The sequence below is a fragment of the Amblyraja radiata genome, chromosome 2 (assembly GCF_010909765.2).
Source record: "Amblyraja radiata isolate CabotCenter1 chromosome 2, sAmbRad1.1.pri, whole genome shotgun sequence".
In the NCBI taxonomy this organism is placed as follows: domain Eukaryota; kingdom Metazoa; phylum Chordata; class Chondrichthyes; order Rajiformes; family Rajidae; genus Amblyraja; species Amblyraja radiata.
This window is the reverse complement of record NC_045957.1, coordinates 112,427,627-112,499,715: the sequence shown is the minus strand read 5'-3', so window position 1 is coordinate 112,499,715 and position 72,089 is coordinate 112,427,627. Positions and strand designations below refer to the sequence as shown.

At 45.9% G+C, this 72,089-nt stretch overlaps 2 long non-coding RNA genes across 2 annotated transcripts in view; one reads left to right on the top strand and one right to left on the bottom strand.

Annotated features, from left to right (window-relative positions):
* Nucleotides 1-11,838: 11,838 nt before the first annotated feature.
* LOC116984587 lies at nucleotides 11,839-28,392 on the bottom strand. Its single transcript, XR_004415076.1, has 3 exons — nucleotides 28,381-28,392; nucleotides 25,185-25,188; nucleotides 11,839-11,948 (listed from the first exon to the last, which is right to left on the bottom strand). It is a non-coding gene; the product is annotated as an uncharacterized LOC116984587 (long non-coding RNA).
* Nucleotides 28,393-70,898: 42,506 nt separating this feature from the next.
* Nucleotides 70,899-72,089, top strand: part of LOC116984583 — an 11,406-nt gene continuing 10,215 nt past the window's right edge. Inside the window, exon 1 of the long non-coding RNA XR_004415075.1 lies at nucleotides 70,899-70,909. This is a non-coding gene — a long non-coding RNA (uncharacterized LOC116984583). The remainder of the gene's footprint in view (nucleotides 70,910-72,089) is intronic.

Genomic DNA, 72,089 nt, shown 5'->3' with positions numbered 1-72,089 from the left:
CTTGTCAAAGGCCTTACTGAAGTCCATATAGACAACATCCAATGCTCTACCCTCGTCAATTTCCGTAGTAACCTCTTCAGAAAATTCAAGAAGATTAGTCAAACATGACCTTCTAGGAACAAATCCATGTTGACTGTTCCTAATCAGACCCTGTTTATCCAGATGCTTATATATATTATCTCTAAGTATCTTTTCCATTAATTTGCCCACCACTGAAGTCAAACTAACAGGTCTATAATTGCTAGGTTTACTCTTAGAACCCTTTTTAAACAATGGAACAACATGCGCCGTACGCCAATCCTCGGGGACTATTCCCGTTTCTAATGACATTTGAAATATTTCTGTCATAGCCCTGGCTATTTCTACACTAACTTCCCTCAATGTCCTAGGGAATATCCTGTCAGGACCTGGAGACTTATCCACTTTTATATTTTTCAAAAGTGTGAGTACTTCTTTAACTTTGAAACTCATAGTATCCATAGCTATTCTACTAGTTTCCCTTACCTCACATAATTCAATATCCTTCTCCTTGGTGAATACCGAAGAAAATAAATTGTTCAATATCTCCCCATCTCTTTTGGCTCTGCAGATAGCTGTCCACTCTGTCTCTCCAATGGACCAATTTTATCCCTCGTTATCCTTTTGCTATTAATATAGCTGTAGAAACCCTTTGGATTTACTTTCACCTTACTTGCCAAAGCAACCTCATATCTTCTTTTAGCTTTTCTAATTGTTTTCTTAAGATTCTTTTTACATTCCTTATACTCCTCAAGCACCTCATTTACTTCATGCTGCCTATAATTATTGTAGATCTCCCTCTTTTTCCGAACAAGATGTCCAATTTCTCTTGAAAACCAGGGCTGTTTCCAATTTTTACTGTTTCCTTTCAACCGAACAGGAACATAAAGATTCTGTACTCTTAAAATTTCCCCTTTAAATGTCCTCCATTTCTCTTCTACATCCTTCCCATAAAACAAAATGTCCCAGTTCACTCCTTTTAAATCCTTTCACATCTCCTCAAAGTTAGCCTTTCTCCAATCAAAAATCTCAACCCTAGGTCCAGTTCTGACCCTCTCCATAATTATATTGAAACTAATGGTATTGTGATCACTGGACCCGAAGTGCTCCCCAACGCATACCTCCGCCACCTGTCCCTTCTCATTTCCTAACAGGAGGTCCAGCACTGCCCCTCCTCTAGTAGGTACCTCTATGTATTGCTGTAAAAAACTATCCTGCACACATTTTACAAACTCAAAACCATCCAGCCCATTACAGAATGTGTTTCCCAGTCTATGTGTGGAAAGTTGAAATCTCCCACAATCACTACCTTGTGCTTACTACTAATATCTGCTATCTCCTTACATATTTGCTCTTCCAATTCTCGTTCCCCATTTGGCGGTCTATAATACACCCCTATAAGTGTTGCTACACCTTTCCCACTTCTCAGTTCCACCTAAATAGCCTCCCTAGATGAGCCCTCTAATCTATCCTGCCAAAGCACTGCTGTAATAACTTCCCTGACTAGCAATGCAACACCTCCACCTCTTGCCCCTCCAACTCTATCACACCTGAAGCAACGAAATCCTGGAATATTTAGTTTCCAATCACCAATCACAGCCCTCCTGCAACCATGTTTCACTGATCGCCACAACATCATACTTCCAGGTGTCTATCCAGACTCTAAGCTCATCCACCTTTCTTACAATGCTCCTAGCATTAAAATATACACATTTAAGAAACCCCCCGCCTCTTATTCTCTGTTTATTTCCTTTTTTTTCTTTCTCCTCTTGTGTCCGAGTGCTTCCCTTTTCTGCTTCCTGCCTCCCATTCTGTCTACTATCTTTCTCTATTTGAGTCCCTCGCCCCAACCATTCTAGTTTAAAGTCTCCCCAGTAGCCTTTGCAAATTTCCCCGCCAGGATATTGGATCAAGTGCAACCCATCCTTTCTGTACAGGTCCCACCTTCCTATGTTTCTATGTTTCCACTTGCTAACAACTTGTCTCAGTTCTAAATGGCTTACCCCTTATTCTTAAACTGTGGCCCCTAGTTCTGGACTCCCCCAACATCGGGAACATGTTTCCTGCCTCTAGCGTGTCCAAACCTTTAACAATCTTATATGTTTCAATAAGATACCCTCTCGTCCTTCTAAACTCCAGAATGTACAAGCCCAGCCGCTTCTTTCTCTCAGCATATGACAGTCCTTCCATCCCGGGAATGAACCTTGTAAACCTACGCTGCACTCCCTCAATAGCAAGAATGTCCTTCTTCAAATTAGGGGACCAAAACTGCACACAATACTTCAGGTGTGGTCTCACTAGGGCCCTGTACAACTGCAGAAGGACCTCTTTGCTCCTATACTCCACTCCTCTTGTTATAAAGGCCGACATACCATTCACTTTCTTCACTGCCTGCTGTACCTGCATGCTTACTTTAATAGACTGATGAACAAGGACCCCCAGATCCCGTTGTACTACCCCTTTTCCCAACTTGACGCCATTTAGATAGTAATCTGCCTTCCAGTTTTTGATACCAAAGTGGATAACCTCACATTTATCCACATTAAACTTCATCTGACCATCCCCCCCCCCCCCCCCCAATAGTGTGCAAGAGCTTGGGCAGAGGAGTGATACATCAAAGACTGTATCACTGATTAATGCCCAGGACAGTGCCAGGAGCAGTGTTGCTGACAACATACTTCAGCCCAGGATTAATGTACTTTCCTCAGCTACATTGCCATTGCCTAATGGGGTGGGAGAGGAATTTCCCAGGTTTCTCCATCAATTTATTTTTAAAAAACAACTATTTCTTGGTTCCCCTCTTGCTGTATATATCTTGTGCTGCTGATTGCACAAGCAAGTAACAGAGGAGGAGGAGCCATCTTGGTGAACGGCTGCTAGCAGCAGCCGTCCGTCTTAAATTCGTTTTTTTTTTAGTTTTTAGTGAGTCCTGTTTTTTGTTTGTAGGGGATATGGTCTTTTAATGTGGGGGGGTAGATGTTACTTTATTTATAGGTCCCTACCTGGTCGGTGTGGCAGCCTTTTTTCCGGGCTGCCCGTCGACCCGTCGTCGTGGCCTACCAGCGGGCTTGGAGCGCCGTTTCTTGGCGGGTACCACCCAGCACCTCGGCCTGCGTGGCGGCACTGCATTGGAGCGCTGGAGCGCTGGAGCGGAGCGGAGCGGGCGATGCCTTGCCTGGGTCGCCGCGCTGGAGCTCTGGCGAGCTGGACCGCCGTGAGCAACATCTCCGGGCTGCGGGTTTGCGGAGCGGAGAGGCGGCGTGCGGAGAGACGGCGTGCGTAGAGGCGGCAAGGCGGCAGTGAGGAGAGCGGGCGCCGACTTTTTCATCTGGAGCCTAGGAGCGCCAAACCGACGCGGCCTTGTCGGCTTCGGCAGCCGCGGGCTCCAACCAAGAAGCGGCCATTCCAAGTGGCCCAGCCGCCGAAAGGACTCTCCCGACGCCGGGGCAAGACCACCCGGTGAGAACGGCCAGGGACATCGGGCCTCCGTAGAGGCAACTGCGGTGGCCCCAATAGGCCTGACTTTGGGGTGAACATGGGGTGGGGACTGGACATTGTGCCTTCCTCCACAGTGCTATCCACTGTGGGGGGATGATTTTTTTTGTCTAACTGTAGTCCTGTAGGCCTGTGTCCAAGATGGCTGCCGTGAAGAGAGAGTGGACGCTGGCACGATTTGGTTGCCGCTGCTCTCTCTTCACACTGTGTTTTTGATTTTCTGTTTTTGGATTGAATTCTGTTTTTAATTTGTGTCATTGTGATGTCTTTAATTACTTGTTTTACTCCGATTATATGTTTTTATTCCGATTACTATGTAAGGTGTCCTTGAGATGTATGAAAGGCGCCCATTAAATAAAATTTATTATTATTATTATTAAGCAGAGCTACCAACAGAAAATACTTCACTGGAGGCAGTGAATGGAATTCTCTGCCGCAGAAGTGGAATTCTCTGCCACAGAAGGCAGTGGAGGTCAATTCACTGGATGTTTTCAAATGAGAGTTAGATATAGCTCTGAGGGCTAATGGAATCAAGGGATAAGGGGAGAAAACAGGAACGGGGCACTAATTTTGGATGATCAGCCACGATCATACTAGATGGTGGTACTGGCTCGATGGGACGAATGTTTCTATGTTTCTAACTCTCAACTAAGTGGCAAGTATCTGGTACAACAACACACCACGTAATGCACTTGTATACCCTATACTGATATATTTCATGTTCATATGTTATACGAGCAGAATTAGGCCATTGGACCCATCAAGTCTACTCCACCATTCAATCATGACTGATCTATCTTTCCCTCTCAACCCCGTTCTCCTACCTTCTCTCAATTCTTGTGCTGCGTTCTAGATTATATGTTAAAATGTTCCTATATTTATATTGAACCAGCCTACCACAATTAGTGAGCAGACCTGAACTACTATCTACCTCACTGGGGACCCTCGGAATATCCTTGACTGTACTTTACTAGCTTTATCTTGCACTAACCGTTATTCACGTTATTCCCTTTACCATGTCATAGAGACTTAGAATGATACAGTGTGGAAACAGGCTCTTCAGCCCAACTTGCCCACACTGCCAACATGTCCCAGCTACACTAGTCCTACCTGCCCGCATTTAGTCCATATCCCTCCAAACATGTCCTATCCATGCACCTGTCTAACTGTTTCTTAAACGTTTGGATAGTCCCAGCCCCAACTACCTCCTCTGGCAGCTTGTTCCATACACCCACCACCCTTGTGTGAAAAAGGTACCCCTCAAGGGATATGGTGTCAGGGGATATGGGGAGAAGGCAGGAATGGGGTACTGATTGGGGATGATCAGCCATGATCACATTGAATGGCGGCGCTGGCTCAAAGGGCCGAATGGCCTACTCCTGCACCCATTGTCTATTGTCTCAGATTCCTATTAAATCTTTTCCTCTTCACCTTGAACCTATGTCCTCTGGTACTCGATTCCCCTACTCTGCGCAAGGGTTTCCCGATCTATTCCTCTCATGATTTTATACACCTCTAAAAGATCACCCCTCATCCTCCTGCACTCCTAGGAATGGAGACCCAGCCTACTCAACCTCTCCCTGTAGCTTTTGTATATTTATTGTCTTTCCGCTGGCTGGTTAGCACGCAACGAAAGCTTTTCACTGTACCTCATGACAAACTAAACTTAACTAAAACACAACTAATCAAGGGGCTATAGGGAGAGACGAACATGAAACAATCATGATTGTGTGTGATATAGGCATACTGTTGGGACTAAACACCGACAAGTCTCTGGAATTGATTACCTGCAGCCTATATCGTTACAGATATAGTGAATGTGTTATTTGCCAAAATACCTTCAAAACATCCTTGAGGATAGAAAACACAAAACGCTACTATATAAGAAAAGGGAAGGACTATAAAGAATACAGGAAACTATAAGTTAGTTAGCCTACGCCATCATTGGAATTCGTTGGAATGAAATTCACCATAGAAAGCATTTTATCGGGATGCATCACAGCTTGGTTTGGGAACAGCTCCATCCAAGACGGCAAGAAATTGCAGCGAATTGTGGACGTAGCCCAGACCGTCACACAACCCAACCTCCCTTCTATTGACTCCATTTATACCTCACGCTGCCTCGGCAAAGCCAGCAGCATAATCAAGGATGAGTTGCACCCCAGCCACTCCCTCTTCTCCCCTCTCCCATCAGGCAAAGTGTATAGAAGTGTGAAAACGCACACCTCCAGATTAGACAATAGACAATAGACAATAGACAATAGGTGCAGGAGTGGGCTATTCTGCCCTTCGAGCCAGCACCACCATTCAATGTGATCATGGCTGATCATCCCCAATCAGTACCCCATTCCTGCCTTCTCCCCATATCCTCTGATTCCGCTATCTTTAAGAGCCCTATCTAGCTCTCTCTTGAAAGTATCCAAAGAACCGGCCTCCACCGCCCTCTGAGGCAGAGAACTCCACAGACTCACCACTCTCTGTGTGAAAAAGTGTTTCCAAATCTCCGTTCTACATGGCTTACTCCTTATTCTTAAACAGTGGCCCTGGTTCTGGACTCCCCCAACATCGGCAACATGTTTCCTGCCTCTAGCGTGTCCCAACCCTTAATAATCTCATATGTTTCAATAAGATCTCCTCTCATCCTTCTAAACTCCAGAGTATACAAGCCCAGCCGCTCCATTCTCTCAGCATCCCGGGAATTAATCTTGTAAACCTATGCTGTACTCCCTCAATAGCAAGAATGTCCTTCCTCAAATTCGGGGAACAAAACTGTACAAAATACTCCAGGTGTGGTCTCACTAAGGCCCTATACAACTGCAGGGACAGTTTCTTCCCAGCTGTTATCAAGCAACTGAATCAACCTACCACAACCAGAGAGCACTTCCTGAACTGCTGTCTTCCTCTTTGATGACCCTTGGAATATATTTGATCGGTCTTGGATGGCTTTACCTTGTACTAGACGTTAATCCATAATCATGTATCTATACAATGTTAATGGATTTTTCTTGTCTTTCTGCTGGCTGGTTCACACGCAACAAAAAGCTTTTCACTGTACCTCGGTACAGATAACCTTTGTGAATGGGGCGGGACAGTGTTGCAGTGCTCCCTGCTGCCTTGCAGCACCGGAGAACCGGTTTTGATCCTGAACACGGGTGCTGTCTGTACAGAGTTTGCACATTCTCCCCGTGAACCACGTGGGTTTTCTCCAGGAGCTCTGGTTTCCTCCAACTCTCCAAAGACATGCAGGTTTTGTAGATTAATTGGCTTTAGTACAATTGTAGATTGGCACTAGTGTGTGTGGGATAGTGTTTGTGTGCGGGGATCGCTGGTTGACGTGGACTCGGTGGGTTGAAGGCCCTGTTTCCACGCTGCAGCTCTAAAACTATCTCTAAAAATCCCCGCATACATTAACACTATCCTACACACACTTGGGACAATTTACACATACACCACGCCAATTAACCTACATACCTCCACGTCTTTGGAGTGTGGGAGGAAACCAAAGATCTCGGAGAAAACCCACGTGGTCATGGGGAGAACGTACAAACCTACCTTTATAATGACATGAATGTCACAACTAAATGAGCTAGATAATACCTCTGGAGTATATCAGAAAGCCACATTCTTTCATTCTACCATTGGCTGGAATGAAAGCCTGCATGGGACAGCAAAGCATTAGGGTTTAAGATAGTTGGGGGTTTGGGTTTATTGGAACGACTGGGCTTGTATTCACTGGAATTCAGAAGGATAAGAGGGGATCTTATCGAAACATGTAATTATAATCATGACTGACCTATCTCTCCTTCCTTAACCCCATTCTCCTGCCTTCTCCCCATAACCTCTGACACCCGTACTAATGAAGATCATACAGCACAAGAATGAGCCCTTCGGCCTACACTGTCTGTGCCGAACATGTTGCCAAGACCACCTCTTTTCTACCTGTTCATAATCCATATCCCTCCATTCCCTGCATATACATGTGCCTATCTAAAAGTCTGTTAAATGACACTTATGAACTTATGAACATGAACTATCATATCTGCCTCAACCCCAGCAATGCGTTGCAGGCACTTACAACATCCCGTACAACATACTTACCCCGCACATCTCCTTTAAACTTGGCCCTTCTCACATTAAAGTTTTGCCCTCTAGTATTTGATTGGATGGATCGACTGTGCTTATATTCACTGGAATTTAGAAGGATGAGGGGAGATCTTATAGAAACATATAAAATTCTTGAAGGATTGGACAGGCTAGATACAGGAAAAAATGTTCCCGATGTTGGGGGTGTCCAGAACCAGGGGTCACAGTTTAAGAATAAGGGGTCGGCCATTTAGGACTGAGATGAGGACAAACGTTTTCACCCAGAGAATTGGGAATCTGTGGAATTCTCTGCCACAGAGGCCAATTCACTGGATGTTATCAAGAGAGAGTTAGATATAGCTCTTAGGGCTAATGGAATCAAGGGATATGGGGAGAAAGCAGGAACGGGGCACTGATTTTGAATGATCAGCCGTGATCATATTGAATGGCAGTTCTGGCTTGAAGGGCCGAATGGCCTACTCCTGCATCCATTTTCTATGTTTCTAGTTTAAGATAATTCTCCTACTCCCCATTTAGCAGCTATTTCTGTGCTGTTTGCTCTGGTGAATGTGTTATTAAAATGAGTTTGATTTCTCCAGGTGAATGTAATCAAGCACAAGCCTCTGGCGAAGATTAGAATCCCAAACCTGACATTAATCTTTGTTAATATCATCGTAAAGGGTCAACGATCAGGATTTCTATGTAAACACGAGTGAGGCCACACTTTGAGCATTGTGCTTCGTGTTGTTTGCCCTGCTTCAGAAAATATGCTGTTGAGCTGCAAAGGGTACGGGAGAATTTATGAGCATGTTGCCAGGACTTATGGGCCTGAGCTACAATATAGAGAGTGACTGGGCAGTAGGAAGGAATTGCAGATGCTGGTTCACCTCTTAGTATCTTTGCCATCACTTTGCTCCATATCCCTTTATTTCTATCAAAACTGTGACCTGTCAATGGTGTAAGAAGAAAGTACTGATGCTAGTTCACACAAAATGCTGGGGTAACTCAATGGCACAGGCAGCATCTCTGGAGAAAATAAATATGTGACGTTTCAGGTCGGGTTTCGTGTCAAGACCCTTCTTCAGACTGCAAGTCAGGGTAGAGAGAAACTGGAGGTATGAAAAGGTACAAAGAACAAAGGAAGGAAAGGTATGCCAAAGGACAAATCAAAGCCAGCACCGATGATCAAGGAAAGGTGGAGCCCACAATAATCCATTGTTGGATGTGGAAAAAGTGGTAACAAGGAGATGTGAACAGTGAAACTAAGCAGGACGACAATGAAACTAGTACGATGACTAGGGTGGAGATGAGAGGAAAAACCATGGTTTACCTGAAATTTAAGTTAGAATGAAATTAGAATTATTGCACATTTTCCCTGTGGCCGCATGGATTTCTCCTCGGTCCATTGGTTTCCTCTCACATCCCAAAGTTGTGCTAGTTGGCAGGTTAACAGGCCACTGCAATTGCCCCTACTGTACAGGCAACATGGTAGCATTGGGAAGATTGGAGGGTGTTGTTGTGAATGTGGGTTTGGTGTGGGATACTTGTAAGTGGATGTGTCATAGGACTCTTTGGGTCGATGAGCCCATTTCTTTTCTCTCTGTGACTCCAAAGTACTGCCCAGGTGATTCAATTCTATTATGCAGGACAATTGGTGGCAGAACATTTTAATGTGTTTAAATGGAGGGTGATATGCAAGGCGAAGGGAATACATGCGATTGGAACTAAGATGAGAGGTGAGAGAAACCAGAGAGACCTACGCGTTCAACTATCTCTGACTGGATAATCTTAAGGTCATGTGATAGGAGTAGAATTAGGTCATTCGGCCTATCAAATCTACTCCGCCATTCAATCATGGCTGATCTACCTCTCCCTCCGAACCCCATTCTCCTGCTTTCTCCCCATATACTCTGACACCCGTACTAATCAAGAATCTATCTATCTCTGCCTTAAATATATCCACTGACTTTGCCTCCACAGCCTTCTGTAGCAAAGAATTCCACAGATTCACTACCCTCTGACTAAAACAATTCCTCCTCATCTCCTTCCTAACCAAACGTCCTTTAATTCTGAGGCCGAGTGGCCTGTTTCCATACAGTATCTCTGAAGTCTAAAAACAAATTTCCGCCCTGCTCTTTCGTTCTCGATTGGATGACTCCTGATTCTTTGATATCATTGACAGCTAAGACCAGGAAACATAGCAGCAGTATTAGGCCATTCTGCCCATCAAGTTCGACTCGGCCATTCAATCAAGGCTGATCTTCTATTCCCTTTCAACCCCATTCACCTGCCTTCTCATTGCTGCCAGCGTGTAGGCACAAAGCACAATCATTTGAAGGTTACCTGAAGGAGAATTCTCCATACTGGTGCTCCGCAAGTATGTGTTAATAGTCCTCTACTATACCCCCGACATACTCACAACTGAGCGGCCAAATTCTGTTTAACCATCAACAAGTTTCCAGATGACACCATTTTCAAAGATCGCAGAGTCTTACAACATGGAAACAGGCTCTTTGGCCGAACTTGCCCACACCACCCTACATGTCCCTTCTGCACAGTCCCCACCAGCCTGCGTTTGACCCATAACCTTCTCAACCTATCCTATCCATGAACCTGTCCAAATGTTTTTGAAACAAACAGAGTCTCTTGCCCAGAGCAGCGGAATCAAGAACCAGAGGACCGAGGTTTAAGTTTAGGGGTTGGGGGGGGGGGGGGGGGGGGGTAGTTTAATAGGAACCTGAGGGCTAACGTTTCCACAGAAAGGGTGGTGGGTGTATGGAACGAACTGCCGGAGGTAGCTGAGGTAGGTACCATCACAACATTTAGATGTGTACGTGGATAGGACAGGTTTGGAGGGATATTGGCCAAATGCAGCAGCTGGGACTAGTGTAGCTGGGCCGTGTTGGCCGGTGTGGGCAGGTTGGGCTAAAGGGCCTGTTTCTATACTGTAACACTCTATGACTCTAGTCACAAGTTCACATTTATTGCCACATGCACCAATTAACGTACTGTGAAATTTGACTTACCATGCAGCCATACAAACAAAAGGGCACAATACACATAGAATATAACATGAACATCCACCACAGTGGAATCAACATTCTTGTTCATCCGTGGTCGGGGCCATGAACCCTCCGCAGTCGCCGCTACGGACGGCCCGATGTACAGGCCCTCTCGTCTGGATGCTCAAAACTCCGACGTCGGGATGGATGGACACGCCGTGGCTTGGAGGTCCCGAATCGGCCACTTCCTACCGGAGACCGGGGCTTCACGATGTAATAGGTCGGCGGTCGGAGTTCTTAAAGTTCACATCGCGCCCGTGGCTAGAAGCTCCGCAGACCGCTGCTTCGGTATGTTATAGGCCGCAGGCCAGCAATTGGAGCACTTCTTCTAGCGACCCCCAGCGAGGGGTCACCTGGATCCGTGATGGAAAATCCGTGCTGTGCCCACTGCTGAAGCTCTGGACCCGACTCCGGGAGAGGCCATCCAATATAATTTTTCACCGCCACTAAGGTATCTGCTTTAAACATCACACCCGACAGCATGTTCTAGGCACTCATCACCTTCTGCGTAAAAGACTTGCACCGCACTTCCCCTTTAAACGTTATCCTTCTTACCTGAAAGATATGCCCACTAGTATTTGATATTTCCATGCTGGTAAAAAGATTCAGACTATCTACTCTTTCTATGCCTGTCATCATTTTATATACGTCTAAGCGGTCTCCCCACAACCTCCGGAGTTACAGAGAAAACAGTCCAAGCCTGTCCAACCTCTCCCTGGAGCTAATTCCCTCTAATCCAGACATAATTCTGGTAAAGATAGGTACAAAATGCTGGAGTAACTCAGTGGGTCAGGTAACATCTTGCCTGATGCAGTCTGAGCCGCTGTGTGTCTCCAGCATTTTGTACCTATCTTCAGTATAAACCAGCATCTGAGGTTCCTTCATAAGGTCATGTTATAGGCGCAGAATTAGGCCATTTAGCCCATCAAGTCTCATCATCATCGGTGGTCACTCGAAACGAGTATGACTGTCCACTCATGGAGGAGGCCAGTGCGTGACTTTGTTTAACGTGGGGAGACTGGTGCACAGACAGCCACCACACGGTCCTTGATAGATCTGGGTCAGAATACAGTGGCATGGAGTCCCAGACGACCAGGGACCCTTTTCTGCTGCAGCCTTCATCCGCCTTCCCAGCCGTTATGACGCTCCACTAAAATCAGCCATCATCCTCCACCTGTTCCAGCCCATCAGGTCTACTCCGCCGTTCAATCATGGTTGATCTCTCTCTCCCTCCTAACCCCATTCGCCTGCCTTCTCCCCATAACCACTGGCCCTTGTACTAATCAAGTACTTATGTGTACTAATGTGTACTTCCTACAAATCATTCTGCTGAACTTCCTCTGCATTGTTTGCAAAGCTTCCATATCTTTCCTGTATTGGGGCCACCAGAACCGCACACAATAGTCCCAATGCGGCCTAACTGAAGACCTATAAATCTGCATCATGACTTACTGACTCTTATACTCAATACCCTGACCCATGAAAGCCTCCATCCCTTAAGCCTTCTTTACCACTCTATCTATTTGTATTGCCACTTTCAGGGAGTTATGGACTTGGACCCCAAGATACACAGAATGATGCACAGAATCTCTTGCCCAGAGTAGGGGAATCGAGGACCAGAGGACATAGGTTCAAGGTGAAGGGGAAAAGATTTAATAGGAATCTGAGGGGTAACCTGTTTATACAAAGGGTGGTGGGTGTATGGAACAAGCTGCCAGAGGAGGTAGTTGAGGCTGGGACTATCCGAACGTTTAAGAAACAGTTAGGCAGGTACATGGATAGGACAGGTTTGGAGGGATATGGACCAAGCGCAGGCAGATGGGACTAGTGTAGAAGGGACATGCTGGCCGATGTGGGCAAGTTGGGCTGAAGGACCTGCTTCCACACTGTATCACTCCATGAATCTTTGATACCTTTTTTACACAGAGGGTTTACACAGCACGTTTTTTACACAGAGGGTGGTGAGTGGTTGGAATTAGCTGCCAGGGGTGGTGGTGGAGTCAGATATGACAGAGGCATTTTTAGAGGTTAGAGATACAGCGCGGACACAGGCTCTTCTGCCCACCAAGTCCGCACCGACTACATACACTACACACGAGGGACAATTGACAATTTGTACTGAAGCCAATTGACCCACAAGTTTGTGCATCTTTAGAGTGTGGGCTGAAAATGCAGCGCATTTAGAAAACCCACTCAGTCACAGGGAGAACATACAAACTCTGTACAGACAGCACCTGTAGTCAGGATCGAACTCGGGTCTCTGGCGCTGTAATGCAGTAACTCTACCACTCGATGGCTGCACCACTGTATTACCCAAGTTTAATAGACATGGAGTCATAGACGCATACAGTGAGGAAACAAACCCTTCGACCCAACTTGCCTATACGGCCAATATGTCCCAGCTACACTAGTCCTACCTGCCCACGTTTGGTCCATATCCCTCCAAACTTGTCCCATCCATGTACCTGTCAAACTATTTCTTTAATGTTGGAATATTCCCTGCCTCAACTACCTCGTCTAGCAGCTTGTTCCATACACCCACCACCTTTTGTGTGAAAACGTTACCCCTCAGATTCCTATTAAATCACTTTCCCCTTCACCTTAAACCCACAGTATGTCTTCTGGTCCTCAATTCACCTACTCTGGGCAAGTGACTCTGTGCGTCTACCCGATCTATTCCTCTCATGATTTTATACACCTCTATAAGATCACCCCTCATCCTCCTATGCTCCAATGAATAGAGTCCCAGCCTACTCAACCTCTCCCAATAGCTCAGATCTAGTAGTTCTAGCCTTGGCAACATCCTTGTAAACCTTCTCTGTACCTTTTCCAGCTTGACAATATATTTTCTATTACGCAGTGCTCACACAGTACTCTGAATGCGGCCTCACCAACATCTTATACAACTGCAACATTACTGGAGCGTCACAATAGACAATAGACAATAGGTGCAGGTGTAGGTCATTCGGCCCTTCAAGCCAGCACCACCATTCAATGTGATCATGGCTGATCATCCACAATCAGTACCCCGTTCCTGCCTTCTCCCCATATCCCCTGACTCCGCTATCTTCAAGAGCCCTTTCTAGCTCTCTCTTGAAAGTACCCAGAGAACTGGCCTCGAACGCCCTCTGAGGCAGAGAATTCCACAGACTCACAACTCTCTGTGTGAAAAAGTGTTCACTCATCTCCATTCGAAATGGCTTACCCCTTATTCTTAACGGCTGGGAAGGCGGATGAGGCTGCGGCAGAATAAGGTCTCCGGTCGTCTTGGACTACATGCCACTGGATCCCGACCCAGATCTGTTAAGGACTGCGGGGTGGCTGTCTGTGCTCCTGTCTCCCTATGTTAAACAAAGTCACGCACAGGTGTCCTCCATATAGGGAATAGCACCCTGGAGACACCCATGGTCAGCCATGACAGAAGGGGGCCTAAGAAGAAAGAAAGGAGGATATGGATTAAGTGCAGGCAGATCATAGTTGGTCCTGGCATAATGTGGAGCATTGTGACTGAAGCCACTACTCCTGGGCGGTACTGCTGCGCTATGCTCTAGGAATCCTTGTTTATTCCATTTGACTTTTCTGGGAGAGTGTAAGTAAAGGAAATGAATGACAATAGGGAACAAACAAAAGAATACTGGAACTAAGAGAAGCAGACATAACAGCTGCTGAGAGTCTGAAATAACAGGAAATGCCCTGCAGATCAGACAGCATCTGTGGGGAAAGATAAAATGAGTGGGTGCCACTTTCTGACACAAAGAGGAAAGGCCAACGTTCCTAAATGGTTTTAGACATGGATTTTTAATAGGATATTTTGTCAGTTCTTAAAAATCAGATAGTAAGTTTGCAAAGTAAATTAATGATTAGTATGGATGTCATTCTTCTTCCTTCGTGTGGCATGCACAGCCTAAAGTTGTAGGACAACTTGTACTACTTGATCTTCTGTTTGTGCACGTCTAGTTGATTGCATTAGTCGAAACAGGGCGGACCACGTGAAGGTTGCAATCTTCCACCCCTGGATGTCATGAGTTATGGGGAGAAGGCAGGAGAATGGGGTTAGGAGGGAGAGATAGATCAGCCATGATTGAATGGTGTAGACTTGATGGGCCAAATGGCCTAATTCTACTCCTATTCCTTAGGAACTTATGAAAAGCAGTTCTGATGAAGGGTCTTTCAACTGAAACGTTCACGCTGTTTCACTTTTCACCGATGACACTGGACCTGCTGAGCATTTTCTGGGGATTTCTTCAGATTTTTTAGCATCTGGATTTTCTTTTTCTTTTGTCAGACACTTCAAGGCGTTGCTTTTTGTGTGTATTGACTCAATAGGACAACTCCCCACAGATCAGAATAGGATTGGATGGCCAATCTTTCGTGCATGTATAATTGTATCCTTGACTAAAAGATAAACTGACTCACTGTCCATCTAGTGTGAATGGGTGATTGATGGTCAGCGTGGACTTGGTGGGTGGTATGTCTTATTTTCATGTTGCATTGTTAAACTAAAATAAAACTAAAATAAACTAAAAGGCAGAGGAGGTAGTTGAAGCAGCACGGTGGCGCAGCAGTAGAGTTGCTGCCTTACAGCGCTTGCAGTGCCCGAGACCCGGGTTCAATCCCGACTGCGGGTGCTGTCTGTATGGACTTTGTACGTTCTCCCCGTGACCGCGTGGAATGTAAGTATGGACTTTGTACGTTCTCCCCGTGACCGCGTGGGATTTGTCTGAGATCTTCAGTTTCCCCCCCACACTTCAAAGACGTACAGGTTTGTAAGTTAATTGGCTTGGTATAAATGTAAAATTAGAAAAAAATCACATGTGGTTAAAGTACACATTGTCAGATTTTAATAAAGGCCATTTTTATACATTTTGGTTTCACCATGTAGAAATTACAGATTACCAATCTCATATTGTGGAGTACGGAGGCAAATAAATAAATGATGGGTCTTTGTCCCAAACATTATGGTGGGCACTGTAATTTGATGGCACCATATCTTTTGTGGTGGTTAGTAAAATACCTTTTTGGTGGTCAGATCGACTTCAGGAAGTGAAGCAGTACACAATTTTGTGCCCCATATGTGAGGATGATGTGCTGGCTCTGAAGAGGGTCCATAAGGGGTTTGCGAGAATCAACCCAAGAATGAGTGGTTAACATATGATGAACGTTTGACGGCACTGGGCCTGTTCTCATAGAAACATAGAAACATAGAAAATAGGTGCAGGAGTAGGCCATTCGGCCCTTCGAGCCTGCACCGCCATTCAATATGATCATGGCTGATCATCCAACTCAGTATCCTGTACCTGCCTTCTCTCCATATCCCCTGATCCCTTTAGCCACAAGGGCCACATCTAACTCCCTCTTAAATATAGCCAATGAACTGGCCTCAACTACCTTCTGTGGCAGAGAATTCCAGAGATTCACCACTCTCTGTGTGAAAAATGTTTTTCTCAATGGAGTTTAGAAGGATGAGGGGACACCTCAGAGAAAAGTATCGAATTGTGAAATGCCTGGATAGAGTGGATGAGGAGAGGGTATTTCCCCTAATGGTAGAGCCTAGGACAAAGCCTCAAAATAAAAGGCTCAAAATAAAAGGATGTACCTAAAAATGAGATGCGGAGGAATTTCTTTAGCAAGAATGGGGTGAATCTGTGAAATTCAGTGGAGGCTGTGGAAGCTGTCAATTGATATTTTTAAGGCAGGGATTGATAGATTCTTGATTAGTAAGGGTGTCAGGGGTTATGGGGAGAAGGCAGGAGAATGGGGTTGAGAGGGAAAGATAGATCAGCCATGATTGAATGGCAGAGCAGACTTGATGGGCCGAATGACCTAATTCTGCTCCTGTAACATGAGTTTATGAACTAGCTTTCTTGGCTCAGGCATAGATTAGATTCAACCAATTTGGCATGACTCCAATCGCACTGATGAAACACAAGGACTATCGAACAAAAATCTCAACCACAGACTTTTGAGGTATTTGGGAACTAATGGAGCTCTGGATTGTGCGTGTTATTTCTGCTGTTAACATATAGCTGGTTAATCCTCATCCAGGCAAAGGTGGTCAGAGCAATGGTGGGAAATGTTACTCCCTAATGTATTTCTCTGCTGCATGAATCATTTCTCATGGCACTCAAAGTGTGGTAAGAATAATTTGATGCAAACAAATTAATTAAGTATGAAATTTTCAGTAATTCTTCGGGCTCAAGTGTTCTTGGAAGTTCTCTTGGAAGTATGCGTGTGTGTGAGCGTGCGTGTGTGTGTGTGTGTGTGCGTGTGTGTGTGTGTGTGTGTTTGTGTGTGTGTGTGTGTGTGTGTGTGTGTGTGTGTGTGTGTGTGTGTGTGTGTGTGTGTGTGAATGCGTGTGTGCATACGTGTGTGCTTATGCTGTGATTCTACGAGACAGCATAATCATATTGTCTGCCTACTTCTTTAACAAAGTAATGATTTCATAGACTTTCATTTTGCATCATGTGCAGACACAACATGCAATGAGTGTACAGTCTTTTAAATAAACCTCCATCTCTTTGTGTACACATGCTATGTTTCAATACATTCCAAAGACATTACTTTAAAAAAAGGATGAGCAATTTATTTGAGTTGGAATGTCAACCTTTCATGAGTAAATTCCGAGAGACATTGTCACATAATGTTCTATCATGAGTTATGTCAGATGCAATCACCCACATCATACAAGATGAAACTAAACAACTAGATGATCATGTCCTCTGAGTTATTGCCATTCTGACACACTGAATTAAATCAAATCAAATGCAATGCTTGGCCTGAGCTGTCCAAATGCCACGTAAGAAATGGAAAGGACCGCTAATTGTAACGTTGTTTTAGTTTAGTTCAGTTTAGTTTAGTTTTGATTTACAGCACGGAAACAGGCCCTTCGGCCCACTGAGTCCCTGCCTACCAGCGATCCCAGCAAATGAACACTATCCTACACACTGCAGGGACAATTTATATCTCTAGAAAACCAATTAACCTACAAACCTGTACGTCTTTGGAGTGTGAGAGGAAACCGAAGATCTCGGAGAAAACCCACGCGGTCCCGGGGAGAACGTACACACCCGATACAGATAGCACCCATAGTCAGGATCGAACCTGGGCCGTCCACAGTGTACATATACATGATACAGGGATTATCACTGCATTTCGGTGTCTCTGTACTGTACACTGCACAATGACAATAAAGTTTGAATCTGAATCTGAATCTGAATCTGATTAACGTTTAGTGCAGGATAATGTTCGGTAACCTCCGTTTAAAGGTAGTCCGAACGGCTCCAATGAGGTAGATAGTAGCTCAGGACCACTCTCTCATTGTTGATGGGATGGTTCAGTTGCCTGTTCAGAGCTGGGAAGAAAGTGTTCCTAAATCTGGAGGTGTACGTTTTCACATTTCTCTACCTCTTGCCTGATGGGAGAGGGGAGAAGAGGGGTGTGAGACTTGTCCTCGATTGTGCTGGTAACCTTGTGAGGTGCAAATGTAGTCAATGGAATGGAGGTTGGTTTGTGTAATGGTCTGGACTGGATGCATCCCGATAAAATGCATTCTACAACGCATCTGTGGAAATAAATATGTGTGTGTGTGTAGGATAGTGTTAGTGTATGGGGTGATTGCTGTTCGGCGCGGTCTCGGTGGGCCGAAGGGCCTGTTTCTGTGCTGTACCTCTAAAGTTTAAAGTAAAGAGACATGTAAAGGACAGGTTTAGAGGGAAATAGGCCAAACACAGGCAGATGGGACATGTTGGTCGGCAAGTTGGGCCGAAGGGCCTGTTACCACGCTGTATGACTATGACTCTATGGTAATCATAAACTACCATGGTATTAATTATTTTCCCGAGTACTGTATCTTAAGTGATCTAAATTGATGGAAGATGTTAATTTTTTGCTTTTTGAAAGGGAACTTTCCCCGGCATTTCTCTGTAAGTTCAAGAGGATAAAATATAATTCAGCTATTGTGTAGAAAGGAGCTACAGATGTTGGTTTATACCGAAGATAGACACAAAGTGCTGGAGTAACTCAGCGACTCAGGCCGCATCATTGGAGAAAAAGGTGATGCTTCAGTTCGGGACACTTCCTCAGACTGAAATTATCTATTTATATATAATTATATTTAATTGTCTGTAATCAAACGAATTTTACTTATGAACAATAATAAACTGCAGGAACATATCTGCCATCAAAATATTTTTTAAATCTTTGTTTTTCCAGCTCTTTATTTTATTAAATATTGCCCAGTCACGAACATAGAGGAACCTCAAAGAGTCCCAGTTAAGTCCTGTGAGCTAGTGTCAGAGTACATATGTTTGTGGAATACAGGGCTGAGCATGAGAACTGCTTCTCATCTGGATTACATTGGTTATATTTCCTGTGCGTAGGAAAGTAAATGTTCCAAATGTTTCCAGATCAGACAGCAGTAATATTCAGTGTGATATTCATATAATCTGTACAAAATGGAAAACCACATGGAATATGATTAGACTTCAGTTTTGCCTACTTTTTTCAACAGTGTAAAAGCATTCAAAGTGCCGTGAGTCCTCCTTGATAGCTCTTCTCTTATTGTACCTGCTCTTTCTCTTCCTTTTTCTCTTTCTCATACTCTCTTTCTCCCTCTTTCCTAGTTTAGTCTAGAGATACAGCACGGAAACATGCCCTTCGGCCCACCGAGTCTGCACTGACCAGCGATCCCCACACATTAACTACACACGCACACAGTAGGGACAATTTGCATTTATACCCAAGCCTATTGACCTACATACCTGTACATCTTTGGAGTGAGGGAGGAAAACGGAGATTCGCGGAGAAAGCCCCACGCAGGTTTCTCACGGGGAGAACGTACAAACTCCGTACAGACAACACCAGTAGTCGGGATTGAACCCGGGTCTCTGGCTCTGCAAGCGCTGTAAGGCAACCCTCTCCCTCTTGGTCTGTCTGCCTCCATCAGACCATCTGTTGACTCAATCTCTCTGTCTCTGTCTCTCTATCTCTCTTTACCTATCTCTGTTTCTGATTCCTTTGTCTTCCTGTCTCATAATGAAACAGTGAAACATTATGTGTATCAAATAACCGATCTCTGTCTCCAGCTCTGTCTCTAACTTTTTGTTTCCTGTCTGACTTGCTCCCATACTGTGTCCAACGTTCTTCACACGGAACACAGTATGGGAGCACCGGGATACCTACTGGCCCTGGTGGACAGAAGATAATCGATCACACAGTTGGGGCTGGTTGCAGAAAGCAGCAGCCAAAGTGGGGCCCCTATATCTGGATTCAATGTCGCAAGAGCTTTAACCATATGATTTGGACAAACGGACAAAATGGGACATTCATCTATGTCCTCGTCAGTGGGTGGTTAAAGGGCATCTATGTGTACTGAGAGAGTGGGGGTGTGTCTGTGTGGGTGCAAGTAGCGTTGTTTCAGGTGTATGCGTTGTGCGTGTGTGTACAGAAGGTGCTTCAGCGGGTTTATGAGACCATATGTGAGCATGGGTAAGTGTGTGTGTGTGAGAGAATGAGTGGTGGGTGTGAGAATTGGTATGCATGTGTGTGTACCCATTGGGATGGATTTTAGCATGTGCGTGTGTGTGTGTTTGTGAGACGGTGTGGTGGGTGTGAACATTTGTATGCACGTGTGTGTATCCATGGGGGTGGATTTGAGATAGTATGTGCGAGTGTGTGCATGTGTGTGTGCGTGTGTATGTTTGTGTGTATGTTTGTGTGCGCCTGTGGGCGTGTGCGTGCGCATGCACGTGTGTGAGTGTGTATGTGCGTGAGTGTGGGCGTTTTGTGTTGGTGTGATTGTGTGTGCACGTTTGTATGTGTGAGTGTGTACGTGAGTGTGTGTGTGTTTTTGTGTGTGCATGAGTGCGCGCGTGTGTGAATGTATGTGTGCGTTTCGGTCTCCCATTATCAGAAGGGTGCCTGCTCAAATAACCACAGATATGATTGTGGCATTTAAGAGGCTTTTAGATAGGCACATGGAAGTTCAGGGAATAGAGTGGGTCACTTACAGGCAGATGAGATTAGGCACATACATACGTAGGGAATGGAGAGGAATGGATTTTGTACAGGCAGATAAGAGTTGGTCTTGGCATCATGTTCGGAACAGACATTTTTGGGTTAAAAGACCTATTCTGGTGCTGTACTGTTTTATGTTCTATGTGAAATAGAATTGCAAGTTGTCATACTGACTCAAAAGATAATGCAAGCAGCGTCTACAATTCACACCAATTAACTCTTAGTTTAATCAGGACACCGCAGATAGTTGATTTAATTACAAATTGCTGCTTGAATACCCGTGGCTTTGACACACCAGTTAAGGTTACCTTTAATTTAATAGAGATCTTTGAGATTAAGAATGATTTTGTTAAAGTCAATAATGATGAATTGTCTCCAAGAGGCAAGAAAATGGAACCAGGAGGGTGCCAATGTAAAATGGCTGTGAAATAAAATTAAGGACATGATTATTTGGACAGAGGATAGTTGAAATGTGATTTCAACTATTTCCAATGAAAAACCAAGCGCAGGCACGGCGATCATTTCGCTGAACACCTCCGCTCAGTCCGCCCAAACCTACCTGATCTCCCGGTTGCTAAACACTTTAACTCCCCCTCCCATTCCCACACTGACCTTTCTGTCCTGGGCCTCCTCCATTGTCAGAGTGAGGCCCAGTGCAAATTGGAGGAACAGCACCTCATATTTCACTTGGGTAGCTTACACCCCAGCGGCATGAACATTGACTTCTCTAACTTCGTAACCCTCTCTCTCAATCCCCTCCTCCTTCCCAGTTCTCCCATCTTCTTCACCCAGAGAGTTGTGAATCTGTAGAATTCTCTGCCACAGAAGGCAGTGGAGGCCAATTTACTGGATGTTTCCAAGAGAGAGTTAGATTTAGATCTTAGGAATCAAGGGATATGGGGAAAAAGCAGAAACTGGGTACTGATTTTAGATGATCAGCCGTGATCATATTGAATGGCGGTGCTGGCTCGAAGGGCTGAATGGCCTGCTCCTGCAGCTATTTTTCTATGTTTCCTTGTTTTTCTATGTTTCTACCAGTCTTACTGTCTCCAACTACTTATTTTTAATCTCTGTACCGCTCACTCCCCTGACATCAGTCTGAAGAAGGGTCTCAACCCGAAACGTCACCCATTCCTTCTCTCCAGAGATGCTGCCTGTCCCGCTGAGTTACTCCATCATTTTGTGTATATCATTGAAATGTGATGTTCCCTGCCACAAACCCATTCCTAATGGAGAAACCTTTTTAAATGGAACATTTAATAGTTGCTTGAAAAAGATGTCGAGAAGACAGATGGTTTATATGAACTAGAAACTGACACAGATGGATACAAATAGTTGCCTCTTCCCCACAATATTCACAGTTCTTCTGACTAATCTGATGTGGATGCTGGCTGCCTTTATTGAGGCAGTGACTCCTGTAAACCCTTCGGTAGTGGGGAGGTAGCTGTGCTGGACTGGGCAGTGTTCACCACTTTTTGCAATCTTCTTAAATCCTGGGCAATCGAGTTGCTAAACCAGTCAATATGCAATGGTAGAGCTGCTGCCTTCGACCCAAAATAAATCTGGGTTCCATCATGACCACGGGTTCTGTCGGTACGGAGTTTGTATATTCTCCCTGTGACCGCGTGGGTTTTTCCTCGGTGCTCCGGTATCCTTCCGCATTTCAAAGACATATAGGTTTGTAGTTTAATTGTGAAATGTCCCTAGTGTGTGTAGGCTGTTGCAACTGTTCGGGGTGATCGCTGGTCGGAGTGGACTTGATGGGCCTGTTCCCGGACTGTATTTCTGTATCTCCAAATATTTATTGCTTCATTTGTAAAGGTAGTTTCCCAAGTAAAATCCACAAAGTTTAGATGCTCTGTTCATTTTATCTTGGAAGCATTACTTTATTTTGATTTAGAATAGCAAACCTTCCTTCCAATACAGTTTGGATTAAATTATTGAATAGGTGCCCCTTAATGTGCCAAAGAGCAACTAAATTTTAGTCTAGTTCAGCATGGAAACAGGTCCTTCAGCCCAACAACTCCACGCTGACCAGCGATCCCTGCACATTAACACTATCCTACACACACTAGGGACAATAGGCTGGCAACCGGAAGGTAGCCGGTTCGAATCCCGCTTGGAGTGCATACTGTCGTTGTGTACTTGGGCAAGACACTTCACCCACCTTTGCCTGTGTGTGAATGTGTGTGAGTGATTGGTGGTAGTCGGAGGGGCCGTAGGCGCAGATTGGCAGCCACGCTTCCATCAGTCTGCCCCAGGGCAGCTGTGGCTACAGAAGTAGCTTACCACCACCGAGTGTGACTGAGGAGTGAATGAATAATGCGATGTAAAGCGCCTTGAGTATTAGAAAGGCGCTATATAAATCCCATCCATTATTATTATTATTAATTTACATACATACACCAAGCCAATTAACCTACATACCTGAACGTTTTTGGAGTGTGAGAGGAAACCGAAGATCTCGGAGAAAACCCCCGCGGTCACGGGGAGGACGTAAAAACTCCGCACAGACAGCACCAGTAGTCTGGATCGAGCTCGGGTCCTTGGCGCTGCAAACGCTGTTAGGCAGCAATCCTCCCGCTGCCCCATTGTGCCCCATCGCCCGATCATAATCTATTCTTTGTGACTCCCCTCTTGGGATTGCATCTAGAAGCTGCCATAGAAACATAGAAACATAGAAAATAGGTGCAGGAGTAGGCCATTCGGCCCTTTGAGCCTGCACCGCCATTCAATATGATCATGGCTGATCATCCAACTCAGTATCCTGTACCTGCCTTCTATCCATACCCCCTGATCCCTTTAGCCACAAGGGCCACATCTAACTCCCTCTTAAATACTGCCAATGAACTGGCCTCAACTACCTTCTGTGACAGAGAATTCCACAGATTCACTGCTCTCTGTGTGAAAAATGTTTTTCTCATCTCGGTCCTAAAAGATTTCCCCCTTATCCTTAAACTGTGACCCCATGTTCTGGACTTCCCCAACATCTGGAACAATCTTCCTGCATCTAGCCTGTCCAACCACTTAAGAATTTTGTAAGTTTCTATAAGATCCCCCCCTCAATCTTCTAAATTCTAGCGAGTACAAGCCGAGTCTATCCAGTCTTTCTTCATATGAAAGCCCTGCCATCCCAGGAATCAGTCTGGTGAACCTTCTCTGTACTCCCTCTATGGCAAGAATGTCTTTCCTCAGATTAGGAGACCAAAACTATACACAATTGCCATGCTGTATGCTCAGGTTGCCAATGGTGACCTGGCATTACCATACATCATCATGAATTTTTCACACGCATTACAAATTCAGGCCTTTGCTTCAAAAGTATTAAGCTGAACTATCCATGAACTGAGCATGGTAAGCAAGGGTCCATTATGTAGAATCAGCCACTCTGTCCCTCAGGCCTCTTCTGCCGTTCAATCAAGTAAACAACTGATCTGAATATTTTACTGTTGCTGCTGCTTGTCTTTCTCCAGGCACCACTTGAGCCCAGAAATGAATGCCAGGAAAGCACATTTATTGAACCATCAGCGTGTGCAGTCTTAGCTGGGAGATGTTAGAGAGTTAGATATAACCCTCGAGGGATATGGGGAGAGAGCAGGAACGGGGCACTCATTTTGGATGATCAGCCACGATCATATTGAATGGCGGTACTGGCTCGAAGGGCCTACTCCTGCGCCTATTTTCTATGTTCTATGTTTCTATGTTATCACCTGCTGTCTTGCAAAGCGACTTGGATTTAAATCCATCCCTGATTATTATAGTACATTGAACAAAGAAAGGTTCAGCACACAAACAGGCCCTTTGGCATATATCTATGCTGCTCATAATGTTATACTTCTATTGCTGTTATTATTACAACAATTACTGATAGTCATGGAGTCATAGAGACAGAGAGTGCTACAGCGTGGACACACTCCCTTCAGCCCAACTTGTCCACACTGGCCGACATGTCCCAGCTACACCAGTCTCACCTGCCTGCATTTGGTCCATATCCTTCCAAATCATATCCTTCCCTCCAGATCTATCGAAATCGCTGCCTCAAAAAGGCAGCCAACATCATCAAAGACCCACACCATCCTGGCCACACACTCATTTCACCACTACCATCGGGAAGAAGGTACAGGAGCCTGAAAACTGTAACGTCCAGGTTCAGGAACAGCTGCTTCCCCACACTCATCAGGCTATTAAACACGACAACAAATAAGCTCTGAACTGCAACAGACTATAACTATTATTGCACTAGATTTGTTTAATTATTGAGTATGTGTGTGTATGTGTATATATACACACTGAGCATTTATCTTTTTTCTCCCGTTATGTACTATGTTTACATATTCTGTCGTGCTGCAGCAAGTAAGAATTTCATTGCCCTATCTGGGACACATGACAATAAAACACTCTTCTTGACTATTCATGTACCTGCCTAACTGTTCCTTAAATACTGGGATCGTCCCAACCTCAACTACCTCCTCTGGCAGCTTTCTCCCACCAACCTTTGCGTGAAAACGTTACCCCCCTCACCTGTATCCACCTATCACTCACCAGGCTTTGCACCACCCCCACCTCTCTTTCCCAGTTTTCTCCCCCCTACTCCATCAATCTGAAGAAGGGTCCCGCCCCGAAACAACGTCTGTCCATTCCCTCCACAGATGCTGCCTGAGTGGCTGAGTTCCCCCAGCACTCCGTGCTTTGCTCAAGATTAAAGGAGGTGGGCGGCGCGACTCTCGTCAGCAGCAGCCTCTGCAGTCCGTCTGTGTTTTATTATTTTTTGTCTCGTTTTTATGTAGTTTTTGTTATTTTTTTTGTTGGGGTATGTGTGTGGGGGGGGGGGGGGGGGGTGGGGGTGGTGTGTGGGGGAGGGGGTAACTTTAAAATCTTTCCCCTGCGCGGGAGACCCGACCTTTTCTTTGTCGGGTCTCCGTTGTCGTTGGGGCTGCAACGTGGAGCGGCCTCCAACAGGAACGACCTGGGTTCCAGCTGCGGAGCTGCCGACTACTCACCGTCACGGGGCAGGCCGAGTCCGGAGCGGGTGGAGCTGTGGTGGAGCGCTGCTGCCACCCGACCTCCGGAGTTTCGGAGGCTGCAACTGCGGGTTTGGCAGACGGCGGCACCGGGAGCCCGCGGGTCCCTGGAGGGAGACCGCTTTTCGGGGCTTCCGCAGCGGCGACTTCTCCCGCCCGAGTTGCGGGGTTGAAGAGCTCCTGGAGCGGGGCCTACATCATCGCCCCCGCGTGGCTTGGAATGGCCGCGGGACTTTGTGAGCGCACGCCGGGGGCTCTAACACCAAGACCCGGTGCACGACCTTGCATCACCCGGCGTGGCTTTAATGGCCGCGGGACAATCGCCATCGCCAGCCGGGGGCTTTGACTTTGACTCTGACTCTGACATCGGGGGGGAGAGTGCAGTGGAGAGATAAGTTTTTTTTTGCCTTCCATCACAACGATGTGATGGATGTTTGTGTAAACTGTGTTGTGTCTCGGGTCTTTTTGTTTTGTAATGTATGGCTGCAGAAACGACATTTTGTTTGTACCTCAAGGTGTCCAAATGACAATAAATTGAATTGTATTGTATTGTATTGTAAGATTTGCAGTATCTACAGTTCCTTGCCTCTGTCTCACTGACTCTGCTTCCACTGCACTCTCACCGAGACGCTGAGACAGCCTAACGTTGGAGGACAACTTGTTCTATTTGATCTTATTTGATTGTGCACGCCGGGTTGATTGCATTAGTCGAAACAGGGCGAACCACGTGAAGGTTGCAATATCCCACCCCACCATACTACTAGAGGAGAGAAAATAGAATGAAATATGTGGTTACGAAGAAGCAACTAAAAGATTTTTAGACGGTTTTAAACATGGGCCAGGCAGCTGACAAGGCTGCTGGCAGTGCGATGAAAGGTAGGGTTGTGCAGGAAACCAACTGGGCTGCAGGTAATGTCAAGTATCTCACACATCCAGCATATGAATAGCTTGCCGATATTTGCGAGCTACGCTGTGACATAACTGAGAGCACGTACTACTGCAGAACACAATTGTTCAGATTAGTTTAGTTTAGTTTAGAGATACAACACTGAAACATGCCCTTCGACCCATCAAATCCGCACCGACCAGCGATCCCTGCACATTAACACTATCCTACACACACTTGGGACAATTTACTTTTTATTGTATACCAAGCCAATTAACCCACAAACTTAAAACTTTGGAGTATAGGAGGAAAGCGAAGATCTCGGAGAAAGCCCACGCGGTCACAGGGAGAACATACAAACTGCGTACAGACAGCACCCGTAGTCGGGATCAAACCCAGGTCAATGCCGCTGCAAGTGCTGTAAGGCAGCAACTCTACCGCTGCGCCACCATGCCACCCAAACATCCTACAATTATATTTTACATTGTTTCCACAGCCTGCTGGATAAGGAACCTGAAATAAGGCAACTATTTCTGCTGGGTGCCCCACGGTTGAACCTGACATACATTAATCAGCAGTTACAACACTCTTTGGTGCTGTCCATTAAGTTGTCCCACTGACTTTATTGTTAGCTCAGACTGCACTTTGAATGAACTTCCCAACCAGAAAATAAATCAGTGGCGGCTGTGCACCAAACAGCCAGAGGGAATGGTGAACGTTCTCAGAGAGGTGAGACAGTAGAAGCAATCTGAAAACTAAATGCACTTATCTCTACAGGACCCGCTGCTCATTTAGAAAGAAAACATTTCTCGATGTACAAATACTAAACATCACTCAGTCTCCCTTGGGACCGCTGGAGCATTCTTTTCATTCAGACAGTTGTGAGTGTGTGGAATTCTCTTCCTCAGAGGGCGGTGGAAGCCGGTTCTCTGGATACTTTCAAGGGAGAGTTAGATAGGGCTCTTAAAGATAGTGAAGTCAGGGGATATGGGGAGAAGGCAGGAACAGGGTACTGATTGTGGATGATCAGCCATGATCACATTGAATGGCGGTGCTGGCTCGATGGGCCAAATGGCCTACTCCTACACCTATTGTCTATTGAATGGCGGTGCTGGCTCGAAGGGCCGAATGGCCTACTCCCGTACCTATTGTCTATTGTTTATTGTCTATTGTCCTATTCCTGAAACACACACGTTGAAATATTAAAAGAGAAAATAACTTGGATCGCGAACCAGAGGGCATAGGTTTAAGGTGAAGGGGGAAAAAGATTTCACTGGAACCTGAGTGGTAACATTTTCACACAAAGGTAGTGGGTGTATAGAACCAGCTGCTGGAGCAGGTAGTTGAGGCAGGTACTATTGCACCATTTAAGGAGAAATTAGACGGGTTTATGGAAAGGACAGGTTTAGAGGGATTTGGGCCAAATGCAGGCAAGTGGGTCTAGTGCAGATGGAACATGTTGGCCGGAGTGGGAAAGTTGGACTGAAGGGCCTGTTTGCACACTCTATGACTCAGACAGAGCACCAGGAGTTTATTGACAGCAGAATACTTTTTGCTGATCATAGAGTCATAGAGTGATACTGTCCTATCCATGTACCTAGCTAACTGCTTCTTAAACGATGGGATAGTCCCAGCCTCAACTACCTCCTCTGGTAGCTTGTTCCATACACCCACCACCCTTTGTGTGAAAAACATACCCATCAGATTCTTATTAATCCTTTCCTCTTTATAACCATATAACCATATAACAATTACAGCACGGAAACAGGCCATCTCGACCCTTCTAGTCCGTGCCGAACACGTATTCTCCCCTAGTCCCATATACCTGCGCTCAGACCATAACCCTCCATTCCTTTCCCGTTCATATAACTATCCAATTTATTTTTAAATGATAAAAACGAACCTGCCTCCACCACCTTCACTGGAAGCTCATTCCACACAGCCACCACTCTCTGAGTAAAGAAGATTTATCTTGAACCTATGTCCTCTGGTCCTCGATTCACCTGCTCTGGTGTAAGAGACTCTGTTGGCGATGTATTGGAGAAATGGTAGTCAATGTTCAAACAACAATGCCCCACAAACAGCAATGAGATAACGCCAAGATGGAGGGTCTTAATGATTGATGAATACATTTTATTCCTGCTCTTCAAGAACTCCTCCTCTGGATATGGACACCCAAGCCAGTGCCAGTCCCATGCCCGGACAAAGGAGGAAGGTTGGGTGTAGAGCTAGGACCCCTACCCCGTAAAACCCAAAACCCACTATGTAAGCAGCAAGCATCAACTATACTGGAAACCGGCGTGAGAGATGGATCTTGTCCCCAACATGTATGACGAGCTCGGGCCGAAGCCTCCGGCAAACCTATCGAGGGTGAAAGACGTCGCACATAACCGAACAGAATGGCGAAAGCTTGCTGCCCAATGCACTCAACAGTGTTGGAGGAACTAAGTCTGTGTCTAAATCTTCAATAAGTGCTGTTAAATGTTTTATGTTCATATGAGTGGCCGGACAATACCTCATCTGAAAAATGGCACTCAAGAGATTACGAGGATGCATGACCGTACTTTAATGATGGTGTGAAGGAGGGGAGAGGGGCGCAGAGGAGAGGTGTGCAAATTGAAATCCAAAGCATAGGGTCCAGAGCTGAGAGCTGAGTCTCTATAAGGCGCAGGTAAAGTAAGCATGCAGGTACAGCAGGCAGTGAAGAAAGCCAATGGCATGTTGGCCTTCATAACAAGAGGAGTTTAATATAGGAGCAAAGAGGTCCTTCTGCAGTTGTACAGAGCCCTAGTGAGACCACACCTGGAGTATTGTGTGCAGTTTTGGTCCCCTAATTTGAGGAAGGACATTTTTGCTATTGAGGGAGTGCAGCGTAGGTTTACAAGGTTAGTTCCCAGGATGGCGGGACTGTCATATGCTGAGAGATTGGAGCAGCTGGGCTTGTACATTCTGGAGTTTAGAAGGATGAGAGAGAATCTCATTGAAACATATAAGTTTGTTAAGGGCTTGGACACGCTAGACAATAAACAATAGACAATAGGTGCAGGAGTAGGTCATTTGGCCTTTCGAGCCAGTACCACCATTAAATGTGATCATGGCTGATCATCCCCAATCAGTACCCCGTTCATGCCTTCTCCCCATATCCCCTGACTCCGCTATTTTTAAGAGCCCTATCTAGCTCTCTCTTGAAAGCATCCAGAGAACCTGCCTCCACCGCCCTCTGAGGCAGAGAATTCCACAGACTCCCCACTCTCTGTGAGAAAAAGTGTTTCCTCGTCACCGTTCTAAATGGCTTACTCCTTATTCTTAAACTGTGGCCCCTGGTTCTGGACTTCCCCAACATCGGGAACATGTTTCCTGCCTCTAGCATTTCCAGGCCCTTAAAAATCTTATATGTTTCAATCAGATACCCTCTCATCCTTCTAAACTCCAGAATGTACAAGCCCAGCGACGAGGAAACACTTTTTCTCACAGAGAGTGGTGAGTCTGTGGAATTCTCTGCCTCAGAGGGCGGTGGAGGCAGGTTCTCTGGATGCTTTCAAGAGAGAGCTAGATAGGGCTCTTAAAAATAGCGGTCAGGGGATATGGGGAGAAGGCAGGAACGGGGTACTGATTGGGGATGATCAGCCATGCTCACATTGAATGGCGGTGCTGGCTCGAAGGGCCGAATGGCCTACTCCTGCACCTATTGTCTATTGTCTATTGTCTATTGTCTATTGTCTATTGTCTATTGTCTATTGTCAGGCCACATTTGGAATATTGTGATCAATATCTGAGGAAGGATGTGCTGGATCGGGAGAGGGTCCAGAGGAGATTTCATCTAAGAATGATCCCAGGAATGAGTAGGTTAACACAGTATGGTGAGCGTTTGACAGCACTGGACCTGTACTCGCTGGAGCTTAGAAGAATGAGGTGGGGGGGGGGGGGGGGGGGGGGGGGGGGGGTACCTCATTGTAACGTACAAAATTGTGAAATACTTGGATAGAATGGATATAGAGAGGATGTTTCCACTATTGGGAAAGACTAGGACCAGAGGGTCCAGGCCTCAGAATTCAAGGACGTTCATTTAGGAAGGAGATGGGGAGGAATTCCTTTAGTCAGAGGGTGGTGAATCTGTGGAAATCTTTGCCACAGAAGGCTGTGGAGGCCAAGTTAGTGGATTTCTTTGAGGCAGAGATAAATAGATTCTTGATTAGTACGGGTGTCAGAGGTTATGGGGAGAAGACAGGAGAAAGCTGTTAGGAGGGAGAGATAGATCAACCATGATTGAATGGTAGAATGGACTTGATGGGCCAAATGGCTTTATTCTGTTCTTATCACTTATGATCTTATGATCTAGACAAGAGTAGATGCAGTTACCAGAGTAGGCGCCTATGGAGGTATGTAGGATGCTTGTCAGATCAGCACTGGAGGAATTCAACGTGATAACGTGATGCCCACAGAGACCTCGTGATTAGCTGCTTCAGTAAATACTATCTCATCTTCTATTCCAAAGATCATGAGGGGGAAGTGAAAGCAGCGAGTTGGCATAGATGGGGGTTATTTTCAGACTGGAATCTAGCTGTGCCAAATTCACATCACCCATCAGTTGAATAGATATGGTTGATTTTCGCACAAGCTCGAAAGGAATTTTTTTTTTAAATTTAGAGATCCAGCGCTGTAACAGGCCCTTCAGCCCAACGAGTCCACGCCGACTGATTCAAAGATACTTTATTGTCACATGAAGTTCTTTGTTCTGCGCACAACCTCGTAAATTCATACAGCAGACCCCACCGAGGCAGCGCGCGAAAGAGTCGCCACGTTTCTGGCGTCGTCAAAGTTAAGGGCCTGTCCCACTTAGGCGATTTTTCAGCGGACTGCCGGCGACTGTCAAGTTCCCGGCACTCACCTGATAAACCGGGAACTGGAACGGCGAGTGTCAGAGTGGAACACACACACACACACACACACACACACACACACACACACACACACACACACGCACGCACGCACGCACACACACACACACACACACACACACACACACGCACGCACGCACACACACACACACACACACACACACACACACACACACACACACACACACGCACACACGCACACGCACACACGCACACCCACACACGCACACACACACAGGCACACACACACAAACACATCACAAAGGCGGGGGCCAGGGAAAGCGGAGGAGTGCTGTCTGAAATTCACAGGGTGCAAAGCCAAGGTGATACAGCCACACACCGCGATGAACAGGAAGGTTAAGACTGCTAGCATAGTGTACGGTAAGTCCTTTAAAAGAGGGGGGGAGGGGGGGAGGGGGAGAGAATAGGGGGGAGAAGGAGTGGAGACACTTTTAAGAAGCCAGACAACTTTTAAGAAGCCAGAGATACACAGCTGTGAAGTTCGGCGGGCATTTAACATTACCGGTCGGTTAACCTTGGTTCTGAAAACTCATGCTTACGTTTTTTTTCCCCAATGAGCCAATGAAAATGCAAAGGCGATTAACTAAAATTACCTACGACTAGCTCGACTACCTATAACTACATGGCGACCCCACTACAACTGCACCTACGACTACAGGATTATCGGTTTTCTCCATGGCGACCAATTTTTCGTCGCAGAAAATTTTTCAACATGTTGAAAAATTTGCGCCGACCATACTGAGAGGCCACGACTAGTTCCCAGAATGCGGGAACTCCTCGCTACCATGAAGGAGACTCACCAGAAGCCATCAGTGAACATGTGGCGAACATGTGGCGATCATGTGGCGAGCGCAGAGTCTCCTCCACTCGCCTGAAAAGTCGCTTAAGTGGGACAGGCCCTTCATAAAATGTTCGTCGAATCAGGTCTGCCGCCGCACGTGGCAGACCTCTCCCCCCCCCCCCCCCAGCGGGTCTCCCCCTCTGTTCCATGCACTCCCTCCTGCTGTGTGTCCCCCTCCATTCTCAGCGGCTCCCCAGTGGGTCCCTCTTCCGTTCTCAGCGGTCCCCTTGGTGGGACTCCCCTCTGTTTTTGGTGCCCACCTTGCCGGGTCCCTCCATTCTCGGCGGCCCCCTCAACGGTACCCCCTCCATTCTCGGTGCACCCACATTGGGTCCCCCCGAGCATCTTGGGTCCCCTTCATTCTTGGCAGCCTCCCCCAACAAGGTCCTCCTTCATTCTTGGCAGCCCACTCGACCAGGTCCCACACTATGATCTCAGCTGACCTGCTAAGTGATAGTCACCCCTTCATTGGATGTCGACTGTGGTTGATTTTGTCGAACGGAACAAACAACAAACTGTCTGCTTGTGAAATGCGGATGATTATCTGAGTAACTGCATCTATCTTGCAGGTGACACGTGTGGTATGTGCATTCGAGATCTGGTGCAAACCAAACAGAAAAGAGAAATAACCACCAGTTTTCAAAAAATATTGCCGAGGTATCTCGACTTCCCACGTCTTCCCTTTATCTGTCGCAGGATGACATATCCCCTACAGTGAAGACCTCTGGCAATGATGACCAAAGGGGTCATAAAGACAGGTGATGTCATCAAAGATCCACTCCATCCTGATCCTACTCTCATTTCACTCTGACCATCAGTAAAAAAGTACAGGAGTCTGAAAAACATGACCACCAAATTCAAACACATCTTCTCCCCAACAAATTATTCGGCTCTTGAACACTACACAAAACTAACCTCTGCAACTATTAACTTCTATGGACTATCTTTGGATGCACAAAGGATGTTTGGCTTTGCGCTAGCACTTATTTATTAATATATTGATTTAAAAAATATATATTGTATATTGTGCCATTGTAAATTGTAGTAAAATTATTCTATATTATTTGTGTGTAATGCATTTAAGGGCCTGTTACTTTTCTGCAAGTAAGAACGGGTGGCAGTGGGGCGCAGCGGTAGTGTTGCTACCTTACAGCGGCAGAGACCTAGGTTCGACCCTGACTACGGGTGCTGTCTGTACGGAATTTGTAAGTTCTCCCCGTGACCTGTGTGGGTTTTCCCCCAGCTGCTCCAGTTTCCTCCCACACTCCAAACTCTCTAAACTAAATCTTATTGTTCAATTGTACCTAATGACTATTAAACACTCTTGACTCCAGACTACATGTCTTCTCATTTCTTCAGACTGCCAATACCTGTGAGATTTTGTCATTTCAAAAGTCTTCTGTGTTGTTTCTTTAATGTTCAAAGTGCGTAGCTCACACCTGCCTATTCTGAAATCCATTGTCCGATTCTCCCCATTCTCCCAATAAACCTCGGTAATTTAATGCTACCAACTGCACTATTTACCATTCCACTTATAATTGTGCCATTAGTAAAACTTGACTATCCAATCCATTTACTCTGTTACTTATGAAAAAGGATGAACATCAACCAATAGGTAAGAGGACATTACTTCCCATGTTGAAACAAGGAACTGCAGATGCTGGTTTATGATTTAAAAAAAGTGCTGGTGTAACCTAGCGCGTCAGGTGGAATCACTGAAGACGTTTTGGGTCTCAAGAAGGGTCCTGACCCAAAACGTTGCCTATTCATGTTCCCCAGAGACACTACCTCATCCATTGAGTTACTCCAGCACTTTGTGTACATTTATTTACTCCCCAGTTTTTGTTCAGTTACATACAATAAACAAATGTCTCCACATATGGACTCCTAAATATCGGCAAGACCAAGCGCAGGCTCAGCGATCGTTTCGTTGAACACCTCCGCTCAGTTCGTCTAGACCAAGGTTTCCCAACCTGGGGTAAATTTACACACGGGAGGTAAATTTTGCCTACCCAGCGGGTAAATTTGTTGATTCTGGATTTGTTAAAAGCAGTATTTTAAAATTTCCCCTTTGTCAGTTGCGTTATTGTAGTAGAAGTATAAAATCAAATTACTGAACAAAACATTGTCGGGGTAAATTTACTTTCGAAAAGTTGTCTGGGGGTTAAATGGGACGAAAAAGGTTGGGAACCTTTGGTCTAAACATACCTGATCTTGCTGTTGCTAAACACTTTAACTCCCCTTCCCATTCCCATACTGACCTTTCTGAGCTGGGTCTCCTCCATTGTCAGAGTGAGGCCCAGCGCAAATTGGAGGAACAGCACCTCATATTTCGCTTGAGCAGCTTACACCCCTGCAGTATGAACATTGACTTCGCTAAATTCAGGTAGCCATTGCTTCCCCTTTCTCCCCATCCCTACCCCTTCCCAGTTCTCCGAGCAGTCTGAATGTCCTTCATTTTATCTCTGTCTGTTTTGTTGTCACCTTCCCCTAGCTAACAATGGTCTATTCGACATTTTCCTTGATTTGCATCTTTTGTTTAGTTTAGAGATACAGCGCGGAAACAGGCCCTTCGGCTCACCGGGCCGTACCGACCAGCGATCCCCGCACACTAACACTAACCTAACAAACTAGGGACAATTTAGCATTTATACCAAGCCAATTAACCTACAAACCTGTACATCTTGGAATGTGTGGGAGGAAACTGAAGATCTCAGGTCACAGGGAGAGCATACAAACGAACATACGGAGAAGCACCCATAGTCGGGATCGAACCCAGGTGTCTGGTGCTGTACAGTAGTAATTCTACCGCTGGACCACAATGCTACCCTCTTTTGATCTCTTACACTTCCTTATCTCTGTAACTCCCTCTAACCTGACGCTCAGTCTGAAGAAGGGTCTTGACCCGAATCGTCACCCACTCCTTCTATCCAGAGATGCTGCCTGTCCCGCTGATTTCCTCCAGCATTTTGTGTCTATCTTCGGTGTAAACCACCATCTGCACTTCCTTCCTGCACAGATTTTACAGAATTGGTCCTTCATATTTTTTCCCCAAAGTACCTGCATTTTCAATCCAATCTGTCCAATTTGGATTTGATAATTGTCTCCATACATCTCGCTCCAAAACTTTTGTAAAAAATTGTGGCCATTCTTTTTTCAGCTGTCAAAACGTTCTCCCAAACATTTGAAGCTGCCGAGAGTATTTATGTGTGCCTTCCTTTCACTTTGCAATGTTACTTCAGCTTGCCAAGGTGGCAGGAGCTCAAAGGAAAAGGCATGGCTGGAAATCGGTGGAATTGATTGTTTTCATTGCAAATCAGGACCACTCCGCCATCTATTCTCCTCCACGCTTGTGTCAACAAAGTTGCTTCACATCTGGATCGAGCCACAAGTGGGGGTGAGGTTGAAGCCCCGGAGTACAGTGACTGCTGACTCCAACATCCGAGGAGCTGTGGCTGCGGGCGTCCAGCCATGGGCGGCGTTGGATTTAAAACACCGCGGAGCATGGGATCCGAGATCGCCAGAGTCGGAGCTCCAACTAGCGCGGCCTGAGGACTTTGGGTGCCGCGGTCTCTGGGGAGGGAGCGGCCGCTCCAGACATTCCAAGCCGCTGAGGACTGAACTTTCTGGTGCCTTTCCCCACAACGGAAAATTTGATTCTGTTGTGGGGGGACGTTCATGTCGAATTCTATAATGTGTTGTGTCAATTTTCCTTTCTAAAAAATTTTCTATGGATGTACGGAAACTTAATTATTTCTTCAATGTTAAGCACTTTGGTTTCAACACGAGTTGATTACACGTTCTGTATAAATAAAATTTACTTACTTACTATGTTCTATGTTCTGTGTGAAAGAACAATAATGGATGGGGAAAGTGAGAAGCTTTCTGCATGCATTCAAATCCTTTCTGGTACTATGACAGCATTTGCCAGTTCACAAGTTCACAAGTTATAGGAGTAGAATTAGGCCATTCGGCCCATCGAGTCTACTCCGCCATTCAATCGTGGCTGATCTCTGCCTCCTAATCCCATTCTCCTGCCTTCTCCCCATAACCCTTGGCACCAGTTCTAATCAAGAATTTGGCCATCTCTGCCTTAAAATAGTAAGATTAAATGAGAACTTACCAGTTTGAAGTTTGATCTTGATTTTATGAGGAGTTACGATGAGCGATTACGTGAAGAAGGGCCGTCCGCCTGAGAATAGTAAGATTGTGAAGAAACTAGAACTTCCATATGACCTTGATAGTATGAGGGTGGGAGATTTTATGAGGAAACTCCTCATAAAATCAAGATCAAACTTCAAACTGGTAAGTTCTCGTTTAATCTTACTATTTTACTTCGGAGTCACGTGAGTGACTACGTGAAGATTTCAAAGCTCTGTGATTTTACGCCGGTTACGAATCCAGGCGTCACACACTGAATGGATTGACCATGGATGCATGTAATCATTAAAGCATTCAGACATTACGTAGTTAAGTAAAGACACTGATGCTTTAAATGAAAGAAAAGTTTTTTTTTTAAATAGTTACCCCTCCCAACCTTGGGGGGAAACTAAGGGACAGAACTTAAAATGGTACGAGCAAACACCCCCAGTCCGGTTATGGGTTTGTTATAAAACCGGTGGACCGTTATTTCATTCGTCCATCCTGCAGCCACTAGAACGTCGTCAAGGGGCACGTCCATAGCTCTTGTTGCCGACGTAGATGCAGCCCTGGTGGAGTGAGATTTAACCATATAAATGTTCACTCCTGCTACTGCCATTACCTCCTTTGACCATCTGGAGATGGTTTGAGTTGACACCTTCTGGTGTGGTTTTTTATGGCTGATGAGGACCGATTGTTCTGAGCCTCTGGGGTTCTCCGTAACACTCAGATAATGGTGTTAGTATGTTACCACACACACAACTATTGGTCCTTTGGATATGCCAAGAACTGGATCTTCATCTCTGGCATTCCTGGCCTGCTCTGTTTTATCAGGTTCCTGATTACGAATGTTATGTTGTTCATATTGGTGGTCATGTAGTCCAACTGTAGCTTTTGCAGTGTCTGGGCTCTTTGTCAGCATACCACCTTCAGGGTTAGTTATAGGTGGTCCCCACTGTCAAAGTAGGGTTAGTACCACGCTCACATCCCATGTGGCCGTGTACCTTGGCCTTGGAGGTATTAAATTGTAAATTCCCTTCATGAATTTTGTTGTAAAGGGGTGCGTTCCTATCGACCCGTGCCCTGCTTCCAGCATCAGATAGGAGGAGAGTGCGCCTCTGGCACTATAGATTGCACTATAACTTTGTTTATAGTTATAGTACAGTGTTGATAGGAACTCCAAGACATCCGTTATCCGAACTGTGTTGTATTTGTTCGGACAGTGCTATGCCGTGAAATGGCCTCCTCAGAATCTGCAGACCAACAAGTTAATACGTTCGTGTAGTGGATGATTACTCCCTGTAACTGGGTTCACTAGGAGGTCCCTGCTCTTGGGTACAGCCATAACTGGCTGGATTATAGTTCTCAAATGTTTTGGGGAACCAGGCTTGAGTAGGCCAATCTGGCACTACCGATATGCCTGTGGCTTAGTCTTGCTTGATTTTGGTCAAGCATCGGTTTGTGAGACAAATTGGCGGAAAGCATACATAAACATTCCTCCCCAATTGAGGGAGTAAGCATTCACTGCCTTTGCTCCTGGATCCAGCTCGCAGGACACATATCTGGGTAACTGATGGTTTAGTCTAGATGCAAACAGATCAATATCTGGTATGCCAAATCGTGTAGTTATTTCGTTAAATACTGCCTGATTCAACATCCATTCTGTGTTGTTATTAAACATTCGTGATCCAGCATCTGTCACCGTGTTATATCTACCTCGTAGATAGACCGCTGTTACCCAAATATTCCTCTCGATACACCAGTGTCAAATGAGGTTCGACAATCTGTCATAAGATGCAGATTTTACACCACTCTTGTGATTGATATATGCCACCGCAGTGGTGTTATCAATCTGAATTTGAACAAGCACCGGTTGCATATTGCTACAGAAAACCTTGAGTCCATATTGTGCCCCCAACATTTCTGGGTAATTGATTCCATGTGTTGGGGAATTACAGACTCTTGCTCATTCCATCTGCCCCCACAGCTCTAGACTGTGTTTGTGGCTCCCCATCCTTAGCCGCTTGCATAGGTCTGAAGAACCCTCGATGGCTTTTGAGCAAAATTACCCTTGAGCTGTCTCCCATTCGTTATCCACCATAGTTATTCAACAATGGCCTCTGCTGGCAATCCATAGTTTTGCCAATTTGGCCTGCATGGAATCTGAGTGTTCGTTCCTTTGCTCGCTGTAAATTCTGGTAATGCAAAGGCCCGTGACGTACTGCTGGAAATGCAGCTACTATTAGCCAATTACACTCGCTGTTTGCCTGATAGATGGCTAGTATTTGACTATCAGGTCATAGCAGGCTTACTTAAATCTTGTTGTTTGCCCCTAGGCAAAGTCACCAACATATTTACTGTGTTTGATAGTAAATCCTAGGTAATCAATTTCCCTTGTAGATGACAATTTTGATTTAACTAGATGGATGAGGTAACCAAGTCTTTCAAACAGGGTTTTGGTTTGCTTTGACTGATGCTTCTGCCAAATCTTGGTGACTCCAAAATGAAAATGTCCTCCAAATATGCCATTACTATGTGGTTCTGAGACCTTTGTAGACTCAGAATTGGTTTCCGTAGTTTAGTCAATAGTCTAGGAGCTGATGTCAACCCATTTGGTAGAGCCATACCATCCAGTTAAACTTCAAATATCTCCTGTTCTTAGTGAATAGACACCGAATAGTATGCATCTTTGAGGTCGATGCATGCCATGTGACCATTTTATAGGAAGCTCCTATAAAACAGTTGTTAGACCATAACAAAAAAATGCTGTTCTGAAAGTCTGTACTGCACATATGAGTTAAACCTTGATGAAGTGACATCCTCCATCTGTCACCTGTCCTGAAAGGCAATCCTGCCCATAATACTGGGCCTGCCTTGAAGACATCTCCGGCCTTGGAACCTATGTATGTTGTGCAGTAAAAATAATCACATGTTATTATCTGTTTTTTAAAACCAGATCTGAAAATTCATGTTATTGTCATTTTGAACAAAAACACAAGAGTAAAATTACCAACATGTAACTGGTCCACAATCCCTTGTTTCAGTAAACCCAGACCCACCTACCTCCATGGCTACCGGTGGTCTTGTGGTAAGCCCAAAGGCCCCTGATGCGGTTTCCTTTTCTCTCCTTGATTGGGAGTAGGACTGGTAGGGAGTGTGGATTCCATGTTTCTCCTGACGTCTGTTTGGGTCTTGGTCTGAAAACCTCATCATACTGAGCCTGCCTTGTAGGACAATTCTGGCCATAATTCTGAGTCTGCCTTGAAAGACGACTCTGATCATATTTCCGTGCCCAGCTTTCAAGCTACCACCGGCTTCAGTGAACCGCTTACCCCCTATGGAGGTGTGAGGTGTGTTGTCGCCTACTGATGAAGTTTTGTTTGTCGTTAGTACCTTGATTGGTCCGACGGCTTTTGCTTCCTTCTTCTGGTCTTACCTGAAGTGAGGATTCGGCGGCTGGTTTCTCCAAAGTCACCCTGATAGCGCTGTTCCCTTGCCGGCATTTGTAGCGTGCGGATATTCTTCCAACTGCTGGCTCTTGAGGCCATATGCATGTGCTTCAGTATGTTCATACTTTAAATTCGAGATCAGTTACCTACTGATCACTCACACTCCCCTCCACTGAGAGTGAGATTTGTAGGCAGCCCTGAAAACAGGTGCTGCCGCAGGCCCCTGAGGATACCTGCGCTGACATGGCCCCTCCAGCGGACCTAAATGAGGTTCTTGCTTTGGGTCAGACTGAAACTGACCGTGGATGCTCCTCTCCTCAGAGCAGGAGACATTTGTGCAGCCCTGAAACAGATGCCACTGCCTGCGGGTTCTCCATAATACCCGGGCTGTCAATTAGCTAGATCTCCATCCAGGGAAGCACCCAGTGGAACCTGGATGATTGCAGAAGTACTTATTTTCTTTTGTTTGTATGGAAGCTTATTATTCATTTTATGTAAAGACCTTTGGTGTCAATGTGAGTTGACTTAAACAGTGCTATATAAGTAAAACTTACATACTTACTTCCTTTCTTCTGCTTGTCCCTGGGAAGATTTCCCCCCCTGTTCTTTTGTACTCTGATTCAGAGTGGTTTCTTCCATATGTACTCCCCCTCCAATGGGGAAGACATTGGGCTGCCCCATGTGCGAGGCTCCCGGCACGGCCTGCTGTAGAGGCCCGTGCTGATACTGCTCCCTCCTTCGGAGCAGATCATTGTTGGAACAACTTCTCCATAAGTTGCTCCATGTGGGAGAGTCGTCCTCAGACCGTCTCCGTTGAGCGAGGGTATCCCTTTTCCCCGGACTCATCTGAGTCAACGGGTTTGTTAGACTTGCGGGTGGTATTACGTCCCGCAGGACCACCACGGAGCTCCTCCTCCTGCACCAAGTCTCCTGCCAATTCTGCTGCCAGCGCTAATGTCGGGAACAAGACCATCGCCCGCTACTAGGAATGCTGCGGTCTTCGGAAGCCGACTTCCCCGCGGACCGTCTCCTCGACATCTGGGCTCTGAAACTACAAAAAGCTTCAAGCCCGAAAGAACACAGGTAAGTAGTTCAACTTTCCTTACCTGCCCATTCCAACGGCTGGGAGGACACAGTGCCTGCCAGTCCGTCGTGCGCGTTGCGTTCAGACGTAATGACGCACACGCAGACGGACGGCCCTTCTTCACGTAGTCACTCACGTGACTCCGAAGTAAAATCATCCACTGACTTGGCCTCAACAGCCCTGTGTGGCAATGAGTTCCACAGATTAACAATTCTCTGACTAAAGAAGTTCCACCTCACCTCCTTTCTAAAAGAGCGCCCTTTAATTCTGAGGTTATAACCTCTGGTCTTAGACTCTCCCACCAGTGGAAACATCCTTTTCACATCCACTCTATCTAATGCCTTTCATTATTCTGTAAGTTTCAATGAGGTCCCTCCCCTCAACCTTCTAAACTCCAGCGAGTAGAGGCCCAGTGCCGTCAAACGCTCATCATGTGCTAACCCACTCATTCCTGGAGTCAACAAAGAGTACAAAGTTGACCACACTAGGAAGTGAATGGTAAAAGAGAAATAGTATTTGCAAAAACAATCAGTGGCAAAACACAAAGCGCTGGAAGATCACAACGGGTCAGGCAGCATCTGTGGAGGCAAATACACAGCCTCTACACAGGCTGTGTGGATAGATGACATTTGGGGTCTGGACCCATCTACACACTAATTAGAGTGGGGGGGTGGAAGCTGGAAAAAAGACTTTAGACTTCAGAGAAGCAGCGTGGAAACAGGTCTGTCATCCCAATGAGTCCACGCCGACCAGCAATCCCTGTACCCTAGCAATATCCTACTCACTCGGGACAATTTACAATTTTTACCGAAGTCAATTAACCTACAAACCTCTAAGTCTTTGGAGTATGGGAGGAAACCGGAGTACCCGGAGGAAACCCACGCGGTCACGGGGAGAAGATACAATCTCCGTTCAGACAGCACCCATAGTCAAGATCCAATCCGAATCTTTGGAGCTCTATGCAAGCTGTGCCATACCACATCAAAGCCGAGCAAGCAATTGAAGGATATAGGTAAAGAGGGTAGTTGAGTATCAGATTCTTGATTAGTACGGATGTCAGAGGTTATGGGGAGAAGGCAGGAGAATGGAGTCAGCAGGGAGAGATAAATCAGCCATGATTAAATTGTGGAGTAGACTTGTTGGGCCGAATGGCCTAATTCTACTCCTATTCCTTGTGACCTTATGAGATAGATGGAGTAAGTGACAAAGGCTAGAGATGAAAAGGAGACCGGCTAACTCAGTCGGTAGAGCATGGGACTCTTAATCCCAGGGTCATGGGTTGAGTATAGAAGTTGGGAGGTCATGTTGCAGTTGTATTAGACGTTGGCGAGACTGCATTTAGAATATTGTGTCCAGTTCGAGGCACCATGTTATAGGAAAGATATTGTCAAGTTTGAAAGGGTTCAGAAAAGATTTACGAGAATGTTGCCAGGACTAGAGGGTGTGAGCTGTAGGGAGAGGATGAGTAGGCTGGGTCTCTATTCCAGGGAGCATAGGAGGATGAGGGGAGACCTTATATAGAAACATAGAAACATAGAAAATTGGTGCAGGAGGAGGCCATTCGGCCCTTCGAGCCAGCACCACCATTCATTGTGATCATGGCTGATCATCCCCTATCAATAACCCGTGCCTGCCTTCTTCCCATATCCCTTGACAATGACAATAAACTCACTTGAACTTGAACTTGACACCACTAGCCCCTAGAGCTCTATCTAACTCTTATAAAGATATACAAAATCATGAGAGGAATAGATGGGATAGATGTACAGTCTTTTACCCAGAGTAGGGGAATCGAGGACCAGAGGACATACGTTCAAGGTGAAGGGGAAAAGATTTAATTGGAATCTGAGAGGTAACTTTTTCACACAGTATGTTCTATGTATGGAACAAGCTGCCAGAGGAGGTAGTTGAGGCTGGGATTATCCCATCATTTAAGAAAGAGTTGGACAGGTACATGGATCGGACAGGTTTGGAGGGTTATGGATCAAGCGAGGGCAAGTGAGACTAGCGTAGCTGGGGCATTGTTGGCCGGTGTGGGCGAGTTGGGCCGACACTACATCACTCTATGACTATGACTCTAGGAGACAGGTAGTGGTAGAAGAGGATGTAAAATGTAAAGCCAGAGAGGGATATGGGTGGAAGGGGACAGGTGGGGGTGGAAGGAGGGGGGGATAAAAGGGAAGTGAAGGACTCGGGAATGGGGAATGAGCATTTGGAGGAGGGGTTGGGGAAGGGTGTCTCGAGGAGCAGCAGGGGGGGAGATGGTGGTGGATAGGTCTGTGCATCGGGGTGGAAGTGGAGAGGCGGAGGTACTCAGTGGAGCACATAATGAGCAGCAAGATAGAGGGCTGGTACTTCCACAGCTATTGAAGTGGACATATAATATCCTTGCAATCATATTGTTGCATATTTTCTGCAGAGATGCTACCTGACCCGATGAGTTAATCCAGTGTTTTCTCTGTCTTCGGTGTAAACCATGCATCTACAGTTTCTTCCCCTACGCGCAGTCATCATGGCATATGATGACCACCATTTTGCAAAAATGGAAGGAGCCTAAAGTGATCATTCCAGGTAAGTACAAAGCAGCATTGACCCCATTCCCATGTTCAGGATCTTGATGATGGTGGCTTCTTGAGTGAGGACCCAGAGAATCATTGCTTCTCCGGAATAAAGGAATAGTTGATGTCAACTATTCCTTTTCTCCAGAGATGCTGCCTGATCCTGAGAAGATTACGGAGAGTCGGTATGTCAAATAGGACTCTCTCGAACTTCTACAGGTGCACAGTAGAGAGCATGCTGACTGGTTGCATCGTGGCTTGGTTCGACAACTTCAGCTTCCAGGAGCGGAAAAGAATGCAGAAAGTTGTGACCACTGCCCAGTCCATCATCGGCTCTGACCTCTCCACCATTGAAGGGATCTATCACAGTCGCTGCCTTAAAAAGGCTGCCAGCATCATCAAGGAACCACACCATCCTGGCCACACAATCATCTCTCCGTTGCCATCAGGTAGAAGGTACAAGAGCCTGAAATCAGGTACATCCAGGTTCATGAACAGCTTCTTCCCCACAACCATCGGGTTATTAACTCTGAACAAACTCTGAACTATAACAGCCTATTGCACTTTATCTGTTTATTTATGTGTATATATATGGTCTATGCTTATATAGACACACTGAACTGTTCTGTATTTATGTTTACATACTCTGTTGTGCTGCAGCAAGCAAGAATTTCATTGTCCTATCTGGGCCACATGACAATAAACTCTCTTGATTTGACTTTGTCATCCTTCTAACTTCCAGTGAATATAAGCCCAGTCGAGTGAACACTGTGGGCTGAAGAGCCTGTTCCTGAGCTGTGCTCTTCTATAGTCTATGAAATGTTCTCAGCTGATTAAGAGGATAATTATCCTGCCTCCAAGCAAGGAATATGTAGGGATATGGATCATGTATGGGCAGGTGAGATCAATTTAGTTAGGTGTCATGTTCGGCATAGACATTGTTGGCCAAATGGCACTTTCCTGTGCTGCACTATTTAGTTTAGTGCCATTTAGAAATACAGCGTGAAAACAGGCCCTTTGGCGCACCGAGCCCGCGCCGACCAGCGATCCACGCACACTAACACTATCCTACACCCACTAGGGACAATTTACAATTGTCATTATACCAAGCCAATTAGCCTACAAACCTATTCATATTTGAAGTTGTATAGTCAATGAAATGTTCACAGCTGATTCACTGGATTGAGCCTCCAAGCATCTCCGAGTCCCACCTGAGAAAGGCTGATAGACAGGGCGGCACGGTGGCGGAGCAGTAGAGTTGACGCCTTCCAGCGCTTCCAGCGCCGGAGACCTGGGTTCGAACCTGACTACGGATCTCTCTGTACGGAGTTTGTATGTTCTCCCCGTGACCGTATGAGTTTTCTCCAAGATTTTCGGTTTCCTCCCACACTCCAAAGCTGTACAGGTTTGTAGGTTAATTGGCTTGGTAAAAGTGTAAATTGTCCCTAGCATGTGTAGGATAGTGTTAATGTGCAGGGATCACAGGTCCGTGCAGACTCAGTAGGCCAAAGGGCCAGTTTATGTGCTGTATCTGTAAACTAAACTAAGCAGAATGAGTTACAGCACCACTGCTTGTTCTTTGAACTCACACTTCATCCACGATTACAGAGATGAAATATAATAGTCAGCAACAGGATGTCGTAAAGGACCAGCCCTCTCTCTACCCTAGGGCCTTCCTTTTGGCCTTGAGTATCCTGATGTCATGGTAAATGACAACATAAATAGATTTTTTTTCAACACCGTGACTTGAAAGGGAGAATCAAAGGATATTGTTATTTCTTTCTGCAGTTCCGCAGATGTTGTCAAGCTGGAAAGGCTACAGAGAAGATTTACGAGGATGTTGCCGGGGCCGGAGGGTCTCAGCTACAGTGAGAGGTTGAGTAGGCTGGACTCTATTCCTTGGAGCCCAGAAAATTGTGGGGTGAACTCACAGAGGTGTATACAATTATGAGAGGAATAGATCATGTCCAGAGTAGGTGAATTGATGACCAGAGGACAGAGGTTTAAGGTGAAGGGGAAAAGATTGAATAGGAATCTGAGGGGTAACTTTTTCACACAAGGGGTGTTGGGTGTATGGAACAAGCTGCCAGAGGAGGTAGTTGAGGCAGGGACTATCCCAACGTTTAAGAAACAGTTGGACAGGAACATGGATAGGACAGGTTTGGAGGGATATGGACCAAATCTGGGCAGGTGGACTAGTGTAGCTGGGACATGTTGACCGGTGTGGGCAAGTTGGGCCGAAGGGCCTGTTTCCATGCTGTACCACTCTATGACTCTATATCTCTCTACATTATCGTCCATATCTGTTGTTTCCCTCTCCTCTCCTCCGCCCATTCCTTCTCTCCAGAGGCGCTGCATGTCCCACTGAGTTACTCCAGCACTTTGTGTCTACCTTCGGTTTAAACCAGCGTCTGCCGTTCCTTCCTACAAAAGTAAAAAGTATATTTTTGTTTAACACCATAACTTGAAAGGCAGAATGTCAAGAAAATATTTTGGATTTCTCTCTGCAGTTTGAAGTCTTATTCAAGCAGGGAAATATGCGGTTTTCATTGAATTTTTGACGTTCCGAATTTGAGAGGCAGAAACAACTGACTGGACATTGCAGCATAATGGGAATCTGCCGTCAAAAGTAGAAAATACGCCTGGCTTGAAAACAAAATGCACGCATGACATGGAGCCTGAGCTTCTTCAAAGGGACAATGTGCTTTGAAGCCTGCTATTTCTTGTCAGCTGCGTTGGAGGTGATCAACATATGCTAGACATCAGAGCGTTGGTTTATTGTTCAGCTGCCTTCTACACATGCGCAAAGGCTTAATGATTTCAGGGAGGCACTATTGCCAGTTTTCATGAAAAAAACATTGATGCCATGACTACTGTGTGTAGGGGGAGGGGGGGAACTGCAGATGTTGGTTTACACCGAAGACAGACACAAAAAAACTCGAGAAACTCAGCCGGGACAGGGAACATCTCTGGGGAAGTGAAGTAAAGTATCCTTTATTGTCATTCAGACATTTCAGTCTGAACAAAATTGTATGCCTTGCAGTCATAACATAGAATAAAATAACACAACACACACTTAACATAGTTTAACATCCACCACAGTGAGTCTACCAGACACCTCCTCACTGTGATGGAAAGCAAAAGTCTTAAAGTCCTTGTCTCTTCCCTCCTCGTCTCCCTCCGCGTTGAGGCAATTCAGTAAAAGGGCCCTTCTTCTCGACCCGAAACGTCGCCTATTCCTTTCCTCTGGAGATGCTGCCTAACCCGCTGAGTTGCTCCAGCTTTTTGTGTCTGCCGTGACTTGTGCGAGTCGCAGAGGTATTTACCAAGACTACAACACTGAGGCCATTAACACATCAGCAAAGTCTGATGAGTGCAAAGATGGTGACTATGTGCTTTGTGTCAGAGTCATGGTCATTTGGATTAGTACAGGTGCCAGATGTTATGGGGAGAAGGCAAGAGAATGGGGTTAACAGGGAGAGATAGATCAGCCATGATTGAATGGTGGGGTAGACTTAATGGTCCGAATGGCCTAATTCTGCTCCATCACGTGACCTTTTGATGGTCATATATTGTGGAAACATTGCTGGCTTCACCTTGCACTAAACATTATTCCCATGTCATGTATCTGTGCACTGTAAATGTCTCGATTACAATCATGAATAGTATTTCTGCTGGCAGGATGGCATGCAACAGAGGCTTTTCATTGTACCTCGGTGCACGTGACAGTAAACTAAACTAAACAGGCCCTTTGGCCCAACTCGAGTATGCTCACCAACATGCCCCGTCTAAGCTGGTCCAATTCTATTCTTTAATGTTACCACTGCATAGAACTTAGGTAGGTGATGTGAAAGAAGTTTGAATATGCGTGCCAACATGAATGGATGAATGAATGAATGAATGAATGAATGAATAAGTTTATTGGCCAAGTATTCACATACAAGGAATTTGCCTTGGTGGTCCATCCGCAAGTGACAACATGAAATACAGTGACAGTTAGAAATGACACATAAAACATTAAACATTAATAATGAAACATTATTGATTAAACATGTGAATTAAATAAAATACCAGAGCAAAAGGAGGCTACAGATTTTTGGTTATTGAGTAGAGCTACTACTCGTGGAAAAAAAGCTGTTTTTATGTCTGGCTATAACATCCTAAAATTATGGAGTCAGACAACACAGAAGTAGGCCCTTCAGCCTAACTTTCCCACGCCAACCAAGATGCACTGGTTCGACCTGCCTGCATTTGGTCCATCTATATAATTAAAACTCAAATCTTGACCACTTCCTGTTTGCACTGCATATTGATTTTAGAAAAAACGCTATCACTTACGGGTGTGATTTTTGGCCATCTTACTCAGAGTCCCTCGCTGCGCAGGACAAGAGGATTTTTCCCATCGATGAAAAATAAAAGACTTATGAATGTTTAAAAAATGTCAATCCCCTGTCAATCACGCCATGAAGGCCACTCCCCTTCCGGTGGGAGGGGGAGAAACTGTAAAACCCGGAAGTGTGGGCGTGCCTCTGTCGCTGCAAGATGGGGGAGCGAGAGGTCTCTGTCTGAGCTGTGAATCAACTGAACACTGAACACATGTCTACTAAACTGTGAGTGTGGTTTTATTGACCTGTGAGTGCCCTTAACTTGGTTTGAAAATGAAAATGTGGTTGGTTTGAAAAAGCAAATGGTGGTGGTTGGTTTGAAAAAGCAAAGCAAATGGTGGTGGTGGGTTTGAAAAGGCAAATGTGGTGGCTTTGAAAAGAGAAATGTGGTGGGTTTGAAAAGGCAAATGTGGTGGAATTGAAAAGGCAAATGGGGTGGGTTCTTCTTCTTCTTCTTCTTCTTCTTTGGAGTTTTACGGCAGCCGGCATCCACAATGTTGCATTGCTGCCACCTTCTGGCTTCACTCCACAGTCCTCATGTCTTTACATTATATCCTTTTTATAAGGCCAGAGGCCCTCAAGAAATTAAACAACACCTTTACTCCTTTTCCTTCCCCTCCATACTCTAGAATGTTCTTTTCTGATATATCTGTCATTCCAATTTTCTTCATTTCACTGATCATAACTCCTCTTTCTGTTTCATATCTTCTACATGCAACTAGGGCATGCTGAACTGTTTCCGGCTGATGGCATTCCTCACACATCCCAGTAGGGTGTTTTCCCAACATTTTTAATGTGCTGTTCAGGTGAGTGTGTCCTATCCTCAATCTTGCTAATACTACCTGTTCTCTCCTGTTCCCCCCTCTTCTTGCTGTAATGCCCACTCTGTTTTGTAGCGAATAGAGGTGTCTCCCCTTTGTCTCCTGTTCCCAGTATTGTTGCCATTCCTGATTTATTTTCTTCCACACAATGTGTCTTCCTTCAGATTTGGATAATTGTAGGTTTACCTCTATGTTCTCTTTTTTAACGGCCTCTTATGCTAATTTGTCCACTTTTTCATTTCCTAGCACACCAATGTCTGGGACCCACAACAAAGTCACGTCACTGCCCTTCCTTGTTACTTGGCTTAATAGTAGTAGAATTTCATACACTAGGTCAGGCCGCCTATGGGATGCACCAGACCCAATACTCTGGATTGCAGACAATGAGTCGCTACATATTAATACTTTGCATGGTTGCACCTGTTCTATTCACCGAACTGCCATCAAAATAGCGTACAGTTCCACTGTATATACTGCCAAATAGTTATTTGTTCTTTTACAAATCTCAACATTCATCCCTTGCACTACCACAGCTGCCCCTGTTGTTTCAGCTACTGGGTCCTTTGATCCATCTGTGAAAATTAAGAGGTGTTCCCTGTATCTATTATATATATGGTTATGGTATTCTGTTTTTAGGTCCGAATTTTGTCCCTCCTTTTTGCCTCCCATATCTCCAGATCAACTTTTGGGATGTTTAGTAACCATATTGGAATGTGGTGGGTTTGAAAAGGCAAATGATTAAAAGTCTAAACTTGACCACTTCCTGTTTGCACTGTATATTGATTTTAGAAAAATTGCTACCTTTTATGGCTGTGATTTTTGGCCATCTTACTCAGAGTCCACCTCCGCTCATCAGGAGCAGAGGATTTTTACCATCGATGAAAAATAAAAGAGTTATTAGTGTTAAAAAATGTTGAGATTCTCTCTCCTGTCAATCACACCATGAAAGCCACGCCCCTTCTGGTGGTAGGGGAGGGACTATAAAACCCAGAAGTGTGGGCGTGGCTCAATCTCTGCAAGATGGGGGAGGGAGAGGTCACGACTGTCTGAGCTGTGAATCAACTGAACACACTGAATGTCTACTGAACTGTGAATGTCGTTTTTATGTGATGTTTTGTGGTGTTTAGTGTGGTTTAACCCTGCTTGAAATGGTATGAAACTGCACTTGAATTTGGTGGCCTTGCACCCTGCTTGAAATGGTATGAAATTGCATTTGAATTTGGTGGCCTTGCACCCTGCTTGAAATGGTATGAAACTGCATTTGAATTTGGTGGCCTTGCACCCTGCTTGAAGTGGTATGAAACAGCACTTGAATTTGGTGGTCTTGCACCATGCTTGAAATGGTATGAAATGGCATTTGAATTTGGTGGCCTTGCACCCTGCTTGAAATGGTATGAAACTGCATTTGAATTTGGTGGCCTTGCACCCTGCTTGAAATGGTATGAAACTGCATTACAATTTGGTGGCCTTGCACCCTGCTTGGTGGTAGGAAACTGCACTTGAATTTGGTGGCCTTGCATCCTGCTTGAAGTGGTATGAGACTGCACTTGAATTTGGTGGCCTTACACCCTGCTTGAAATGGTAGGAAACTGCATTTGAATTTGGTGGCCTTGCACCCTGCTTGAAATGGAATTTCAAGGAAGAGCCGTGCGTCAACTAGCAGCCCACCAGCCGTAAGTGAGCCGCTAGCACACCAGACTTGAGTGACTGAGCTGCCAGCCAAGAACCCATTCGGCCCACAATGTCCCTACTAGCCTTCTGGAAACCAGTCCCATCAGCCCACAATACTCATAGTAGCGTTCCAGAAAGCCCCCCCACTTGCCACCAATATTGGAATTGGTGGAGAGGTGGAATATTGCGTTGGGGGGACCAGCCCTCCCGTGTGAACATGGAGCCCAATGGGTCCCACTTAGTCTAGTATTCCTCTAAAACTTTCTTATCCATATACCTGTCCAAATGTCTTTTAAATGCTGTTATACATCGTACCTGCCTCAACTACCTCCTCTGGCAGATCGTTCCAGATATACACACCACCCTGAGTTGCCCATCAGGATTCTATCTCATCTTTCCTTTCTCATCTTCGACCTTTGCCCCCTTGTTCTTAATTCCCCTACCCTGGGAAAAAGACTCAGGATTCCACCACAATTCGATGAAAAAGTTCCAACGGGCGATTTGAAGGAATGCAGGAGAACAAACCTGATACATAATTTTTACTTGGGGCTAACAATAATCAAACAAGAATTGAGTTCAAATGAAGTTCATCAGTTCATAAGTGATAGGAGTGGAATTAGGCCATTTGGCCCATCAAGTCTACTCCGTTATTCAATCGTGGCTGATCTATCCCTCCTAACCCCATTCTCCTGCCTTCTCTCCATAACTGACACCTGTACTAATCAAGACTCTATCTATCTCTACCTTAAAAATATCCACAGCCTTCTGTGGCAACGAATTCCACAAATTCACCACTCTCTGACTAAAGACATTTCTCCTCATCTTCCCAAAGGAATGTCCATTAATTCTGAGGCTATGACCTAGACTCTCCCACTCATGGAAACATCCTCTCCACACCACTCTATCCAAGCCTTGTACTATTCTTTTTGAACTCCAGCGAGTACAGGCCCAGTGCCGACAAACGCTCATCATAGGTTAATGCTACTCATTCCTGGGATCATTCTTGTAAACCTTTACCAACATTCAAAACCAATGAGGATATTGCCAGGTCTAGAGGGTCTGAGTTATAGGGAGAGGTAGAGTAGGCTGGGACTTACAGCGCAGGAAGATGAGGGTGTTCTTACAGATGTATATAAAATCATGAGACGAATAGATTGGGTAGATGCACAAAATCCATTACCCAGACTAGGGGAATCGAGGACCAGAGGACATAGGTTCAAAGGTTAAAGGGAAAAGATTTAATAGGAATCTGAGGGGTAACTTTTTCACACAAAGGGTGGTGGGTGTGTGGAACAAGCTGCCAAAGGAGGTAGTTGAGGCAGGGATTATCACAACGTTTAAGAAGCAGTTAGACGGGTACATGGATATTACATGTTTGGAGGGATAGGGACCAAGTGGAGGCAGGTGGCACTAGTGTAGCTGGGACATGTTGGCCGGTGTGGGCAAGTTGGACCGAATGGTCTGTTTCCACACTGTATCACTCTGTGACTCTATGACTCTATAACTAAATCATTGATGCTCGATTTAGTGAACAGCCAGTCTGCCAAGCATTTATTAGTTTCGCAGTACACAGGCATGGCCTTCTACCATGAAAGGAATTGTTAATAATCTCCTTCTATCTCATCATCAGCCAACTTCTAGCATTCAAAGAAAACCACACACAAAATTAGAGAGTTGCTGTAATAACTGCATGACATAAATCTTTAAAAGTTTCCTGTGTTATGCTGGCAGGGATAAAGAAAAATGATTTTTTGGATATTCCCATGCAACAGACTGTTGGATTAGAAGCCAATATATCCTCATGAGAGGAATAGATCGGGTAGATGCACAGAGTATTTTACCCAGAGTAGGGGAATAGAGGACCAAATGATATAGGTTCAAGGTGAAGGGGAAAAGATTTAATAGGAATCCGAGAGGTAGCTTTTTCGCACAGAGGGTATTTGGAACAAGCTTCCAAGAGGAGGTAGTTGAGGCTGGGACTATCCCATCGTTTAAGCAATAGTTGGACAGGTACATGGATAGGACAGTTTGGAGGGTTATGGACCAAGTGCAGGCAAGTGGGACTAGGGTAGCTGGGACATTGTTGGCCGGTGTGGGTGAGTTGGGCTGAAGGGCCTGTTTCCACACTGTATTACTCTATGACTATATCCTATCTTTGCTGGAGAGAGGATATGTTCCCTGGTTTATTTTTCTTACTGATGTCCCGACACAGGCAGAATTCTTGGCAAATGCTGACTACTGATATGGTCAGTGCTGCGTTATATTTTTTTATTTTCCCACATTGTTTGCATTTTTGCCATTCCCTTGGAAATTAAACATATTGAAAACAGGTGGACCCTTTTCCTGCAGCTTTAACTTTGTTTGCAATCATCACAGGATACCTTTCACCGTTCAGTCTCTCGAGTCCTTGCTCGGTCATTGGCAAAACTTCCCAATCCCTCTCACTCACCTGAACCTTCTGCACAGCCTTGGTACATTTCTCCTCACGTAATTATGCCACTCCATTTTGAAACATGCTGTTGAATCTACTTCTGCAACCATTTCACGAATTGTAGTATAATTAATACAAAAGCAGTACGGTGGCGCAGTGGTAGAGTTGCTGCCTTACAACACTTCCAGCGACATAGATAAGAGTTCGATCCCGACTACGGGTGCTTGTCTGTACAGAGTTTATACGTTCTCCCCATGACCTCGTGGGTTTCCTCTGAGATCTTTGGTTTCCTCCCACTCTCCCAAGACATACAGGTTTATAGGTAAATTGGTTTGGTTTAAGCATAAATTGTCCCTAGTGTGTGTAGGATAGTGTTAATGTGCGGGGATCGCTGTTCCGTGCAGATTTGGTGGGCTCCAAACTAAAAAAAAGCTAGAGAGTCATGATTTTATTATGTCCCTACATATACATGCACACACATACTGTATCAGTTTGAAATAGAATTGAAATAATTTAATTGCCACACAACCAAGGTCGGTGGTATTTGGGTTGCCAGCAGCGGTACAATAATAAAGAACACAACCACAATAAAAATTTTACACAAACATCCACCACAGCATTCATCACTGTGGTGGAAGGCACAGAGCTTGGCCAGTCCTCCTCCATTTTCCCCCGTGGTCGGGACCACCACCCTCCACAGCCGTTGGTGCGGGCGTCCAGATGGTAAGGGACAAAGTCAAAGTCAAGGTGAGTCCAGGATCGGCTCTTCCCAACCAGAGACCGCGGCTTCAGGCTGGTGAAGGCCGCAGGCCGGCGGTCAAAGTTTTAAAGTACCTGCCGTGCCGCAGCCGGAAGCACCGCAGTCTGCAGGGCTGGCGGTCGAAGCTCCCCTCCAGGGGTGATGATAAGTCCATACCGCACCCGCGGTAGAAGACGGCCGCGGGCCGGCGGTGGAAGCTTCTTCCCCCGGGTCCTCCACGTGAGATCCCGGGCTGTAGACGCCGCACCAGCTGGAGTTCTGCAGACCGCTGCTTCAGGCTGCCGGCTGCCGCGGGCCAGTGTAACGGAGCGCTCCCCTCCAGCGAGGTCTCACCCGCTCTGCGCCGAGAGTCCACGCTGTGCCCGCCGCTGAAGCTCCGGGCGCGTCTCTGGGAAAGTCGGCGCCGATCCTTGCTGTTAGGCCACGGGGGAGGCGACCTGAAAAAGTCGCCTCTCCATGGAAGAGGCGGCCGAAACGGTTTCCCCCTCACCCCCCCCCCACACCACCCCCCACACATAACACACAAAGAAACATTAAAAACAGACTTTTAAACATACTAAAAAAATAAAGAAAGTTGAAAAAAGACGGACACGCTGCCGACAGGCTGCTGCCAGTGCAGCGCCCCCAGTGCAGTTTATTGTCATGTGTAACTAGGAACAGTGAAAAGCTTTTGTTGCGTGTAAACAAGTCAGTGGAAATACAATAATGATTACAATCGAGCAATTTACAGTGTATAGATAGCGAATAAAGGGAATAACGTTTAGTGCATGGTAAAGCCAGCAAAGTCCGGTCAACAATAGTCTGGTCACCAATAAGGTAGATAGTAGTTCAGGACTGCTCTCTATTTGTGGTAGGATGATTTAGTTGCCTGATAACTGGAAAGAAACTATCCCTGAATCTGGTGGTGTGCATTTTCACACTTCTATTCAATTTGCCTGATGGGGGAGGGGAGAAGAGGGAGTGGCCACGGTGCAAATGGTCCTTGATATATTTACACACACTCATATATCTATATTACTGAAAGTGTGATCTTAACCACTTCCTGTTGTTCTGTTTTCTTGTTAGAAAAAAACGCTGCCACTTACGGCTATGATTTTTGGCCATCTTACTCAGAGTCCCTCTCCGCTGCGGAGGACAAGAGGATGCTTCCCTTCGATGAAAAATAAAACAGTTAATAATGTTTAAAAAATGTTGAGATTCTCTTGCCTGAAGGCCACGTCCCTTCCGGAGGGACTATAAAACCTGGAAGTGTTGAGTGCCTCAGTCAGTCTCAGCAAGATGGGGGAGTGAGAGGGTCACGTCTCTCAATCTGAGCCATGAAAAACACTGACCACATGTCTACTTAAAGTTGCCTTGCCTAATTAAAGTTGCCTTGTCTAATTAAAGATGCCTTGCCTAATTAAAGTTGCCTTGCCTAATTAAAGTTGCCTTGCCTAATTAAAGTTGCCTAATTAAAGTACACCCCAGTGGCGGCGCGGCTCTGGCTGCAGCGGCTCTCCGGCAGTCCTGTTTGTTTTGTGTTTTTTGGATTGTTTATTTTCGTTTTGGTTAATCTAGTTTTGGTTTTTAGTTTGTGTTTTTTGGGGGGGGCGGGTTGAAACGGGGGTTGCTGTCTCTCCCAGCGGGGGAATGCGACTTTTTTGTCGTATTCCCCTTCTCTGCCTCCGTCTGCGCTGAGGGCTAATGGCGGAGCTGGCGACCTCGAGGCTCAGGAGGCAGAGCCCGCCAGGACTCGCCCTGAGCTCGCTCCCGTGAGGACGGCCCGGCTCGGGGCTGGAACAGGGCTTTCGTGAGGGGCTGTGACGCTCCCGTGAGGACGGCCGGCCCGAGGAAGGAACGGTGCTCCCGTCGGAGTGGCCGAGCTCGGGGAGGTACGGCGTTCCCAGCCCGAGGGAGGAGCGGCGCCCGGTCGGGGCGGCCCAGCCCGAGGGAGGAGCGGTGCCCGGTCGGGGCGGCCCAGCCCGAGGGAGAAGCGGTGCCCGGTCGGGGCGGCCCAGCCCGAGGGAGAAGCGGCGCCCAGTCGAGGCGGCCCAGCCCGCGGGAGGAGCGGTGCCCAGTCGGGGCGGCCCAGCCCGAGGGAGGAGCGGTGCCCGGTCGGGGCGGCCCAGCCCGAGGGAGAAGCGGCGCCCGGTCGGGGCGGCCCAGCCCGAGGGAGGAGCGGCGGCCTGGCGCGAGGCTGAGACGGTGGCAGTACTCACGTGAGGGCGATCCGGCTCGGGGCTGGAACGATGCTCCGGGGGCTGGGACGGCAGTTCTGGTGGCGGTGGCCTGAGACCGGGGTTCGGCCGCGGGCCAGCGGCTGCGTCAGCAGGTCTGGTGAGCGGCAGCTTCGACCACCCCGGGCCGCGGTGTTTGAGCCGCGGGACAGGTTTTAACATCGCCCGGGGGGTATCGCCTCAGCGCAGAAGGAGAAGAGGAGGGAAGAGACTGCAGCCCTAAGACTTTTGCCTCCATCACAGTGAGGAGATGTTGGGTGGACTCACTGTGGTGGATGTTAATATGTGTTTATTGTTGTTTTTTATTGTATTGTATTGTATGTATGACTGCTTCAATTTCGTTCAGACTTCGGTCTGGATGACAATAAAATCTGTCTGTCTATCTATCTATCTATCTATCTATCTATCTATCTATCTATCTATCTATCTATCTATCTATCTATCTATCTATCTATCTATCTATCTATCTATCTATCTATCTATCTTATCTTCTATATAATTAAAAGTCTAATCTTGACCACTTCCTGTTTGCGCTTTATATTGATTTTAGAAAAAACGCTACCACATATGGCTGTGATTTTTGGCCATCTTACTCAGTCCCCCTCCGCTCATGCGAGGGCGACCCGGCTCGAGGGTAACGGCGCTCACGTGAGGGCGGTCCGGCTCGAGGGCAACGGCGCTCCCGTGAGGGCGGCCTGGCTCGAGGGTAACGGCACTCCCGTGAGGGCAGCCTGGCTCGAGGGTAACGGCGCTCCCGTGAGGGCGGCCCAGCTCGAGGGTAACGGCGCTCCCGTGAGGGGCTGAAACGCTCCCGCAGCCGTTCACCAGCGCCGCCACTTCCGGAAAACTACGGGTGTTGTCTGTGCGGAGTTTGTACGTTCTCCCCATGACCACATGGGTTTTCCCCGGGTGCTCCGGTTTCCTGCCACAGTCCAAAGATCTGCAGGTTTGCAGGTTGATTGGAAACTGTATATTGACCCTGGTGTGCAGGATGTTAAAGTGGAATAACATGGAACTAGTCATAGAGTCGTACAGTGTGGAAACAGGCCCTTCAGCCGAAGTAGCGCAGACCAATCAACATGCCCCATCTACACTAGTCCCACCTGCCTACGTTTAGTCCCTCTAAACCTGTTCTATCCATGTACCTGTCTAAATGTTTCATAAGCGTTGTGATAGTACCTGCCTCAACTACCTCCTCTGGCAGCTCGTTCCATACACCTACGACTCTTTATATAAAAAAGTTACATCTTGTTTTCTTATTATGTCTTTTCCCCTTTGCCTTAAACCTATGTCCTCTGGTTTTCGACTCCCCTATATACCAAATCCTCTGACATTCCGGAGAAAATGTTCCGCCTATCCAACCTCGCCTTGTAACTGAGACACAGTAATCCAGGCAGCGCTCAGGCAAACCTCCTCTGCACCCTCTCCAAATCCTCCACATCTGTCTTGTAATGGGGTCGGCAGAATGCACACAATACTTCCAATATAGCCTAACTGAAGTCTTACAGAGCTTCATCATGGCTTCCAACCATATTGTTATTTTATCATAATGCAATCATATTGTAAATTTGCAACAATTTGGTGTCGTTGACAGGATCTAACCAACATGTGGAAGGAAAAATATCAGACTTCACGAGGAGCAGAGGGAGAAAATATAAATATTGGGTGGATCTCACCTGATGAGTTTAGTTTAGTTTGGTTTAGTTTAGAGATACAGAGTGGAAACAGATCCTTAAGGCCCAACGAGTGCGCGCCGACCAGCGATCCCCGCACACTTACACTATCGTACACACACTAGGGACAATTTATAGTCATACCAAGCCAATTAGCCTACAAACCTGTCCGTCTTTGGGGTGTGGGAGGAAACCTGAGATCCCAGAGAAAACCAACGTGGGTCACGGGAAGAATGTACATACGCCGCACAGACAAGCACCCGCAGTCAGGATCGAACCCGAGTCTCCGCCGCTGTAAGGCAGTGACTTTATCGCTGCGCCACTGTGTCTTGTTGCCCAGTTATTGATACAAAATTGAGTTGCTTGAAGAGTGGAATTGGAATATAGTAAACACTGGGACGAAACTACTCAATGCATTTGCGGATTGCTTCATGGAAGTGGACCTTTCGGGTAATAAAGTCATGGAAACAGGCTCATTGGTCCAACTAGTCCATACCAACCAAGATGCCCCCCCCACTCTAAGTTAGTCCCATTTGTCTGCATTTGGCCCACATCTCATAAAGCTTTCCTATCCAAGTACCTGTCCAAATATATTTTAAATGTTGTTATTGTACCTGAAATAATTGCCTATTCTGGCAGCTCTTTCTAGATACCTATCACTCTCAGTGTGGAAAGTAATCATGAGGAAGGTGTAACTTAAGTTGCTTGGCTATTACTTTCTGCAGTTCATGAGGTTATGAAAAGAAAAAGATGCATTAAAAGCTGAAATTCAGGTATGGGTGGAGGAAAAGAAAATATTCCGTGGCATATTTCCACTGTTGCTTTAGCAGAGACAGAACAATCTGTCCATAGAGTGCAGAAAAAGGTGGAGGATAAAATGTCTAACTTGGCTTCAGAGTTCAGAGATACAGCGCAGAACCCCTCAACCCCTCTTCGGCCCACCAAGACTGCACCAACTAACAATCATCCCGTACACCAACACTATCGTACACACTACGGACAGATTGCAATTTTACTGAAGCCAATTAACCTATAAACATGTACCTCTTTGGAGTGTGGGAGGAAACCGGAGCACCAGGAGAAAACCTGAGGGAGAACGTCCAAACTCCATACAGACGGCACCCGTAGTTAGGATTGAGCCTGGGTCGACTCTACTGCTGCGCCACCGTGGGGCCCCACAGCTGTTTGATAGTTACTGTTATATTAATGAATAAAATATCTCTGAGATGTAGGATGTGAGCATTAATTCCAGCCAAGGGCTTCATTGATAAAAGACTGGGATCCTGACATTTGGGCCTTTACTGAAGATGAGGGAATGGACAGAAAGGGAGGAAGAAGCAAAAGCCACAGTGTCATAGAGTGATATAGAGTGGAAACATGCCCTTTGGCCCATATCCCTCCAAACCTGTCCTATCCATGTACCTGTCTAACTGTATCTTAAATGTTGGGATAGTGCCAGCCTCAACTACCTCCTCTGGCAGCTTGTTCCATATACCCACCATCCTTTGTGTGAAAAAGATACCCCTCAGATTCCTATTAAATCGTTTCTCCTTCACCTTAAATTTATGCCCTCTGGTCCTCGATTCACCTACCCTGGGTAAGAGACTGTGCATCTGCCCGATCTATTGCTCTCATGATTTTATGCACCTCTATAAGATCACCCTTCATCCTCCAGCGTGCCATGGAATAGAGTCCCAGCCTACCCAACCTCTCCTTACAGCTCACACCCTCTAGTCCTGGCAACATCCTCGTAAATCTTCTCTGTACTCTTTCCATCTTGACAACATCTTTCCTATAACATGGTGCCCAGAACTGAACACAATACTCTAGATGCGGCATTACCAACGTCCTATACAACTGCAACATGATCTCGCAACTTCAATACTCAAGACTAATGAAGGCCAATATGTCAAAAGCCTTTTTGCCCACCCTATCAACCTGCAATCACATCTTCAAGGAACCATGCACCTGCACTCCTAGATTCCTCCACTCCACAACACTCCCCAGAGCTCTACCATTCACCGTGTAGGTCATACCCTTGTTAGACTTCCAAAAATGCAACAACGCACATTTCTCTGTCTTAAATTCCAATCTCCTGATTCAGTCTCAAAGTCAATACTCTTGACTTTTGCTTGTTGGCATCCTGTTCATTGACGTAAATGTCGACATTAATGGGATTTATAAGACAAAGGACGGATGAGGCCTACAGTGGCACAGAATGGTAGAGCAGCGGTAGAGTACATCGACACATCACCGTGCCGACCCTGCCACTCTGACCCAATATCGTCGCCGGTACCATGGGCCTTGAGGGCCAAGTTAAGACTAGACTTTTAGACTTTAGAACAATGCAAAAACAGGCCCTTCAACCCACCGAGCCCGTGCCGACCAGTGATCACCTGTACACCAAACCTATCCTACACACTAGGGACAAAGCCGATAAACCTCTAAACGTGAACGTCTTAGGATTGTGTGATGAAACCGGTGCACCTGGAGAAAACCCACGCGGTCACGGGGAGAATGGGCAAACTCTGTACCTGTAGTCAGGATCGAACCCGGGTCTCTCACGCTACTTGCATACACTTGACACTAAAGTACCATCGATGCATTGCAGTTCTACCCTTAATAGTTAACAATTCTAATGTAATGGCAGGATAACAGTCACAGCAGTGTTGGGTAATCTGTGATTATTCCCAGACAGAGCTGCAGGATACAGCAAATCACAATAAACAACTATAACGGGAAACCTTAGGGGCGTGCTCAACGCCGCTCTGGGACCAAGGAGCGGATGCTATCTATCTTGCTAATCAGGAGCGGTGGAGGTTAGACACAAAGCGCTGGAGTAACTCAGTGAGTCAGGCAGCATCTCTGGAGAAAAAAGATGGGTGACGTTTCGGGTCGGGACCCTTCATTAGGGGTTCTCTCTGTAGAGCCCGTGATCACTATATCTTGTGGGCTATAGATATATATAAGAAGCAGTTAGACAGGCACATGGTTTGGAGAGATATGGTCCAAAGTCTGGCAGGTGGGACGAGTGTAGTTGGGACATGTTGGCCGGTATATATATATATATGTGTGTGTGTATATATATATATATATATATGAGATATATGTCAGTGTAAATGATGGTGACTGCTGTTACAGAGAGATATCCTGATCTCATGGAGTGGGAGTGAGAATGTGCCCCCTTATATTAATGAGGCAGCAGTGCGAACAATACCATGACACATGGTAACCCACGTGGGGATTTATAAGCAGCAGTTTCAGCAGCCAAAGGAGTAGTTCTTTTTCAGCTATAGGGAGAGGTTGGGCAGGCAAGGACTTTATTCCTTGGAATTAACATTGAGATGGACATTAAATTAGCCCATCTTCATGTTATTGGCAGTGTCCTCGATAATAAATTCTGATGCAAAAAATGAATTAAACATATCTACCATTCCTTTCCTGTTATTAATTTAGAAGCCTTGCTCTCTCAAGGTCCTTTATATGCTTTGAAAAGGAGTGGGTTAGATGAGTTTTGTTTATTATCACATTTATTGTACAGTGAAAAGCTTTTGTTGCGTGCTAACCAGTCAGCGAAAAGACAATACATGATTACAATCGAGCCATTCACAGTGCACAGATACACGATAGAGAGAATAATGTGAATAATATTTAGTGCAAGAAAAGCCAGTAAAGTTCAGTTCAATTCAGTTCAGTTCAGTTAATTGTCACGTGTACCGAGGTACAGTGAAAAGCTTTTGTTGCGCGCTAACCAGTGGCAGAAATACAATACATGATTACAATCGATCCATTTACAGTGTATAGATGGTGTATATAAGGGAATAGCGTTTAATGCAAGGTAAAGCCAGCAAAGTCCGATCAAAGATAGTCCGAGGGTCTCCTATGAGGTCGATGGTAGTTCAGCACTGCTCTCCAGTTGCTGGTAGGAAGGTTCAGTTGCCTGACAACAGCTGGGAAGAAACTGCCCTTGAATCTGGAGGTGTGCTTTTTCACATTTCTAAACCTTTTGCCCGATGGGAGAGGGGAGAATTCTATACTTAAACACATTGGCCCAGCGTGTTTGGGGGAAAGAAACCAGAGCTGAGTAATTTTGCTTCGTGACAGGATAGTGCTATTTTAGATATGGGCTTGGTCTGAAAATGATGCACACCAGCAGAATGATGGAAATTTTATGTCAAGGTAATAATGACATCTATATTTCAGCTCTGTAGTTAAATTATTACAGCAATAAAAACCATTTAGCATGCACTTAAACGAATGCAGAATGCAGGATTTTTCTTTTTTAAAGCTGGTTGAACATAAATAGTTGTCATTCTTTCATCCTTCCCTGATTTCTGGCCAGTGATTAATATGTGTGGTTGTGTTTGGTGCAGCAATAGTTAGTCCACCACATGAACTTTCACAGGGCTGTGTAATGAGTGCAACAAACAGAATGTGCATAGAACATATACAGCACAGGAGCAGGCCCTTCGGCCCACAGTGTTTGTGCCACGCATGATGCCTAATTAAACTGACCTCATCTGCTTGTACACGATCCGCATCCCTCTATTCCCTGCACTTCCATGTGTCTATCTAAAAGCCTCTTAAACACCACTCTCATATCTCCCTCCACCACCACCACCCCTGGCAATACGTTCCAGGCTACGACCACTCTCTGCGTAAAGAAACTTGCCACACACATCTCCATTGAACCTTCCTCCTCTCACCTTATAGCTATGCCCTCTAGCATTGGCCATTTCCACCTTGGGAAAAAGGTTCTGATTGTCTACCCTATCTACTGTATGCCTCTCATAATTTTATATATTTCTATCAGGTCTCCATCCACCTCCGATGTTCCAGAGAAAACTTTCCAAGTCTATCCAACGTCTCCCTATAGCTGAAACCCATGAATCAAGGCAACATTCTGCTAAACCTTCTCCGCACCTTCTCCAAAGCCTACACATATTTCTTACAATACAATACAATACAATACAATAATACTTTATTAGCCAAGTATGTTTTGCAACATACGAGGAATTTCATTTGCCAAGTCAGTCATACAAATGAAAAGCAACGGAACACACAAAACACATTTTAACATAAACATCCACCACAGTGACTCCTCCACATTCATCACTGTGATGGAAGGCGAAAAAAAGTCAATCTCTTCCCTTCTTTGTTCTCCCGTGGTCGGGGGCTTTGAGCCTTTCATTGATGGGAGGATCTTTACGCCCATAGCCGACGGCATTCAGGCCCACCATGTCAGGGCAATCAGGTCCTGCATCGGGGGGATGTCAGCTCCCCTGTGCTGGCGATCTGATCCCCGGGTCTTGCTGGTCGAACCTCTGCGTCGTTGAGGCTTTAAACCAGATCTGCATTCAATACACCAAATACTGCAAATACTCCAAAACTGCAGCCTAACCAAAGTCCTTTGGATGTGCTTCATGACTTCCTGCATCTTTGTTTTGGTTGCTTACCTGATATTCTTTAATTAGAAGCATTAATGCACAAACTTATTTCGTAAATTGTGTCGTTTTCCAGGGTTCCGTCTTGACTATTGGGATCAGTGCATTAGCGTTGCAGATTCTCGAGGAGGAGAGAATCCATTTGCTCTGTTTATACCAAGGATACTAGATTGCAGTAGTTTGGTCTGAGTATAGATTTGATCGATTGCTTTGCTGTTAATTATGTTGGTGTCTGCCCATTTTCGGCATGGAATAACAAAGCAGCAACAATACACTGAGTGAAAGGAGTAGCAGATTCTCGCTTGAGGAGGTTACTGGGGATGTCATATTGGAGACATGTATTAAATAGCAAGCTATGGGGGAGGATTGCTCTACATCTCAACACACTGCAAGCCGAGGAGAATTTCACAGAGGTGAGCTGCAAGGCAGTTCCAAGAAATATTAAGAGATCCTAGGAACTGCTGATGTTAGTCTGCACAAAAAAAGACACAAATTGCTGGTGTAACTCAACGGGTCAGGTGGCATCTGTGGAGAGTTCAGTATGGAGTTGGCTGTACGGAGTTTGTACATTCTCCCTGTGGGTTTTCTCCGGGTGCTCCGGTTTCCTCCCACATTCCAAAGACGTACAGGTTTGTAGGTTAATCGGCTTTGGTTAAATTGTAAATTGTTCCTAGTGTGTAGGACAGTAGTAGTGTACGGGGTAATCGCTGGTCGGCACAGACTCACTGGGCCCGAAGGACCTGTTCCCGCACTGGGAACTAAGGTAAACATGCTGTTTTGAGGTACAGACACTGGAAAAAGTACAGTGTTTATTTCATTTCTAGTCAGGGTGAGAGCAATAGTTCTCCCATGCCATTGACAGCTCCACTCTCCCTTCAGCAGCCGACCTTGTTCTCCCATCCACTGATCTTTCAATGTCAAGCAAGGTGATCTGACTACGGTTTTGTTACTGAGCAGGCTAGCTTTGACCTTGGAATGGCGGGTTTAATATCACCACTGAAATGTCCAAGATGAAGCCTGGTCACAGTAAAATGATCACACTGTCATCAGCATTTTGCAATGCACAACCACTGCCATTTTGATGCAAGCTCACTTGGCTCTCTCTTGCAGACCAGTTAAACTTCCACTGATTTGCAGTTAGTTTAGTTTAGTTTATATTATTTAGAGATGCAGCGCAGAAACAGGCCCTTCGGCCCACCGAGTCCGTGCCAACCAGCGATCTCCGCACACATACTATTCCACACACACTAGGGACAATTTACAATGACACCAAGCCAATTAACCTACAAACCTGTGCGTCTTTGGAGTGTGGGAGGAAATCGGAGCAGCTGGAGAAAACCCACGCAGTGATGGGGAGAACGTACAAATTCCTTACAGAAAGCATCCGTAGAGAGCGTCGAAATCGGGTCTCTGGCGCTGTGAGGCAGCCATCTACCGCTGCTTATCTTTGTGTCTTTTATGCAAATTAAGAATGTCTTGAATGCATAGTTTAGTGCAATGTGATTCACCTTGAAATCTGCATAATCTGCTTACTTCTTTAGCAAACTATATCACGTCTCATAAAATGCTTATGAAATGCAACATAGGAAATGCAGACGCCAGTGGGCACAGAAATATCACAGATAACTATCAGATTTTGACTAGTTAATTTGATTTAATTTGTAAACACGAAGTCAAGCAGCATCGTTAGCAATAGTTAGATATAGCTCTTAGGGCTAAAGGAATCAAGGGGGATGGGGGGAAAAGCAGGAATGGGCTACTGATTCTGGATGATCAGCCATGATCATGTTGAATGGCCTAATCCTGGAACCATTTTCTATGTTTCTATCTGAGGAATAGACAGATGACGTTTTGGTCGAGACCCTTCTTCAGCCTTCTTCAGTCTGATTTAATGCTCATTGAGGGATGCAGTGTTTGCAGGCAGAGTGGGAACAAGAATCTTGTTCACCTTCATAAACAGCTTCATTTAATCATTAACATTCTCCTGAGAAAGCAGATGGATGGTTTAACATCTGATGGTGTGTATCTCCACAGAGCAGAGGTCCCTCAGTACTGCACTGGAGTGTAGGTCTGAATCTGAACCCTCAGTCTTCTGATTCGAAGACAACATTGCTCTGAACTCAGCCATAGCTAACACATTGTTATCAAAGCAGGAATGGGCTACTGATTCTGGATGATCAGCCATGATCATGTTGAATGGCCTATTCCTGGAACCATTTTCTATGTTTCCAAGATGAAGCCTGGTCACAGTAAAATGATCACACTGACATCAGCATTTTGCAATGCACAACCACTGCCATTTTGATGCAAGCTCACTTGGTCATCAATCACTGGTTTACACGCAAGTACTAATTGATCAGACAAATGAAGACAATTACAATACAGTTAATATAAATCTCCATAGCCCATAACCCTCTAAACCCATTCTGTCCATGTACCTGCCCAAATGTCTCTTAAATGTTATGACAATACCTGCCTCAACTACCTCCTCCGGCAGTTCATTCTATACACCCACCACCTGTTGTGTGAAAAGTTTACCCTTCAGGTTCTTATCTTTTCCCCCTCACCTTAAACCGATGTCCTCTGGTCCTCGATTCACCTACTCTGGGCAGGAGATTCTGTGCATCTACCCGATCTATTCGTATCATGATTTTATATACCGCTATAAGATCACCCATCATCCTCCTGGGCTCCAAGCCTACTCAACCTCTCCCTGTACCTCAGACCCTCTAATCTTGGCAACATCATCAAAAATCTTCTCTGTACCCTTTCTAGCCTGACAATATCTTTCCTATAACACGGTGCCGAGGACTGAACACAATACACTAATTGCGGCCTCACCAAGGTCTTATACAACTTCCACATGGCCTCCCAACTTCTACACTCAATACCCTGGCTCATGAAGGCCAATGTACCAAAAGCCTTTTTGACCATCCGATCTACCTGCGACTCCACCTTCAAGGAACCATGCACGTGCATTCCTAGATCCCTCTGCTCTACAACACTCCCCAGAGGCCTACCATTCACTGTCTAACATGACCTCCCAACTCAACCTTCTCAACTGACTGCCACGATGTGCGGTTTATAAGGTCATAAGGAATCAGAGTAGAATTAGGCCATTCTGCCTATCAAGTCCACTCTGCCATTCAATCATGGCTGATCTATCTCTCTTTCCTGACCCCATTTTCCTGCCTTCTTCATTAACCTCTGACACCCGTACTAATCAAGAATCTATCTATCTCTGCCTTAAAAATATTCACTGACTTGGCCACCACAGCCTTCTGTGGCAAAGAATTCCACAGATTCACTACCCTCTGACTAACGGTTGATCTACTGAAGGTTGCAGTCCTTTCCCCAGCTGCCTTGAAGGAGACTGTGGTTAAACAAAGTCAGTGGTGATTGACTTTGTCAGCTATGTTCCTAAAAACTGGCTACTGAACGGAGTCTTCCCAGAAAGAAGCGAGTGAAGAGATGAGTACTTCTTGCCGACGTGGTCAACTTGGAATTGTTCCAGCCTAGGGAGCTGGAGTTGTTTATCCTGTTTCCTCACAGCCTGCCTCTCATTTCTCTGGCAGTGGACATTAGTCAGTGGACATGACAATGGTGATGCATCACAGGCTGGTCGTTGAAAACATGCAGCCTGAGGCTTGCTTCCGTGCTCAAATTGTATATTTTTGCTTGTTTTTTTTCCCCCCCTTTGAAAGCCACTGTTATTTTTTATGCTTTTATAGCAATCAAAAAATGCTGGAGGAATTCTGCATGGTACAGTTGCTGCCTTACAGCGCCAGAGATCCGGGTTTGATCCTGACTGCTGTCTGTACAGAGTTTGTACGTTCTCCCCGTGACCTGCGTGGGTTTTCTCCACGATCTCCGGTTTCCTCCCACACTCCAAAGATGCACTGGTTTGTAGGTTAATTGGTTTGGTATAAATGTAAATTGTTCCTAGTGTGTGTAGGATAGCGTTAATGTGTGGGGATAGCTGGTCGTTGTGGACTCGCTGGGCTGAAGGGCCTGTTTCCACGCCGTATCTCTAAACATTAATTAAACTAAACCAGGAGCATGCGGGAGAAACAAACTGCAGATGCTGGATTACAAAAGATGACACAAAGTGATGGAGTAACTTGGCAGGTCAGGCAGCATCACTGGAGAACATGGATTTGTGAGAAGGTGTTGAGAGAGAAAAATAGTGTTGAGAGAGGGTCATAGGGTTGAGAGAGAAAAATAGATCTGCCATGATTGAACGACAAAGCAGGCTCGATGGGCCGAATGGCTCCTATATCTGACGTTCTTACAGTGATGTTTCGGGTCGGGACCCTTCTTCAGACTGATTGTTTGGCAGGAGGGGGTGAGAAAAAAGCTGGAAGAGAGGAGGGGCAGGACAAAGTCAGGCTGGTAATAGGATAAAGAGTAGATACGAAGAACTGCAGTTGCTGGTTTACAAAATTTACACAAATTGCTGGAGTAACTGAGTAGGTGAAGCAGCCTCCCGGGAGAACATTGATAAGTGACATTTCAGGTGGGGACCCTTAGGTTGATTCTGCTTGATACCTAAATTGTCACCTAAAAATGCTGAAAAAGATAAATAAAATGAGTAGCTAGGTTTCTCTTCTCATCCATTCTCTTTTCTCTTCTCCTCTTTTCTCATCTCTTCTGAATGAATGAATGAATGAATCTCTTCATTGTCATTGCACATGGTACAACGAAATTTAAAAGTCAATCCCACGGTGCGATTCACAAGAGCAATTTTAAATATATAAGAAAAGGTAAAAATATATACATATTAAAAAAAATTACAGATAAATAACAATAGCAGCTGAGGTAGAACCATTCAGTTGAATGTGAGTGTTATTTCTTATTTTGCATTGTTAAGTTCACGTATGGCTATGGGGTAGAAGCTGTCTCGGAGTCTGTTTGTGCGAGTTTTGAAAGACCTGTACCGTCTGCCAGAGGGCAGCAGGTGGAACAGGTTGTGTCCAGGGTGGGAAGGGTCCTTCAGGATGTTGGCTGCCCTGCCAAGGCAGCGAGAGCTGAAGATGTCCTTCAGGGAGGGCAGTGGGCAGCCAGTGATTTTTTGTGCCGTGTTGATGACCCTTTGAAGGACTCTTCTGTCCACTGCAGAGCAGCTGGCATACCATGTGGTTATACAGTACGCCAGCACACTCTCGATGGAGCAGCGGTAGAAGGACACCAGCAGCTTCTCCTCCAGGTTGTTTTTCCTGAGGATCCTCAGAAAGTAGAGTCGCTGCTGGGCCTTCTTGACTGCTGTGGTGGTGTTTGTAGTCCAGGAGAGATCCTCCGTAATTTGTGTGCCCAGGAATCTGAAGTCTGAGACCCTTTCCACACAGTCCCCATTGATGAATAGGGGTTTGGGGGCTGCACTGTTCTTACGGAAGTCTATGATAATTTCCTTTGTTTTTGTGGTGTTTAGGATGAGGTTGTTGTCTGAACACCACGCTGCCAGTCTTTGGACTTCCTCCCTGTAGGCTGTCTCATCTCCTCCTGAGATACGTCCAACCACAGTCGTGTCGTCCGCAAACTTGACGATGGTGTTGGTGGAGTGGGCGGGGGCACAATCGTGGGCGTAGAGGATGGGGCTCAACACACAGCCCTGTGGGGAGCCGGTGCTGAGTGTGATGGGGGTGGAGAGGTGATGGCCCAGTCTGACAGTCTGGGGGCAGTTAGACAGAAAGTTCTTGATCCAGAGGCAGATGGGTTGGGAGAGTCCTAAATCCATGCGTTTGGTGACCAGTCTGCTGGGGATGATGGTATTGAAGGCGGAGCTAAAGTCAATGAAAAGCATCCTCACATAGCTCCCCTGGTGTTCGAGGTGGGTCAGTGCAGTGTGAAGAGCAGTGGCGATGGCATCCTCAGTGGACCTATTTGCTCTGTAGGCAAACTGGTGTGGATCGAAGGTGGGCGGGAGGCTGGCTTTGATGTGTTGCTGGACCAGCCTCTCGAAACACTTCATGATGACTGGTGTGAGAGCAACCGGTCGGTAGTCATTGAGGCCGCTGATAACAGGCTTTTTTGGTAGTGGGATGATTGTGGCAGACTTCAGGCACGGTGGGATGATGGATTTGGACAGGGACAGGTTGAAGATTTTCATGAAGACCTCAGAGAGCTGGTCTGCACATTCCTTCAGAACTCTTCCTGTCACGCCATCCGGGCCGGCAGCCTTCCTCGGGTTCACCTCCCTGAGCACCCGCCTCACTTCATGCTCCTGCACAGTGAGGGTGTAGTTGTTGTTGTTAGGGGCTGGTGGGTGAATGGTGACGAGCTCTTCTGGTTCTGCCTCGAAGCGAGCAAAGAAGCAGTTCAGCTCCTCTGCCAGTGAGGAGTCGCCGTCGGCCGTCGTGCTGTTGCTGGGCTTGTAGTTGGTGATGTGATGTCTCTTCTCTTCCCTTCTCTCCTCTCCTCTTCTCTTCTCTCCTCATGTCTTCTCTTCTATCCTCTCCTATTTTCTCCTCGTCTCCTCTCATTTCTCTTCCTCTTTTCTCTTCTCCTCTCTTCTCTTCTCTTTTCCTCTTCTCTTCTCCACTTCTCCTCTTCGCCTCTTCTCCTCTTCTCCTCTTCTCCTCTTCTCCACTTCACCTCTTCTCCTCTTCCCCTCTTCGCCTCTTCTCCTCTTGTCCTCTTCTCTTCTTTTCAAAAAAAAATCATGAAGTGCTTCAAGTGAAGCCAACCTGGGATTCTGGGATCATTATCGTAAACCTCCTCTGCTCCCTCCAATGCCAGCACTTCCTTCCTCAGATATTGGGGCCAAAACTGTTCGCGATGTTGGTACACAAGTGCAAATTATTTATTTTCATGCTTTTTCTCACTTCCTTTCACTATTTCAAGCAGATACAGTTTGATTAGAAACTGCAGATACTGGTTTATTTTCTTGATTAGTATGGGTGTCAGGGGTTAGACACGAGACAATAGACAATAGGTGCAGGAGTATGGTCATCAGGCTGATCATCCACAATCAGTACACCGTTCCTGCCTTCTCCCCATATCCCCTGACTCCGCTTTGGGGAGATGGCAGGAGAATGGGGTTTGGAGGGAGAGATAGATCAGCCATGATTGAATTGCGGAACAGACCTGATGGGCCGAATGGCCTCCTTTTGATCTGATCACTTATGAATTAATGACCTTATGATACCGGGCCTGATGTATAATTCAGCAACAAGTTTCTCACTGGCAGCTGGAAAAAACGTTGGAAAAAAAGATATTGGAACAAATCAGTGGCAAATGTGTAGGAAGGAACTGCAGATGCTGATTTAAACCGAAGATAGACACAAAATGCTGGAGTAACTCAGCGGGACAGGCAGCATCTCTGGGGATGTTTCGACCCGAAACGTCACCTATTCCTTCCCTCCCGCTGAGTTACTCAAGCTTTTTGTGTCTATCAGTGGCAAATGTATGCTGGACTCGTACCCAGTAGTCAGTACAGAAAAAAATAACTTCATGATTTTCTCATTTCCACCTTCATGGCTTAATTGTTTCCACAACTACATCATCAGCATTTATTTTTCTAGCCCAGCAGAACATGTATGAGTAATTGTTTATTAAAGGACAGCTACTCCGTTCTATTGTACAGCAATTGTCTCAGCATCCTGCCTCATGGCAAGGTTGTATTTGTGTATGTATTTTTTTATCATTCTCAACCTTGCAAGTGCTAGATACGGAATTCATAATTAAAGTTTAGTTTAGTTTGGAGACACAGCCAGGATATTGGCCTTTCGGCCCACCGAGTCCTTGCTGACCAATGGTCACCCGTTCACTAGTTGTATCCTAGATACCAGGGACAATTTGCAGAAGCCAATAAACCTACATTCCTGATAGACACAAAGTACTGGAGTAACTCAGCCTAAAGAAGGATCGCGACCCGAAATGTCACCCCTCCTTTTTCTTCAGAGATGCTGCCTGACCAGCTGAGTTACTCCAGCGCTTTGTGTCTATCTTCGGTATATACCAGCATCTGCAGTTCCTTTCTACACAACCTACAAACCTGCACGTCTCTGGAATGTGGAAGGAAAAAATGATCAAAGGAGAAAATACCGCCGGTCACAGGGAGAATGCGCAAACACCGTAAAGAATTTACCCGTAGTCAGGATCGAACCCAGGTCTCTGCCACTGTAAGGCAGCAACTCTACCACTGTGCCAATGCAATGCCCTACATGTTTACAGAAGGTCTATATAGAAACATAGAAACATAGGTGCAGGAGTAGGCCATTCAGCCCTTCGAGCCAGCACCGCCATTCAATATGATCATGGCTGATCATCTAAACTCAGTTCCCGTTCCTGCTTTTTCCCCATATCCCTTGATTCCTTTAGCCCTAAGAGCTAAATCTAACTCTATCTTGAAAACACCCAGTGAATTGGCCTCCACTGCCTTCTGTGTCGGAAAATTCCACAGATTCACAACTCTCTGGATGAAAGAAATGTTGCTCATATCAGTCCTAAATTGCCTACGCCTTAACCTCTTAAACTGTGACCCCTGGTTCTGGACTCCCCCAACATCGAGAACAATTTTCCTGCATCCAGCCTGTCCAATCCTTTAAAAATTTATTACGTTTCTATAAGATCCCCACACATCCTTCTAAATTCCAGTGAAAACAAGCTCAGTCGACCCATTCTTTCATCGTACGTCAGTCTCGTCATCCCGGGAATTAACCTGGTGAATTTACGCTGCAATCCTTCAATAGCAATAATGTCCGTCCTCAAATTAGGAGACCAAAATTGCACATAAAATTCCAGGTGTGGTCTCACCAGGGCCCTGTACAACTGCAGTAGGACCTCCTTGCTCCTAAACACAAATCCTCTCGCAATGAAGGCCAACATGCCATTAGCTTTCTTCACAGCCTGCTGTACCTGCATGCTTACTTTTAGTCACTGATGTACAAGGCCATCCAGGTCTCGTTGCACCACCCCGTTTCCCAATCTGACACGTCTGATAATAATCTGACTTCCTGTTCTTGCAACCAAAGTGGACAACCTCACATTTATCCACATTATGCTGCATCTGCCTTGCATCTGCCCACTCACCCAACCTATCCAAGTCACCCTGCAGCCTCATAGCATCCTCATCGTAGCTCACACAGCCACCCAGCTTTGTGTCATCCGCAAACTTAGA